The 72,089-nt window shown below is 39.0% G+C and overlaps 1 protein-coding gene across 4 annotated transcripts; it reads left to right on the top strand.

Annotated features, from left to right (window-relative positions):
- The first annotated feature begins 12,200 nt into the window (after positions 1-12,200).
- Positions 12,201-70,125, top strand: LOC149802342 (uncharacterized). 4 transcript variants are annotated; one of them, XR_016420024.1, is made up of 3 exons: positions 12,214-12,321; positions 14,757-14,919; positions 69,628-70,125. XR_016420024.1 is itself a non-coding variant. In XM_089951558.1 (2 exons), exon 2 carries the CDS (start codon positions 21,626-21,628, stop codon positions 22,790-22,792), a length of 1,167 nt encoding a protein of 388 aa, XP_089807684.1. In that variant the 5' UTR covers positions 12,214-12,321; positions 14,757-21,625; the 3' UTR covers positions 22,793-25,865. The 4 variants fall into 4 exon arrangements, 2 of the variants coding, with proteins under 2 accessions (XP_089807684.1, XP_089807685.1); XR_016420025.1 differs by lacking the exon at positions 14,757-14,919 and having other exon boundaries at positions 12,201-12,321; XM_089951558.1 differs by lacking the exon at positions 69,628-70,125 and having other exon boundaries at positions 14,757-25,865.
- Positions 70,126-72,089: the final 1,964 nt, after the last annotated feature.

Raw genomic sequence — 72,089 nt, 5'->3', positions numbered from 1 at the left:
CTAACAGCTGCCTCGCTAAAATAATGTTTGTGCCTATTCCATAGCAGGACGATCACTGTTATGGGAACAGAAAACATAATTTTAACTTCAAAACTGTATTAATTTCTATAATTTACTAGATGAGATAAAAAACATTAATGATAAAAACAATGTTTGAAGTTATACAACAATTTAAAACACTTTTCTTGGGTTAATTGTGTGCCAACAGTAATTAATAAATACATATCCTTATTCCTGACAGTATTTAATGTTGAAATAAGATGCTGTCAGTGCCTTAAAAACTAGTCGAGTCACAGATTCGACATTGTATGTGTGTGTAGCCCTAAATGAAGGCATATAACCTCTTATTTAAAAGAAAATGATCACTTTATTTAAAAATTGTACATTCCTGAATGTTGTATGTTTAACTACTTTTGCAAATTATTAAGTTACGATGAATAAGTGAAAATAGTAGGATTTAAATCAATGTATGTTGGACAATGCAAAAAAAGGTTTTTTCACGTATTTTACACATGATTAAGTTTTCTTACAGTACCCATTGACAATTTCTTCATTACTAAATCCGGAAGCAAACTATTGTATCCTTCCTGGTGTGTGTGTGTGTGTGAGAGAGAGAGAGAGAGAGAGAGAGAGAGATTTGGATTTTTAATGTAGATTTAACATTTTTTCAGTCATATCGCTACGATGTCTGCGATGTGGAAGTATATATTGATGTCTAGCACTGGGGCATCATGCAGCTGACATGTAGCATCATGCCTCACCCAGTCAAATTATCCTAACACCAGGCCGACCACTCCTAACACTACCCTCTTAATACTGACCGCCTAGCGAGGCAGCTGTATGTACCATTTTTTTTTAAAATATAAAACTTTGGTATGACTTGGTAGCGGTTCTAACCCGCAACCCCCTGCATCCGAGGCGAACGTGTACCAACTTAAGCCACCAGCGCGGTCCTGTTTGTGCTGGTGTTGATAATTTTCTAAGCGAGACCTCTTGAGAGAAGAAATGCACATGGAGGGTCAGACGAACTCCGATTAACTATTCTACATATTTATTGTAGAGTCCTAAACGGATACTATTGCAGTAATGTAACTATCTTTGCGTAAATAGGCAGATGCGTACACGTTTATCTACCAAATAAAAATAACAAAAATAAATGGGCATGCACAATTTAAGATCTTTTATTATCTCTCCTGCGAACCTATTTTAAGTACTCTAACTATGCCACTTTCCTGGCATTTGTATAACTGTTATTATGCCAACATGCACTCTGCGCTTAACACGGTGTTGAATCCTGATGGGTTGTTAGCATGTTAAGGTGTTAAATTTTGATTGGTTTATAGGCATTTTACGGTGTTGAATTCTGATTAGGTTGTTTGTACGGTATGGCGTTGAATCCTGATTGGGTTGTTAGCATGGTACGATGTTGAATTCGGATTGAGTTGTAAGCATGGTGCGGTCTTGAATTTTGATTGGGTTGTAGGTATGGAACGGTGTTGAATTCGGATTGGGTTGTTAGCATAGAACGGTGTTGAATCGTGGGGTCTCACTGGATAGTTTCGAATTTTGACATCTAATTTTTAAGGTTGAAGGCATGAGCCTAATTATCATAAGCGCAGCATTTATATATTCACACTGAAGCTATATCCGTAATATTGATTACATTTACTTTCAGTTAGGTTTGAAAATGGGTTGGCTTCTCTGGTGACTGCCTGTCACAGGTAGACTGGTATTGGGGATAAAATGCGTAACTTGGTCTGCAAATCAACAGCCGACTTGGCTTACATATTTACTTATGTCTGCTACAGAGGTAAATATATTTTTAAAAAACGAGATGGTTGAGGGGCATATGTCATCTTTTTTTAGACTTGAAAGAGGGTGTCGTCGAGGAGATCCCTTTGCACCTTATTTGTCTATCATTGGTGTCGAGATTTTAGCTATAACTTTAAAGCAAAATGTGGATGTACGTGGACTAATCTTTGACGCCAGTGAATATAAACTGGGTCAGTATGCCGATGACGCTTTTATTCTTCTTGATGGATCGCAACTCTCTCTTGAAGCAACTATGAACATCTTGCAAGATTTGTTTTTTATTATCTGGACTTAAATGTAACATAACAAATACAAAAGTAATTTGGATCGGAAACATGAAATTTTCTAATGAAAGAATATGTCCCGAAATGGGCCTAATTTGGTTCTCTTCTAACTTTACACTCCTTGGCATAGATTATTCTCCAAATTGACAACAGATGGTGGAAATTAATTATATGAAGAAACTAACAAAGGCTAAACGAATACTGGCAAGCTGGAGTCAAAGACATCTGTCAATAGTTGGTAGAGTAATTGTTGTAAAAACTCTTGTTCTGCCCATAGTCATACATATTTTTCCAGCACTTCCAAACACATCAGCAAAAGTTGAAGCAGAACTAAATCGCACATTACTTATGTTTGTATGGGGTGGAAAAGTAGAGAGAATAAAACGTGACATACTTGTTTCCCTAGAAAACGAGGGAGGACTAAATATGATACACATATTTTCATTCATTAGATATATTAAGATAAGATTTGTACAAAGATTGCTGGAAAAGGAAAATGGAACGTGCAGAACTTAGTCAATACAACTGTACTCAGAAATAAAAGGATATTTTGAATTTAGGGAGAAGGAAATTATAAGAATTTAGTAAATTCATTAAAAACAGTTTTTGGAGAGATGTAAGTTTGGCAGTATCTAACTGGAAAGAGGAACCGCAATGTCATAACGAGTATCTATCTATGAGTATTTTAAATTGTGTCCCCCCCCCCAAAAAAAAAAAAAAATGTTCTATCAATACAAATCCTGGACAGAAGCCGGTTTTGAAATTCTAAATGATGATAACGGTAATTTAATACCTTTTGAAATAATAAAACAAAAAAACTAGAAGCGATTATTTCTTGAAATACTTCTCCTTAGTATCCAAAATTCCAAAAGCATGTAAAGATGCCATAAAAAAAACAATTATTACATAATAATTTTAATAAGCAGGAGGATAAAATAATGAACTCGCAAAAGCAAAATTTACTCAAGTTTGTTTAAAAATTTCTTTTAAAAAAGTTAAAAGGCAACACACTGCTAAGCAAGAAACTTGGATGCAAGTATTTAATAAAAAAAATATAAGTAGTGAGGAGTGGTCTGGGATTTACAGCCGGGCGAAATCATGATCTCTTTTAACTTTACATTAATCCATAGAATAATCGCTACTAATGATTTTCTGAAAAGAATTAACATATTAGATGACAACAAATGTACTTTCTGTAAGAGTGAAAATTAAAGTATTGAGCATCTCTTTTATGATTGCAATATTACTTCACAGATTTGGTGCCGTTTTATTGAAGTTTTTGCACCTTTTTGCCCAAATATTGTACATTTGTCCAAAAAAGAAACATTGTTAGGAAATGAACAACTGGACGGTGTGTAATTTCCTGCTTATTTTGGCAAAATATTATATTTATACTTGCAGATTCAATATGAAAAATCCTTCTATTTTTGCTTTCAAGCAAATAGTTGCAATGCATAAGAACATTGCAAAATACACTGTTATGGTAAATTAAAAAGAGGACCAATTTCTTCAAAAATGGACCTCAATAATGAACATGTAACTTGTATTTGACTTGTTTGTAAACAGAAACAAAATACTGCAATATCACAAAGTCCATATCACCTAGAATGTGTGCCATATACATGTGTACATTCGTGTGTGCGTGTGTGTGTGTGTGTGTGTGTGTGTGTCTTTTCTTCTCTTTTTATGTAGATTATATTTATTATCCCTAGATTATCTGATAACGAGAAATGTTTGATTGTAAGGTGGCCTTGGGATGGTTCCCCGACCCAGTGGTCAACTTATTACGGGGTTAATAAAATAAAACAATTTTTTTAAAAAATCCGAGATGGTAGAGGGGTGATGAAAACTATGCTAATTTGTTATTGTTACTAGGGAACTTTAGCATAAGGCGTATACTGATTCCTTTAGCCGCCTTTTCACATGAAAATATTTAAAATAGCTCTTTGCTGTCAAACATGAATGTGAAAAGAGGATTATTGGCAGAATCGGGTTCAGTACAAAAGCTACCAGTTGTATAAGTAATTAACATGAAGACCTCAATCAAAATCTCACAAGTATGCTTTGTACAAAAATCATGTGTTAGTTTTTATTTGTATCTTAAATTTAAAATTATTCTCATTTTTCTGCAACAGGTCATTATCTGGAGCAAATTCACAAAAACAACTGTCCAGCGAGACCTGGTTGGGTTGTTAGCATGGTACGGTGTTGAATCCTGACAGGGTTGTAAACATAATACGGTGTTGAATTATGATTGAATTATAGGAGACCTTCTGTAAAAATGGAGGAGATTCGATCTCAATTATTGGTAGATAAAATACTGGGCATACAAAGATTGCTTTCAGATAAAATGCTAGTGATTTGTTATAGACGTGAGAGAGAGAGAGAGAGAGAGAGAGAGAGAGACCGTTTCATATATGCTGTTATGAACATGTGCTATAAAGACTAGATGGGAAAAGCACACAGTACGTTAGGAATCTGCATGTACTTAGAACATCAAAGGTATTGAATATGGTCAGTAGTCAAGATGTCTTTTCAGAACCATCAATACAGCACCATGGCCACGAAGTATAAGAACAAAACCAGTATATGCAATTATGAATTGTATAGATTTGAAGCAAAATGTGAAAATTTAGCAAGTGATATCATTGTTGATGGACTATTAGAACTAATATCAATGCATAATCATGCCAGTTAACGACTGGTCATAGGACTATTTAATGTACTATTGTATTATGATTCATACGTGTTTATATTGTACAGAGACAATACCGATTAAACAAATACTCAGTAGGTATTGACCTTCATTATATATTACATAATGGAATATTTAAATGCATATGTGAAAGAAAAAATACATCGCCACAATGGTGATAAAAGCGGCATCGAAAGCGTGTCGATATCACCGCAGAAACTATTTTCTTTTCCCATTTCAAAAATACATTGGATTTGTGTAAGAATTATTTTTCCATATATCAGTCATTTCACTCTCCCTAAATGTAATAATAATAGAAGCGGGTTTCAGTCGTAAAATGATTCTAAAACAATTCTATTGTGCCAGCAGGTTTAAAGAAGACATGCTTTTTTAAAATATTGTCCACCTGGATCGTGCAAGTTAACTTTTGAATGAACTTACCTGTATCATGTATTCGATAGTAAGTGTCAAAATACCTCGTTCACAGTGCAACAAATGATACAAGGGTTGCAGCAAAATCTTGATTCAATGTGATAACTGTAACTTGGTTATTTGGAAAAGGGTCAAAGTATTGAAACTGAAAAATATTCATCAGAATCAAGACAGACCTATTCCAAATGCTCTTATTTCTAAGAGGTCAAGGTCACGGTCATGCATTGAAAGCAATACATTTGTTGGGTCTAACAAACCCCAGCCTGATTTGATTATGGAGAATTATGAACCATTCATATCGAAGGGTTCTATATCACTCTTGGGTGATTCGGCCAATCCTATCCCTATTAAAATTTTAAGGGACACAGGAGCTTTTCAGAGTCTCTTATTGTCGGGTACTTTGTCTTTTTCTGAGAAGCCTTCTTCTAACGAGAGTGTTATTATTCAGGGAGTGGAGTGCGGCTTTGTTAATATTCCTCTCCATTGTGTACATTTGTCATCAGACTTAGTTTCAAGACCCGTGACAGTCGGAATGATCTCTGTTTTATCCGTTGAGGGCATTCATTTATTACTAGGCAACGACCTAGCTGGAGACAAGGTTCTGGTTAATCCACATGTAACAGACAAGCCTTGCTTGGATCATAAAGTCGATCCACTTGAAAAAGAATTCCCCGATGGATTTACAGCTTGTGCAGTTACCAGAGCTATGGCAAAGAAAGCTCTTGAGAATGATGTTGATAAGGAAAGTATTCCTTTAGCTAACACATGTATTGGTCAGGCTTTTGATGAGGTCACTTTCACTCCTTGTTTGGATCAATCAGAAGGTATTGATCACAGCGTTCCTCTTTTAACGACTCATTCTCATTATTCTAATCAGGGTGATAACGACACTCACTTGTCGAACAGGATCTGCTGTTTGTTTCAGAAGGCCATTAGTGAAACTGAAGCCACTGAAGTTCCTGTCTGTTATTTCATTAAAAATGGAATTCTTATGAGAAAATGGAGACTTCCCGAGGTACCTGCTGATGACGAATGGTCAGCGACCTATCAAATTGTAGTTCCAAAACCTACAGACAGGAAATAATTAGACTGGCCCACGAAACTCCATTGGCTGTTTATTTAGGGATCAATAAAACTTATTATAAGATCTTAACTCACTTCTATTGGTCAAAACTCAAAAGTGATGTTGGTAAATACTGCAGATCTTGTAATACCTGTCAAATGGTAGGAAAACCAAATCAGAAAATTCCCAACGCTCATCTACAACCTATTCCTGCCTTTGACGAACCATTCAGTAGAATTATGGTAGACTGTGTTGGTCCCTTACCTAAGACCAAGTCAGGTAACCAATGCTTGTTGACCATTGCGTGTGCGTCAACAAGGTTCCCAGAGGAAATTCCCTTGAGGAATTTAAAATCTAAAATAATAGTAAAAGCTTTGATAAAGTACTTTACTCAATTTGGCCTTTCTAACTCTAACCAATCGAGTCAAGGGTCAAATTTTAGGTCTGGAACTTTCCAGTCTATTGTGCTTGAATTTGGCATTCAGCAATTCAAGTCGGAAGTGAACTTATGGTTTGACAGAACTATAGTGGAGAGAACTTTTGAGTTTTGTAATAATGGAATTCTGTCTCTCTTGCTCATTCTTCAAATTTTTCTTCAGATTAGATATTACGGCCCTTACAAGGTTAAGAAGAAAACTAATGAGTTAAATTATAATATTAGTTCTCCTGGGATCTAAATAAATTATAGGAGTACCAGTATATTGAAAGAGATAGCCAAGTTAGTTAAACATGCAATTAATTCAGTTGTACGTGTCCCACTCAGTGAAGATTTAAGTGAAGGAATATCATCAGATTCTTCTGACATTGGAGTGGCACATCTTTGGAGTTCAGAAATTATGAAAGATCTGGAACAGAACCTTTCACATTTGCAAGAGCAAGAAAGAAATGAACTTAAACACTTATTATTTGAATATGAGCACTTATTTCCAGATGTTCCTACAAGGACAAACAAAATGTTCCATGACGTTGAAATTGTAAATTCCAAATCTGTCAAACAACACCTGTAAAGGATGAACCCTCTCAAACAGGAATACTTGAAAAAGGAAATTCAATATTTGCTGGAGAATGACTTTATAGAGTCCAGTAAAAGTGAATGGAGTTCACCATGCTTACTTGTTCCAGAACCAGATGAAACTTTCCGTATGTACACTGATTATAGGAAGGTAAATAGTGTGACAAAAACAGATTCATTCCAATTACCAAGAATCGATGACTGTATTGATAAGATTTGGAATGCCATGTATGTCACTGAATTTGACCTTCTGAAGGCATTTTGTCAGATCCCACTAACGGAAAGAGCAAAGGAAATTTCGGCATTCCTTACTCCAGATGGACTTTACCAATATAAAGTAACGCCGTTTGGGATGAAAGGTCGCCAAGCACATTTCAGCGCCTCATGAATATGATTACCTCTGGTATAAACAAATGTGATGCTTAAATTGATGATGTCATCATCTACAACGACACTTGGAAAGAACATTTAGCTAAATTCGGAAATTCTTTGACAGACTCACAGATGCATATTTGACAATTAATTTATCTAAAAGTGAGTTCTGCTGTGCTAGTGTATCTATTCTAGAACATATTCTGGGACATGACAAGTTAAACCTATATACGCTGAGGTCAATGCTAACTCTGAATTTCCCGTGCCTCCTAACAAAAAGCAACTGATGCAATTTTTGGGTATGGCCGGATACTATCGAAAAAAAAATTCCAATTTTTGTAACATTGCTGAACCCCTGACAAATTTATTGAGTAAGAAAAACATGTTCCTTTGGACTGAAAAATGTAAGCAGGCTTTTGACAAGTTGAAAGCCATACTTAAAAGCGCGCCAGTTCTTACAGCTCCAAATTTCAGCCAATCTTTTAAACTGTCTCTTGATGCAAGTGATGTTGGAGTTGAAGCAGTTTTGATTCAGAAAGATGAAAGGGGTATTGATCATCCAGTGAGCAATTTTCCAAGAAAATAAATAAGCACCAAAGGAATTATTCAACAATCGAGAAGGAATGTTTGGCTTTGATATTAGCAATACAACATTTTGAAGTTTACCTTAGTTCAGCTCCTTCCTCGATTGTTGTATTTAGTGACCACAACCCCTTATTTTTATCGGCAAGATGAAAAATAAAAATCAAAGACTACTAAGCCAGAATTTGTTGTTACATGAATATAATCCTGACATCAGGCACATCAAGGGAAAAGATAATTTAATAGCAGATGAACTTTCCCGTGTATAGAAATGTATTATTTCATATACACTTTTTGTAATTCATAAGAGTACTCCTTATGTTTTTCTATGGTAAAAAGAAAGCTATCTCATAAAAATCTTTTTTATGGGGTACGGTGTTACGTAAATCTGATTTAATTCATATTTATTTTAATTGAATTGTTTGTCAGCTTTAAATTTTTTATTCTATTATATGCTATTATAATGTAAATTTATTCACTGGATATGATATTTTTTCAGAAAATTGGTTGACCTGAATCATTCTTTTCATAAACACCAGGTGTTGGCCTGGATGCTGCCTTGATTCAAAATTAGTAAACAAAGTTCTATTTTTATCTTAAAATGATTGGTTATTGTCAAGGTCATGATGGGGCTTTGGGTTTAAGGTATAATCAACTTTCTTTCTCAGAGAAAATTATTGCTCTAATCAAGGCCATATTCTGTGTACGCGATATAAACATGATCACGTGACCCCCCTTCTGATTTCGCAACTTGGAGAAATTTTTAAACTGCGTCTTATAATACAATATAACCTTTGTTTTAGAGAGAGAGATCTCAGTTTGGGGCTTTTTACACTGAAATCAAGTTAGTTTGTTGTAGCCAGATTTTGAGCTATAATTTTCTTCAGATCAGTTGGATTTTAAAAGGATTATTTCTGTTTTCTCTGGAAAAATTTTGAGGAGTGCTCACACAGAGATTTTGGAAAGACATTGCTTACAAATTTAATTTGGATTTCTAACACCGGAGTGCCATTATTTGTATTTCTACAAGGAACTGTAGATAAGCAGAGTACTGACTACAGCATACGTCATCGTTATCCATCTTGGATTTTTCATCAGGATTCGAACTTAAAATTATAGAACATTTGTTAGTAGGACTTTTGCAAAATAATTCGTGGATTATTCTTATATTATTTTTGGATTTGATTCTTAAACTGTAAGTTCTTCTCCTTATTTCATGCTACAGAATTTTTCCAGGAAAATAAATAATTTGTTAAATTTTAAAAACTTGTTGTTTTCACTCTTTCTGTGTTACTGTTTATTAGAGTCTAAACACGTAACAAATCAAAGTAAAAGAAGAACAAAAACATAAAACTTAACTGTTCATGGTAAACACTAAATTCACCAATAGTACAGTAAATTGATTTTTGTGCTGGTATAGCGTCTGGTCTCGATTACGGAAAGACAATTTAATCAAGCTCCCTTCTTTCGGTCTTGCGAGATTCGATGTTCTTCCGCCATCAAAGTGGCTGCGAAACAAATACCCAGATCAAATGACTGTACGGATAACCACTATGTATCAATCCCAACTCAAATCAGAATTCTGTATTAATCCGCGTTATACAAAAATCATTTTTCCATGTAGGTCGGATTAAGTCAGGTGATTCACCAATATTGTTCCATATCAGCAAACATTCTGATACGTGTGGAAAGCATACAAATTACACCACAGTGAATGTTATGAATTCATAAGGGCACTGCCGTTTTTGCTATTTTTTGTAGATGTCAGTCAGGGTTTTACGAGGATATATTCAGATAAATCTTCAAAGATAACGAAAATTTAAAAAAAATTAAAAACCGTTGCGTCTGTCAATGAAGAAAGTCAGAAAGATGATCTTAAACCAAATTCTTTTAAAATAATATCAGATACTGAAAAAGAATGTACCAAAACTGTTGATGCTAAGTAACAATGATTATGCCGATTCAATTTCAAAAGCAGGAGTTTCAGTGGGATGAATTCGTATTGTAGTTATTATTCCTGTGGGGTCAGGAGAATCTCAAATCGGATCAGGAACAAACAAAATTACTAATAGTTTAACTAATCTCATTGTATTGTCAAACAAACTGCACTTAAGGAGTACGATACAATAATAGTTTTTCCATTCAAAGTAGATTAACAGTTCTCCGCTGAACTGGCTTTTGAAATGCATTTAAGAAGTGCTTTTTATTATCTTTGATTTCCGGTAATTGTCAGGCAAACTTCGTTAGTCAATAGAAATATGTTGTCTTTATGCAAGTTTATCAATCATTTAATCAGTATAGCTCTCTTTTCAATAAAGACAATGTTTGTAATTATTGATAAGGTGTAATCCAAAAATAACCGTGCAGTTAAAGTGGCACACCTGTACTATGCAAAGATTTGTAAATATGGTGCAAAGCTAACGATCTGTGTTTAACAAATATGCCCTGTTTTCATATTGTTCATTCAGCATGATGCCGTCTAGATTTCAGGTAGTAAAGGATAATGTAGAAATAATTAAAGGATATTCTAGCCATTTGGTCTTAATGAGTGCGATGAATATAAAACACAGCCATTACATGGCATGTACATTATATATTAATTAGTAATTAAGTAGTTTAATTATAGAAGTGTAGGTGTGAAGCAATGCTAGAAGCCAATTTGACATTTTCAGGTTGAAGTGACCTTGAACCTTCAACTCTTGTACTTACAGACTACCTACTCATAAATTTCTTGAATGGTATAGACTTACATTTCGACTCAAGAAATCACTGGGTGACTGTTTTCACCATCTTGACTCATGATGACCTTTAGACTTTGAAGTCGAAAAACTTCTCTGTGCATTCATGGGCATCATATCAAAAGGTATATGAAACAAGATTATATTTTTGCTTCCAAACGTTTCTTCAGAAGCGAGTAAATCGGGATAGAAATATTTGCCTTTCCTTGAATTTAGAAATTAGTTTAATTTTGTTGAAACATTAAATGCTTTGATGAGTTAAATTTGTTTACACTTTCACAAATGCTACAAAAATCAAATTTATATCATTTTAACTTTGGCTTGACTTTTGCCGTTTATTTATGACCTTAAATTATTGTGGAATAATTGCATGGATGGTTTTTAATTTCACATGATCTTAGATTAAATTTATAGATATGACCAACTTATTTCATAACACTCCAGCGGTAAAAGTAAAAAGAGTTCCGTAGAGGTACACACTGAGTACAAAAATGATGGTTTATATCTTTCCGCTCTGGTTCAATTTACAATTCTACAAGCGGAACGGTTTTAACTCAGTTGATAGAGTGTCGGACTCGTGATCCAAGGGTCGCGGATTCATTAATCACTCAGGTCAGCACGAGTCGGCCGCTTCTGTGTGTCCTTGGAAAAGGCACTTAGCTTCCGTTTCTTTGACATGATATAGCCAATAAATAAGTTTTAATTGCCGTTAAAACCACCAACACCATGCTAAAACAAATCTTCTTCAATGACATGTTCTGGTGTTAAAAAGTGGACAGTAGCATAAACAACACGTACATTTCTACTTGTTTCTCATCTATGCATAGAGTTTTCCTCAGTCTAATGATATTTTATTTGCCTTATTTATGTACGCTGGTATATTCAGAAAAAATAAAAACAGCAACTGCCTCAGCAACAAAATCATACAAACAACTGTATAAACGAATAACTCATATACTGTAAATCAAAACAAATATAGTAGATCAATAGTATCTTGCAGCCGCAAATATCGTGTGAAGATATTTTGTTTTGGTTTAACTAAGTCATTTATATGTAAGTGTATATAAAAACTAATCATACTTTGGCATGTGCAGTATCGTTTTACGAAGTACAATACAGTGCTTTTATTGCTTTGCAGTTCTTGTTTCAATACTACCTACATTTCTTGGTAAACCGGGGGTAAATAAGAGCATTAGATAAGGTGCTATTTATGACACCGCCTAAAAAATTGTAAATATATGGTGTTGTGTGCATTTCTGTACATGTCAGATATCATAATCCATTTGTTGAGGAAAAACAAGCTAGGTGTTACATGAATATAATTTACACTGGTAAGTTTATATTATTTTTTATGTGAAATTCCTAAATATAAATTTTGTTTGTCTACACTTTTTTCATTTTCTCACGAAATTTGATTGGGAACTGGTTTACTGGTATGTTATGGGATTATTCATTATTTCTTCTCCTATACGAATTTTTACCTCTAGTATCTTTCCAGATACAAACAAACTAATGTCAAATGTGATGAAATGATGCATAGGTCAAAAAGCCAGCTAACTGTAGTTCATACCAGCAACTGGCATTTTGTACTTAGTGTGTTTCCTGTTTGTCCATTTATATTGAGGGAAAATCAGTTTATAATCGTTATTCTCATTACTAATCGTTATTTAGAAAATAAAAATGTCAATATTTGTAACAGTTCTATTTTTGGGGAAATAGTTTCTGTAGAATAATTTTGCTGTACATTCTGTCCGGGCCAGATTGACAAGTATACATTAAATTGACGTATGGTTTAGACTCGCCATATACTGTTGACTGCTAGGGATGGAATTCGCGTTGCTTGGAGCATGAATTTGATTTTAAGTAGGACACTCGCGCGGTTTACAGTTAAGAGCTACATAGAGTTCAAGGATAATGCAAGGTTAAAAGTGATAAATGTCAAGGATGAACCATTGAACATTTTTAAGAAGTTGGGGGCCATTTGAAAAAAGGGTCATAAAATCTTTTCAGAATAGTTATTAATAAAGGCGGAATAGAGAGGGTTATTCTAACTTCGCTGGGAGTGATAACAAGTTTTGGTGGTTAGAATAGTAATCCTGACTGGCGGAGCTAAACGAGAGAGTGCGTATTCCCAGACTGAATTGAGGCTTTTAAAGTGATCCCCTCACGATGTGAGTCAGTCCGAGTTTTCCTGCCGAGGGGTAAAGTCTGAGGGACTCCGAAAAAAAGTAATAAGTAATTTCTCTCGTTAAACAAATCGTCCAAGCGACATGGGGACTGGTTTGGAAGACCCGTAGCCAGAGAAGAGACAGTTTTGATTCTCTGAGGATAAGCGAGCGACGGCTCGATTAAAGCAGAAGGTTAGTCTCAATTACATACGATGTGTTCATTGATGTAAGTTTGTGATTGTTTTTTAATTTATTCATTTTAAATTCATATTTAAATATTTCCTTGAGTTTAATATAATTGTGCATGTTATGTTTCATAAATTATAAGAATGTCATAGAATATTTCTGACATTAACGAGGTCAGATTTAGTTGCTTCGTATGTAACAGAAATCATGTAGTGTAAGATTTCATGCATTTCTTCTGACACAAATTGTGAAAAGTAAATTAGCTGTCTTAAATTCTTGGCATCCGTCCGTCTACGGGAGACGATGGCGTAGCTTAAAAAGTAAGCTTTTGTTTATCCTTCTTTCTAGCTCTCTTTTCAGCTTGTTTTAGCTTTCTCTCTTCCTCTGCGTTTTGAACTCCCTGCCTGACAGCTAGACGCCAGCTGGAACGGTTGTTTGCACAGCTCTCCCAGTCGTTGGCATTGATGTTTGCCATCTTCATATCCTTTTTGCAAACATCTTTGTAGCGCAGATGTGGTCGTTCAGTTGGCCGTGCACCTTCTGCTAACTCCCCATATAACAGGTCCTTGGGAATGCGGCCTGGGTCCATTCTCTTGACATGGCCAAGCCAGCGAAGGCTCCTCTTGCTGAGAATGGAGAACATGCTGTTCATGTTGGCGCGTTCTAGAACCTCTGTGGTGGGTACTTTGTCCTGCCACTGGATGTGCAGAATGCGCCGCAGACATCTCAGGTGGAAGCTGTTGAGTTTTCTCTCGTGTCTTGCATAGGTGGTCCACTTTTCACTGCTGTAGAGAAGTGAGCTGAGCACGCAGGCTTGGTAGACACGCAGTTTGGTCTTCTCGGTGAGGCTGGGGTTGTTCCAGACTCTCTGGTTAAGTCTGGCCATCACTGCTGCTTCCTTGGCAATCCTGCCGTTCACCTCAGAATCAATGGAGTGTGAGCTGGAGATGTTAATTTGTATCATTAATGCTGACAATTGCTTTTTCTTATGTCTGGAAATGTATGTCAATGAATCGCTAATTAGCAAAGTAACTTAAGTTAGGATAAGGAGTAAGCTCATTAATTCGTGTGTAATTAAGTTTTAAATTCTCCTGAACCCAGAAGCAGGGAGTGTACCGACTAGAACAACTCAGCTGGTAATGCATTTCCACCGCGGGTAATTTATAGCCACAGCGGGGTGTGATGGTTTATCTAAAGAGGTTTAATTACGTCATGGTCTCAGGTGGAATGCGTGACAGAAATTGACAAATAATAGGGTTATAAGTTCATATATGGGGCGAAATGACCATAGCTACTTCTGTTGAATTTCGAGAGATAAAATCTAAATCAGAAGAGTGGAAATATTGATTGATCCCAGAAGAAGAAAAAAAACTGACACTTATTTAGGCTGGGTACTATATTTTCTTTTGAAGGAAAGAAAATAGCTCCATACCGGTATTGCACAGTGGGAAAACAGCAGAGGCTGCAACCAAGAGGTTGAGGACCCGAAGAAGAGAGAGTGAGAGAGAGAGAGAAATACGGAAAAGCCGACTTACCTATCCCCAGCGGTGATTTGGAAAAGATCGGAATCACCAGGTAATTCTGTCATGCCGGCAATCCGAGTTCGATCAGTCAGTCGACGATATGATGAACTTTGTTCTATCAGGAGAGGAGAACTTCTAATTGAATTTCGCATAATTTTGTAACTCTATTTCTGAGAGGAAGTGAATCATTCAAATGTCATGCTCAATTTCATTTTGTTTATATAACTGATTGGAGGCTCGTGTTATTCTGTTCTATACCTCTGTTCAGATCTTTGTAAATCCATCCATTAATTTCATATTTATTTTGGGGCCCCGAGTGGCCGAGTGGTCTAAAGCGCTCTCCGTTACGGATCACTGCCATCTCACCGCTGTCTGCGTGGTTTCGAGTCTCGGATTCAGCTAATGTGGGTATGTGAGAAAGCTTGCCAGTAGCTTCTCGTGGGTCGGTGGTTCTTTCTGGGGTTTTCCCGGGTTCTTCCTCCACCATTAATACTGGCCGCCATGTATAGCCTATCGCGTGCTGAAAAATGGCGTTAAACCCTACAACAACAACAACAACAACGTATTTATTTTTGTTTTGTTTACTCGATCATAGGAATAACACCATGGTTGATCATTTCCTAGATAATGACAACCAAAAACTATGATAAGTGGGAAGACCACATCACCACCATCTCCTGACAATATTCAACCAACCAACAATATCGCTAACAATACATGATTTAAGGACCATAATATTCTACAATCCTAAAGTAGAACTAGTGATATCCTAAAGCGTCCGACTATTTAGCACCGGGATAGAGGATAAAAGTTCAACCCTTATTTATTTATTGTAATGAATTATTCTACTCCTCGAAAGGGATGACATATTTCTTATTACAATCCTCCCTTAAGTAGGCATAAGATGTCTTTGGAATGAAACCCTAGATCAAGCCTAAGGGGTCAAGTTGTGCCTCCAGGATCATATATTGGAAACAAACTATTGAGATGCCCTCCTTGTGACCATCAGATATACCTACTGGGCATTAAAATGCGAATATACACATGCAATTCAGTCTCCATATCTACTGCCAGGGACCCGGGGTCCATATCTTGATAAGTATTTTGAAATCCCTCTAGTTTCATAACGTGTTCGTCTTCCCGAAGAAACAGCCTGTCTTCTTTCAAACTTATTGTCAACGCTTGAAGATTATAGATAATTATTGTCGTTTAACAACAATGTATAAAGCATTGGGATAAGTAGATATCTTCCATATTCCATGAATTACATAGTATAATGTCAAGTTTTTATACACTTTACAATAATTTATCATCTGGGAGTATGCAATGTAAACGTGGGGCCCCGGGTAACCGAGTGATTTAAGACAGTCACCTTTACAGATCATTGACATTTAACCTCCCTCTGCGTGGGTCGAGTCTCAGGCTCAGTCAGCTTGGGTACGCAACAAAGCTTGCAAGTAGCTTCCCGTGGGTTGATGGGTTTATCCTCCACCAAACAGTCTAGCGCCATGTATAGCATATCATGTGATCAAAAATGGCGTTCAACTCAAAACAACAATATCAAAGTTTTATATTGATTTTTTTTAAAATATAAATTAAGCGTGATCATCTGTATTGTTGTAATATTTATGAAAACTTTTACCCGTTTCCATCTCTTGCTTCTCAAGAATGATGCCCCAGTTTTGTAATCATTTTATATTATGAACAACATAGAGTCTATTTTTAGAATCAACATTAATCTTTGGGAGGGGGGTGATTGTTGTTTTTTGTTTGGCTTTTTGGTTTGTTTAATTTTTTAAATTTGTATGTAAATAAAATAATGAAGTCAATATTCAACCAACCAACATTAGCAATAACAATACATTTGTTGTTGTTGTTGTTTTATATTACAGTTTTTATTTTAATGTGTGCTATTATCTGGCAACCCTATGTTAGCTGCAGAAAACAATACACACATATTTCTAGCTGGCCAAAATTATATTAGGATGACTCAGAGATTTAATTAATATACTGAACTTACAACCATTTGAACTGAACTTAATTAGTTGTTATGCTTTTTATGTGAGTGTGTGCATATTTTCTGTAAAACCATTGAGACCTGCATCGAGATCTTTCTTCCTTGTTGGGGAGACAGTGCTGATAAACTTATGCTTTCTTGTGAATCCCCAAATTCATATGTTTGTAATTGCACTTGACAGTGTTTTTTTCAAATAAATACGGTTTAAACTAAAATGAATTGACACTCTCTTTGTTTAGCTTTGCTTTCACTCAGATAGGACGGGTGTGATAAACATCAACTCAGAATACCTGGTGCGCTAGAGAGGTAAACCTAAGTAGTGAAGTGGGGCACCCTAGCCTCAATGGAAATTAGCATTACAGGACCCCTTGGGCAAACCTAGCCTCAATGAAATTTAACATGGGAAAAAATCATGGGCAAACCTCGCCTCAAGGGGAATTGAACATGGGAAAAATCATGGGCAACTCTAGCCTCAAGGGAAATTGAACATGGGGAAAAAATCATGGGCAACTCTAGCCTCAAGGGAAATTGAACATGGAAAAAAATATCTTGGGTCTGTTGAGCGACAAGGGAAAATGGAACACGGTCGGAACCCTATTTTAATAAGGTCCCGACCTGATGGGTCTATGGAAATGGAACATACGAAAATTGAAACAGGTAGGGGTCTCTATTTATTTTAAACAAAAAAAAAAAAAATAGGGTAGGCAATTGAAAGTCTATCTCTTTTCGAGAAATGTGGGTGGCCCTGAAAAGGGCCTTTGGGCTTATGTTAATATGCCCTTAACATAAACGGCATCTGCAACATCTTCTTCTTCTTAGGTTTCGTCGAATGGTAGGTCCATAAACTAAAACTCTTTTCAGGCATCCTTGCCTCTCCACGTAAATCCTACGTATCCATAGGCTCGTGTCGGTCCTATGGACAACTGCCCACTTGGATCGGACATACATGGGTATGTCCGTCCTGAACATCATCGTTGACACAAGCGTTGAAGAGTGCACATCGGTCCACATGTTGAGGCGCCGAGAACAGGTGAATCAATGCAGTGAACTGCGTTTATTTATAGGTAGAGGAAGGATTGAAACGGATTGAGTTTGTTGACCAATCCATACACGCGTTACAAAATTCAGTCAGCCCACGTCCAATCCGAAGAGAGCAGTCTGTGACGTCACGTGGTCTATATAGATTCGCTAGTGCCTGTGTGCAGTCAATTCATGCGGCAGTTATTCAACATGACGGAAACTCAGAAAACGATCAATTGGGGTGCACCGAAGGTGGAGACTACCAAAGGGAACCCGGACTTACTTTCAGAAGAGGTGAATTGGGATTTTGTGGATTTTCTTACCTCGCAAGAATTTGTTCCGGAACCTTCGTCTCTTTCTTCATTACCACACGTGGAGAATTTTAGACAGAGACAGAAAGAAGAATTGGAGAAATTTATACAACGACAAAAGGAAGCGGAACAAGCTTTTCTCCTACAGCAACAGCAGCAAGAAGAAGAGGTAAGAAAAAAACAAGAAGAAGAGGAAGTAGCAGCAAAGAAACAAGGGTGTGAAAATCAAACGGTCACGGTACTGTTAGACATTTTAGCGGAGTTAAGAAGTCTGAAACAAATGTATCAGACTTCTTTATCACGACCGAAGAGAATACGACCTTCCCGAGCTAAACACTCCAACCCTGTGACTAAGCCTATCGTGCCACCCTTAGTGATTTCAACCAAATCATCATCATCAACATTACGCAGTCCAGAAGTAGGCCTCGGCCGTGGCAAAGGCTTAAGACAGTTAAAGTTGATTGCTTAAACTCACCCCTACACCAAATAAAGGCCCTTTTCAGGGCCACCCACGTCTCTCGAATAGAGATAGACTTTCAATTGCCAATAACTCAAAAAAAAATTTTTTACCCCTATAGTACGTGTCTGTGTATGAGTGTGTGAGTGTACGTTCTTATTTTAAAATCAAAACTCAAAGACATTTACCTTTTTATACCTAATTTATTCTTTATAAATATTTACAATCCAATTCACAACTCACAACAAATCACTTTTAAAAGTTCATAGACTTCTTCTGTCTCATTGATCACTCTCTCTGTTTTTTGAATTTCTTCACCGTCACAATCTTTTCCTCCTCTTCCTCCTCACTTTCTTCCCTTCTTCTTTTCTTCTCCTGTTTCTTTTTCTTTGCCTCTTGTAAATAGAATTGTCTTCTTTCTTCCTCTTCTTCCGGTTTGAAATCCTCTGTTTGGATTGAGTTTAGCAGCCCTGCAGAATTGACCGATTCCAAAGTCATGGACAAGATTCAACACGTACAACAATCCAATGACCAGTTTGACATCACCGATGGAAAAGCCACACTGGATATGACCCACGTCTCTCCTCCTCAACGGAGTGGACGCAAAAAGATGTTATTGGTGGACGAGCTTCGCAGCACCAAAACAAGTCTCGTCCGAATTCACAATTCTCAAGACCAGATATGTTTAGCCAGGGTCATCGTGGTGGGACGAACCTATGTCAGCAAGAACGACACGGCAGAATGGAAAAGAGCCTGGAAAACTATTCGACAATCGGACCGAGCCAAACAACGAAACGAAGCAGAACTCCTGTTACAACAAGCCGGCTTGCCCAAAGACAAACCCTGTGGCATTCCTGAGATGCAAAAATTGCAAGATGCCCTAGCTCCACGCTACACCTTGAATGTGCACCCTCAAGAAATGCGTGGGCCTCTGTTGTTTCGAGGGAAAGACTTTAAGGATGGAAAATACATTCACGTCTATCATCACGATGACCATTTCGATAACATTACCACTATTACTGGATTCCTGGGATACAGATATTACTGTGAGAAATGTGACTATGGCTATAACAATCGAGAGCAACACAAACATTGTGGATCGAAATGCTCAGGAGTTTGGCCTCTCCACCCTGTCAGTGCGAAGGACGAGAACCAGTGCAATGTTTCACTTGTCCGCGCACGTTTGTCAGCCCTGCCTGTTACCAACAGAATTTGAAGACGCAAGGTTCACAGAAGAAATGCGCTTGTCAACTGCTGAGATTGTGCCCTACGTGTGGACAAGGCATATGTACCAATAATACCAAGGCAAACGTATGTCGAGGAAAGAAAAAATGTCACATTTGTCATCACATCGTGGATTTGGAACACCAATGCTACGTGCAAAAATACCAACCCCAATCAGAGAAAGAGGATGGACACAAGAAGAAAGGCAATTTCATCTTTTTCGATTTCGAATGCATGCAAGAGACTGGCATTCACATTCCTAATTTCTGCGTGTCTCATCGAGCGTGCGAGAAGTGCATTCAAGAACCTATCGTGAGTCATTGCCCTTACTGCAGTAAGATTCCTGGAGGGCGTGAAAAATCTTTCGGGGACCGAACACGCTAGCCGATTTCGCACAATGGGTCTTAGACCCCATCGACAAGACGTGGAGCCAAGAGGACATCGAACGTTACGGAGATTGTCATCGTCATGCCACGGTGATGGCTCACAATTTCTCCGGATACGATGGACAGTTTCTTCTCAGATACTATACGGAACAAGGCAACTAGCGTCCCAAAGTCACTTTGAACGGAGCCAAAATCATTTTCATGCAAGTGGGACAAGTACAGTTTAAAGATTCGATTAGTTACTTGGCAATGCCTTTGAGTCGAATGCCTAAAACGTTTGGAATGACAGAAATGGCTAAAGGGTACTTTCGTCACTTTTTCAATACGGAAGCCAATCAACATGCCGTTCTACCCCATTTGCCTGAGGCTCACTATTACGACCCTGACAACATGCGTACCGAACAACGAGAAGCTTTCTACGCTTGGTACCAGGCTCACGCCTCTGACCCTTTCGACTTTCAGAAAGAAATACTAAAGTATTGTCGTTCCGACGTGGACATTTTACGGCGTTGCTGTGGAAAATTTCGAGAACTGTTCATGGAACACGGCGGGGTCGATCCTTTGAAAGAAGTTTGCACCATTGCCAAAGCGTGTTCCTTAGTGTACCGGCAACGATTCATGCCTGAAAACACCGTGGCTGTCATCAGTCCTCAAACGGCCAACTATGTCAAACGTCAATACTCAGTCAAAGCCCTACGTTGGTTACATTACTTGTGCGACAAAGAAGACAAATGGATTCAGCATGCCCGCAACGGAGGGGGTGAAAAGACCATCGGAACGCATTCGGTCGATGGCTGAGACTTAGAAAACCCCAAGATCGTGTACGAGTTTAACGGTTGCTTGTTTCACGGATGTCCCGTCTGTTACCCTGATCGTAGCACTAAAAATCAGTTTTTACAACGAACCATGGAAGACGTCTACCAGGCCACTTGTCAGCGACGCCTAAAGTTAGAATAGGAAGGATACCAAGTGGTGGAACTGTGGGAACACGAGTACGATCACCGTTTAAAAACCGATCCCGAGTTTAAACGCCTCGTGGAAAGATACCAGTTCATGGACCCCCTGAACCCGAGGGATAGTTTGTACGGAGGAAGGACCAATGCCACCTGTTTCTGTACGAAGCTGACGAAGAGAAAGGAGAAGAAATCAAATATTTGAACGTGTGTTCGCTGTATCCTTACGTGTGCAAATATTGTCGCTTTCCTGCAGGGCACCCACAATTGTTCACCGAACACATTGACCTCATAAACATTCGACAATACGAAGGCTTGATCAAGTGCAAAGTTTTGCCTCCCACGGACTTGTACCATCCCGTCTTACCTCACCATTTCCAAGGCAAACTGATGTTTCCTTTGTGCCGTACTTGTGCTGAAACGTCCAACCAAGATCAACCTTGTCATCACACCCAGCAACAACGGGTCTTGACGGGGACGTGGGTCAGCGTGGAATTGTTCAAAGCTCTGGACATGGGATACCAACTGTTAGAAGTGTACGAAATTTGCCACTTTCCCAAGACAGAACAATACCACAAGGGTGACCCCACGCAGAAAGGTATTTTCGCAGACTACGTGGATGCCTTTTTGAAATTGAAGCAAGAAGCCAGTGGCTATCCGTCCTGGTGTCACACTCCCGAAGACCAAAAGACATTCAAAGAGAAATACTGGGCACAAGAAGGCATCTCTTTACATTACATCAAGAAAAACGAAGGCAGGCGATCGTTTGCCAAAGTGATGTTAAATTGCTTGTGGGGAAAAATGGCACAACGACCGTGTTTACCCAAGACGGAATATTTGACCGAACCTTCCCGCTATTTCCAGATGATTCACGACAGAACCAAATTCATGAAACACGTGGACGTCGTTCGCGAGAATTTGATCTTGGTCAATTACGAAGAAGATCTGGACTTTGTACAAGACGACCCCTTTGGAAATGTCATCATTGCGGCTTACGTGACAGCTCATGCTCGCTTAAAATTGTACGAAGCTTTAGAACTGTTAGGGGAACGTGTCCTGTACTTTGACACGGACAGATGCATTTACATCCATCACCCGAGTCAACAGCACCCTGACATCGAAGGAGACCGTTTAGGAGCCTGGACAGACGAGCATCCCGACGACAAGATTCTAAGTTTCGTCAGTGGTGGTCCAACAAATTACGGCTACGAATACCGGGACAAACAAGGAGAAGTGCACACGACGTGTAAAGTGAAAGGATTGACTCTGAATTATTGTACCAGTCGTGTGGTCAACTTTGGGGTATTGAAAGAAGCCTTGCAGTCTAGAGAAGATGAACACTTTAAAGTGACCACCTATCAACCGAACAAGATTGTACGTTTACCCACTCACCACATCGTCAGTCGGCCCTTGGAAAAAGTCTATCAAATCGTGTACCAGAAGCGAGTGCGACTTCCCAATCATTTTACCTTACCGTATGGACATGTCGGTATAAAACATTGGCTGTTAGAGGATAGCCACCAGAAGGATGACTTCACCACAGCAAGAATCGAGTGAGAACTCCAAGTTCAAACCCTACCATTTTCCGGTCTTCTTACCTGACTATTGTGATTGTGCCCGTCGATTAGACACGTTTCAAGCATGGCCTACGGATAGGGAAGGATTACCTTCTTCGCATGTTTTAGCTAGAACAGAATTTGTCTACTTGGGACCTGAGTCAGGATTGGGATACGAAGTACAGTGTTTCAGTTGTGGCCTAAAGTTACGAATGGATCTATGTATCTATAAAGATTCAGCTATTCTGGAACATACTCGATGGTCTCCGCAATGCCCTGACCTTTCTATGGCCTTTCCACCCATCACACTACGGTACAGTTATGATGGTACCTTAGAGACGGTACCTTCCAAAACTAGACACAAAAAAGGAACGATTTACAAGCTTGAGACTGCATTGCGACTAGTATAAAAAGGGGTTATGGTCAAGATCGATAGTTCATTATGACTACCAAGACCAAGCGAACAAGATGAATACTTTCAGAGAAACACAAAACAAGTTCAGAAAGGCACAATTCAAGTTTGGGGCCTCTGAAGTGGAATGCGATTGTGAGCCTTGCGATGGGAACGATGCTGTACGCTGTGACCTTAGCGATGCCGTAAAGCATCATGGGAACTTTGTTCTCACTACCCCATCATGGAAAGTGATGCTGTGCGTGTCAAACCTGAGGGATGCGAAAGCGATGTCATTCGTCCTCTTGGACACTTTACTGGGTTTCGTTTTAAAGGTGAATGTCCACCTTCACGTCTACCTCCCAACGGATGTCATCCATCCCTGAGCAAACTCCTGTCCATGTCACCCAACCCTCATCGAAACGAACCTGTGAAAGACGAATATTCGTTCCCTGTGCGTTTGTCGGAATGCTGCGACTTTGAAAAAGCGTCTTCAATCGTTCAAAGGAAAATGGCCTAAGTATCTGGGAGGACCGACCCCCGAAGAATTAGCCAGAGCCGGATTTTTCTACTTGGGCGAAGGGGATAAAGTTAGGTGCTTCAGTTGCGGTGTGTCACTTCACCACTGGGAACCGCAAGATTCCGCCTACCTAGAACATGCTCGTTGGTCACCGAATTGTCATTACTTACCCTTAGTGGGACCGAGACATCGACGGAACTTACCATGTCGTTGAAGAAGAAACCAGATTGGTTAGGAATCAAATGTTGGACATCACCGAGACCAGTATTTAAACTTCATTTTAAAAACGATATTGAATCATTACCTAAAGAACTGCAAGAGCAGATTTACAAGGGAGTTTGGCAGGGACTTGCCAGAGTGAAATCTCAATGGGTAACTGTAGAGCTTTTGTGTCGAGAAATTCATAAGAGGAAAGTGAAAAAAGTAAACCAGTGTGTTAGATTTCTTTGGGTCATGTGTGCATTCGTCCTATTATATTACTCTAGACCGTTTACATCAAAAGAGTTCAGTGAGATTCTTGGACGTTACCCTGAATGGCAGTGGTCAGAAATTACTCACTATGTGGATTCCTTTTCCTCTAGGAGAAGATTGTGAATTGTACGGACTGACCTATTCATGGATACTTTACAAGAGAACATTCGTGCTTTGCCTGTGGAGTTGAGAGAACGCATTTACCGAGAACTGATCGAAATACAAGTGAAACCCAAACGCAAAGTTATTCATCCGTTTTTAAATTATGCTCTGTTCCAAAGTATAAGAAGACTGATTATGAGTGGATATTACATCAGGCACAAAGGTAAACGAGGCTATTGGCCACCACCCAAGGATTCCAAAACCAGTGTATATACTTATGGATACTTTACAAGAGAAGATTTTGGGCTTGCCTGTGGAGTTGAGAGAACGCATTTACCGAGAGCTGGTCAAAATACAAGTCAAACGTAAAGAACAGTTGCATCCGTTACGTCACCGGTGTTTGAACCACTGGTACCTCAATGGTATAAAAGAACTTATTCGTCAGAAATTGTTTCAGTGGTCAGACCTTGTTCAACACTTTCAGTTAGTGAATGAACTAAATGTTCTTAATTTTGGTTACTTCGAGATTCACCTAGAGCAACGTATTGAGGAAGACGAGTTAAAGGATTACCAACATATTTTACGTGGAATTTGCTTAGCGGAAGACGAAACATCTAAACAATCTCTGAAGTGTAGCTTACAGTATGCAAGATTTAGATTCCCTACTGGAGAACGAAGATTTCTAGTTAGAAAGTACCTTTATTGCTTCCGAAATAAAGAGACTATAAAATCAGGAATCCATGCCACGGCTTATGTCACAAGTGATTGAACAGATTCCGTGGAAGAAACTCAATGACCATATTCAAACCGTTGATCATTACCATCAATTATTACAAGAACTGCATCCATTCAATTTGGGACGACGCATAGTGTGTGTCTTAGTGACCCGTTTTCTGGGATTTCGTTTATCAGCCGATTCCTTGTGGACTCTTTACGAACAGTACTTACCACCCAAATGTCCTTAAATGGTCACGAGAGACTCCTTTTGCTCAAAGCCTTATGTTTTCATCTGGATACTTCTCGACCTCTCCCTGAAAAAAGATTCGTCAACTTTTAGCTACCCAAGACGTGTATGACGATGTGTGTGTAGCTTGTGACTTGCACCCCCATTGGACAGATGTCCGTGACTGGAAAATGGGGGTTTTGAGGCTTGGACCCAAGAAGTGGCCCAGTATGCACGAGAGTTGTTCAAGGAAAAAAAGTTACTTTTCAACCTGTGTTAGTGACAGTGCCAGAAGAACCCGTCACCCAGGACAGGACTGTCGTGGACAGGCCTTAAAGACCCTTTCGGGAGAACACTTGTGTGACCTTACCCCGTATAGAACTGGTCAGAACTTTACCCAAAACATGTTGTACAGACACTTGTGTTTATTCCACGTTAATGGTTTTCATGTGCCTTTTATCCTTGTACTTAAGCCTTTGGCTTTTATGTATTTTTGTCTTTCGTGTTCATGTTTAAAACATTCAATAAACGTGTTCTGAAAAAGTATATAAACTCTTGTCTTGTCTGTTTTCGTGTCACAAGTGACTTTCCTAATACTATGGCTACCTCTGCTGTCTCTGCTCCCTCTTCCTCCACTGTCAAAGTCATCGACGAACACTTAGATCGTACCAGTTGGGAGGCTTTGTATCTTCGCCATCCCTTTAACATGCTCATTGCCGGACCTAGCGGTTCAGGCAAAACCGAATTCGTCAAACGTTTGATCGAACATAAACATCATTTGATCGATCGGCCACCTCAGCGGATCGTGTGGTGTTACAAAGAGTGGCAATCGGCGTACAGCCTCTTGCGAGAAAGTCAAGGCGATTCCATCGTGTTTGTGGAAGGCATTCCTAAAGAAGACGACCGAATCGTCTCTGACTCCCGTCAAACCCATTTGGTCATTTTCGATGACATGTTAGGAGAAGACGAAGAAGAAATTAAACTGTGGTTCACGCGCAAAGGGCATCACCGTAATGCCAGTGTCGTTTACATCACCCAAAATTTGTTTCAACAAAGTAAAGCCCATCGCACCATCAGTCTCAATGCGCATTACGTGGTCTTGTTTAAAAGCCCTCGAGATAAATCGCAAGTGCAAGTCTTAGCCAAACAGTTAGGAACGCCTTGGCTGACTCAGGCGTACGACGATGCCACTCAAACTCCACACGCCTATTTACTCGTCGATTTGAAACCTACGACCCCCGATGATTTGCGATTTCGTACATACTTGTTTCATCACTGGGGCCAAGACGGAGGGCCTGTCCTGTACACGTCTCCGTCCTCGACTTAACTTCACTCAACAAAAAAATCTATAAAAACCTCAAACACTTTTCGTCTGTCTCACACAGTTTGAACATGACGTCCCTTCAGTCGCATCTTCCCGTCAAATTGATTCGTGCCTTGTATAGCATCAGTCGAGAAAAAAATCCACAAATACGAGTTCGTGTCTTAGAAGCTAGTGTCAAAGAAGTCTTACGATGGTTCACGGTGACTGCACATTAATTACTGCAAGGGATAGTTCAGATTCCTCATCAAATCAAACGCTTTTTTGATCGAAACAAAGTCGTTTTGTCCCAACTGGCCGATCCTCGCATCGACACTCAAAGCAAAAAACAAATCATTTTGAAACCTGGAGGGAGAGGTATTGTAGGAGGGGTCATCATTCGCTCTCTCTTAAGATGGGATCCTAGTACTCCCAAACTTCTCCCCAAGAAAAAAGTCAAACGAAGCTCCAAGAAGAAGAAAAAGACCAGGTCCCCAAGGAGACTCGTGTCTGCAAGAACTTCTCCAGTGGCGGGACCCTCCTCTTGCCAGACACTACCCCGGAAAAAGAAAAGAAACCCCCAGAAAAAGAAACAGAGAACAAGTCCCTAGAAAAAGAAAAGCCCACAGAAGAAAACTAGTCGCAAGAGAGGAACTTCGACCAGGACGCAACCTTGCACTCGCAAACCACGACCAGCAACTTCGGTAACCGCGTCTCCGGCAGCCTCAGGTTCATCCACTTCCCCGTTGATGACACCAAGAACTGAAGAGTACTTGGAGACGTTGATCACACCAAGAACTTCTCCGTTGATGACCCCAAGAACTTCCCCAGTGGCAGGACCCTCCAATTTAGTGGCAGTGGCTGCTGCTCACAAAGTACCTGCTCCCAAAATCAAAGTCCAAGAAATATCGGGCATGTTACAAAGTTTACTGGATTTGTCCAAGCAAGAACTGGCTCGATTTAGTCCGTTGCGTACCCCTGCACGACGTGTCATGCCTGTCCTGAAGTTGATACAACAAACGGACAAAGGCACCGAATTTCTGAACCAAGCTTTCCAAAAAGAATTAAAGAAACGTGACATTCATTTTTTACCACCGAGAATCCCGAAACCAAAGCCAGCATCGTGGAACGTTTTCAACGCACTTTGAAAGAACGTATGTGGAAATATTTTACGCATCACCACACTCTGAAGTACATCGACATCTTATCGCACCTGGTGCAAGCGTACAACCAATCTTACCATCGAAGCATCGGACGTGCCCCGCAAGAAGTGACTCCCGAGAAAGAAGTGCTGGTGTTTGAGCGCCTGTTTGGTACGTGCCCGACGAGGGCTGCCCCCCCCCCCCAAAAAAAAAAAAAAGTGGAATGTTGACCGTAAGAGATTGGGTACGCATTGGCAAAACGAAACGCACTTTGGACAAAGGTTACTTACCTAACTGGACGACCGAATTGTTTCGTGTCACTGGACGAGTGCATGGCCGTGATCCTGCCCTCTATAAATTGGAAGACATGAACGGAGAAGTGCTCAAAGGAACGTTTTACTTACCCGAGTTACAACGTGTCACCAAAAAAGAAGACGACGTGTACGACATCGAAAGCATTCTCGAACGCAGAACCCGTAAAGTGGGTAAACGACTGTCAAAGAAGTCAAAGTACGTTGGAAAGGATATCCACCCAGTTTTGATTCTTGGATCGACGCTTCGCAAGTCATCGACTATAAAAAGAAGTGACCATCATGCCCTTTCATACAGACGCAGCTACGTCGACCACTCCTTCACCTAGATCTTCTCTGCAAGATTTACAAAAACAACCTTTCTGGGTGTGGTGTGGAGAACGTGTGCCTGAAACGCAAATCGTCTTTTTCTGCCAAATCTTCGTGGTGTATTGTGTCATCGGGGCAGCCATCGCCAATTTAAGTTTGCAACAAGGAGACAAACAATTGTGGACCATTTTATTGAGCAGCTGCATCGGTTACCTGCTTCCCAATCCCTCCCTGAAATTCTCCTCGAATGGGAACAACGAGAACATTGTCTCCAGTACCAGTGTCAGTCACCACTCCAATAACAACAACAACAATCCCATTTTGGGCGGAGACACTCCTCTGACGTCCAGTAACCCCTCGGACAGCCACAGAACTCTGGAATTATGAGTCACCAAAACCAATTTTACTTAACCTTACCCAATGACAGTTCCATTGAGGTGTTTCCCAAGAACACGCTGTGCTGTTACACGGCCAAATTACCTCAGACCATCCCATTAGATCACGAAGCCCATTGGGTAGTGGCTTTAGTAGAAATCATTCACCCGACCCAAGTCCTCAATGTCCTTCCCAACAAAACTTTTTTGATGTGCAAGTTCATGACGAGCAAATGCAACAGTACTTGGATACCCATGGCAAATATAACATAAAAACCCCTGGCACACAAAATCAAAAGTACACCACCTATCACTTGTTCATTCACCCAGGCTACTATTTTAGTGGTCAACATTTGGTGAGCACCATAGCCTCCAGGTTTAATGTCGTGTTTCTGAAAGCTTTGGAAAGTGTCAAAAAAAGTGTCACCCTGGAATACCACAAATCAGCTCGTCGCTTCTTGATGAAATTTGACGGGAGTAAAATCGTGTCCATTTTATTTTGTCCTGAATTGTTTGACATGTTGGGCGGAGACATGGACATGAGAATGGCCATGCTCAAGAAAAAGGAATTACCAATCATTTACGACAACGAGTCTTTTACCAAGTTATTTCGTTCCCCGGTAGAACTGAACCAAGGACTGAATTTGATGTTTGTGTACCCCGATGTGGTGGAGTACAACGTGGTGGGACACACCTCTGTGCCGTTACTGCGTGTCATTCCTTTCAAAGTGGATTCTGCCACGACCGCTGACGAGGCAGGTGGAATTACTTACCACGTTCACCGCGAATTTGTACATCCTCACTATTTGCCTGTCAGCAAGTTGTATTTGGACACGGTCAACATTGCTATAAAAGGAGATCTGGGACAAAATATTCCATTCACCAAAGGAAAAGTCACTGTGAAACTCCATTTTCGAAAACGGTTCTCTCACGAGTTTTAAGTCATGTATCCAGTGTACCGAGTGGTTGCTCGACAGCGAGGACACGGTTTAGGAGATATGTTAAAATCGGCCTTTCGTTCGGTGGTTCCGGTGTTGAAACCGATGGTGACACGCGGATTGCACGCTTTGAAAAATGCGGCATTGACGCAAGGCAAAGAATTTCTCCAAAATGTCATCATCGACAAACAAAACCCAAAAGGAGCCTTATTGAGGGCAGGCAAAAATGTCTTGCTGCAAACGGGTAAAGACCTTTTGGGCCGACGAGACACACCTATAAATGCCCTGCACGCTACCGAGTCAGGCATTCAGCAAGGACAAGGCAGAAAGAGACGAAGAAGAAAACACCCTTTCACCAGACTTCACACGTCTAAAGCTAGAAAGGCAAAGAAAAGAAGAACCGTTCGAGACTTAGACGTTTTCGATTATTGAGAAAGAGAAAAAAATGATGCACCGAGAGTCTTGCGCTTGTTCCAAGTCGGAACTGGATCTGTTTGCCATACCACCCACCATGATGACGATGCAAGAATCCCAATGGGTGGAATTTCACCCCGTCTCCTCTTTGACGGATTCCGCTCCCATCGAGTTTGAAATCAAAGGTCAGCCCGAAGATTACATCGATCTGAATAGCAGTTACCTGTACTTGAAAGTGAAAGTGATCAAAACGGACAACACCAATCCAGGAGGCGATGCTAGAGTAGCTCCTGTCAACAATTTCATGCATTCCTTGTTCAGCGAAGTGGACTTGTACTTGAATAACAAACTGGTCAGCAGCAGCATGGATACTTACCCATATTGTGCTTACCTGGAAAACCTCTTGACGTACGGAAAAGAAGCCAAGAATACTCATCTGGATGCTTGCGTGGTATGGAAACCTGGCACGGCAGGTGTAGCCACGTTTAGTGATACAGTCCTGACAGAAGATGACAATCCTCACAATGTGGGGTTTAACGACCGTCGTAAGAAAATTCTGCAAGGGCGAAGTTTAGAACTGATGGATCGTTTGCATTTGGACATATGGTTACAAGAAAAGTATTTGCTCAACGGGGTGGATATCCGTCTGAGACTGACTCGTAGCAGTGCCGCTTTCCATTTGATGGCCCATGCCAATGAATACAAAACTATCATTCAAGAAGCCTGACTTTACGTTCGTCGTGTGGAAGTGTTACCTAAAGTGGGAAACGACGTCAGTCAGACGTTGAGCAGAACGACCGCCAAGTATCCGATACGACGCGTAGAAGTGAAAACGTTCACCATTCCCGCTGGACAGCGATCCATGATCGAAGATCATCTGTTCCAAGGACAGTTACCCAAGCGTTTGATTGTTGGTATCGTCAGGAATTCAGCCTTCAACGGAATGTACAACGAAAACCCTTTTGAGTTTCAACATTTTGGCGTGTCCAAGATCGAAGTCAGTCGTGATGGCAAGACCTTGTGTACCCGACCCTTTGAACCTAACTTTGGTGCCGCGAAGAATTACTTGAGATCGTACTTGTCCCTGTACGAAGCCACGGGACAGTTAGGAACCAACACCAGTCACGGTATTTCGTACGACGATTATGCAGGAGGCTATGCTTTGTGGGGTTTTGATTTCACTCCAGACCAAGGCAGCGACGAGGGACATTTCCACCCTATAAATTCGGGTCAGACTCGTGTGGAAATTCAGTTTGTAAACCGAGACCCTGATGTAACAGTGAACGTCCTCCTGTATGCAGAATTGGACAATACCGTAGAAATCAACAGTTTGAGAGAAGTCATTCTAGATTATTAGAAGCTATGGAAGACTGTTATCCCTCTTTACCTAGTGGAGAAACTTTGAAGATGGAATGTAAGGAGACTGTGGAAGAAGAAGAAGAATCCCAAGACGAAGAAGTTATCATAATGAAGTCTAGATGGCCAGAACAAGAAGCCCATTTAGTTTCCTGTTTTGCTACAGTCCTGGCAGATATAATGAAAGAATTGATCAAGGAAGAGTGTTATGGATGTCACAACGATCATCCCAGTCAAATTCAACACGACAAATGTCTGATGTAAAGTCAAGAAGAAAAATTGGACGAATATCTGGATAAAGCTTGGGATCGCATCGAAATAGAATTCGTGTTGAACGAGTGGTATAAAGGCCTGGATGAACATTCTTCTCCTCCATTAACGTCTCTGGAGTGCCGTCGCATCGAATCTCTCTTTGACCAGAGTAAGAACTCGGAGCTAAACGCCTTTTACTTGTCAGACATTTTCAAGCAAAAAGTCAGGATCGAATTGATCACTTATCATTACCTGTGAAGAAAAAAACACACAAATCAATGGATACCTGGGAACTTTATTACCTTTTGAACCACAGGTCGTACACGGCTTCTTGGAATCCTGTCGTCTGTACTAAAGATGAACTCCCTCATCGTAAACCTCAAGACCATCTAGCTTATGTGATCAACACGGACGACAGTCATCTCCAAGGAACCCACTGGGTAGCCGTCTACTTTCCTCAAGAAGGATGTGTGGAATATTTCGATTCGTATGGATTGCCTCCTTTGGAAGACGACATCATTGACTTTATGAGAAGAAATGCTCAGACCACCCGATTCAATAATGTGAAATTGCAAGGCACAGATTCCTTGGTGTGTGGACAATATTGTGTGTATTTTCTGCATCATCGCAGCCTGGGCTATTCCTTAGAACATTTAGTGACTCATTTTGATCCTCGTTCTTCTTCTAGAAATGATGTGAAAGTAGATCGATGGTTTTGTGACCATTATGTTTATCTTTTGTCTCAAGCTAGGAAACGTAGTGTCCATCAATGGCCTAATGACTTCCAACATAGGAAATCACAATTTCATTCACAACGTTGTCAGCCCTGTTTAAAGTAGAGTGTGAATTGAAAAAAAATGTTTGTCATTTGAAAAAATGTTTGATGTTATATGGTTGGATTATTGTTAAAAAATGTTAGAGTTGTTGTTGGTTAGTGTTAAGTGATTTTGAATAAAAAATGTTGTGTTTTGAAAAAATTGCCTTTGTCTTTTGTTTGGCTATAAGAATGTTGATTCATGCTCTTTGACTTCTTACTATCCCTCTCATGACACTCATTGAACGTTCCGGCTCGAAAACCGTAGAGGGATGTTTTCCTTCACGTCCGCGCTTTGACTTTAAGAACCGGGGCAGTTTCCAGTCTAACCATCCATTGTTGACTCATCCTCCTACGAAGATGTGCTCCAAACTAGCTAAGCTAAACGAAGCCTACGTGAATTTGCATAGGGTCAGACACAGTCTGATACCTAAGCCAGAAGAGATAGAGAATGTGAGAATGTTAAAAGTCACTGAAGACCTGATAGAAGAGCTCTTCAGAGAAGAAGTGAACAGGGAGAAAGAAGAATGGACAGAGAAGTACAGACTTCAGAGACAGCAGCAACAGCAACAACAACAACAACAACAGCAGCAGCAGGAACCGAAACCTGACAGAGGCTTTGTCGATTGTCGTATCGACACCAAAGAGTTCTTCTTCTCTTTCCGAAGAAGCAGACCTATCGTTACAAAGTCTATCCTCAGAGGATGACGCATTCTTAGAAACTAAAAGATTGCCATAGCAAACAAAAAAACAGCCCTTTTCAGGGCTACCCAATACTCTAGAAAAGAAATAACAATCGATTTGCCAATGTGTGTATGTAGAGTAGTGTGAATATAAACACTGACTCTTTTGTGGTGTGAGTATATGTGTTTGTGTGGATAGTAGATTATGATAATGTTTTTTTTTTTTGCTGTTTGACGTGCGTGGAGAGTAGATTTGGGGTTTAATTTGACTGCTTTGCGTATGTGGATAGTATATTATTGGTTTAATGAAATATTACAAATCACTGTTTGGGAATTATGACGGCCGGTTCGGTCTCGTGGGTTCACAGACTGACACAGCCGTTCATAGCCCGAATAATAAAAACCAGTTGAGGACGAATATTACAAAATCACTGTTTGGGAATGATGACGGCCTGCTAGGTCTCGTAGGTTCATAAACTGACACAGCCGTTCATAGCCCGAATAATAAAAACCAATTAAGGCCACAAAAAATTAAAATAGGAAAATAGGAATTAATTAAAACAGGACTCCATAATAACATACAATCAACCATAAAACAACTTTTCATTCCAAACCAATAAGATAAGGAATCAAAATAAATAAAGAATTCATGAAGAAAAAAAAAAGAAAAAGAAAAAAAAATATACTCCTAACCGTCTCCTTGTCTCTAAAACAACATCTGGCTGAACTTTTAAATCAAGCTTCCACAGCTATTTCTACTAAAATACTCAGCCAAATCCAGGCAATGTTGGCAGACGACCCTGAAGAATTTGAAACTTCCACGCTGGCAGCGGCCCTGGAAGTATCATCATCCAGCGGTGATGAAGCTGATGAACCTAAACAGAGTGGAAAAAAGGAAGGCTCTGTCTACCGGAATATGGGACTGGGAAAGGCAATTGATGATATCAAAAAAGCGGGCCACTTCGTCAATGCCACAAGCCCAGGTGTTCTAATGTGACGTCATCGCTGCCGACCAATCGTAGCGGGGGTCACATACTGCTTGGTTTGACACCTGGGGCATTTCAATACAACTAAGAAACACGAGTGTGTGGTGTGACTATTCCCACTCATGTTTATTAGCCTTTCAGACAGGTTGTTAAGGACTAGTTAGTCCTACACCTGAGTGGCTAAATTAAAAAGTACTCTTTGAGTACATAAAAGCCTGGAGGATGAGGCTTCTTTTCCTTCCCTCAGGAGTAATTAAAAATCACGCAGTGCGTGAATAAACAAGTGGTACATGTTCAAAAGAACGAAAACCACTATAATCCAAATAACTAACTAACAATTTTGTTTCGGGGATGTTTTCCTTCACGTCCGCGCTTTTTAGTATAAATTGAAAATCGCTCGGCAGTCTAGCTACCCTTGTTGATTGATCAAGAGAATGAACACCATACTAGCAAAACTGCTTGAACTTCATGTACACCTGGAATATGCCAGGCGTATAGTGCATGAGCTGGCTGCAGAGGCCATAGTAGAAGAGGCAAGGATAAAGAAAGAAGAGGAGGAGAGAAGACAGAGGGAAGAGGAGGAAAAGAAAATAGGAGAGAGGATGACTTACAAGATACCAGAGACAGAGGATTGGGGTGCTGAAGCCAATCATCCCGCCTCTGCACTCCCAACAAAAAAAGTAAAAGGAGACTGGGGAAGAAGATGTGTGTGTGGTGCCAGGCCTGGAAGGTGCCATCATTAACCAGGTGTCACTGGAATTCAAAAAACAAACAGCCCTTTTCAGGGCTACCCAAACCTTTAGAAAAGAAATAGTAATCGATTTGACAATGTGTGTATGTAGAGTAGTGTGAATATAAACACTGACTCTTTTTTCTTGTGTTTGTGTGTTGTGTGTTTGTAAGCGCTCACGTACGTTTGTGTGGATAGCAGATTATTGGGTTTTGTAAGAGCTTACGTTGGTTAGTGTGGATAGTAGATCTGGGTTTAATTTTAATGCTTTGCGTGTGAATAGTAGATTTGGGGGTTTGTTTATTGCTGCTTCACGTATGTGGATAGTATATAATATGAGATGAGAAAAGTAGGGGATGTTTTCCTTCACATCCGCGCGTTTTAAGTGATAATCAAGGTAATATAACTTTTGTCTTAGGGGATGTTTTCCATCACGTCCGCGCTTTTCGTATAAGAACCCACAAAGTTCGTCGTTCGCACCATTCTAAGTAATAAAAAAGAAGATGGAAGTGTCCCAACTGTTTAACGATTTAAGGCATGTTTATTTTTGGATGGTGGATGGTGAATATTGAGTTGAAAGGATTGAAAGAGATTGGAGGTTAAGAACAAGTCCGCACTACGTGAACAAACTAAAATTAGCCAGGGAGATGATAGAGGGATTAATTGAAGAAGAAGTGAAGAGATTGAGAGGGCTGATAAATCCCCCTTATGTCAGAGTGGGGACAATAAAAGAGGCCATGGAGAAGGTAAAAGAAGTAAGAAGGTTCTTGGAAGAGATAGAAAAAAGGTCAGAGTGGCCCTTTGTCAAAAGGAGTGTTGAACAATTGAAAAAGGGGAAGAAAAGATGAGAAAGGTGATAGATGAAGAAGTGGAGAAAATTAAGGACAGGTGGGCAAAAGATAGAAAAGAAGAAGAAAATAGAAAGAGAAAGGAAGAACTAGAGAAACTAAACGCTAACTGGATGAAAATCCAACATAAGTTCCGAGCCATGGGTCACCCGGACTGGATACCGGAAACAGAAAAGAAGAAGAAAGGAATGATGGAAAAAATAAGGGGATGGATACAGAAGTTAAGGAGTTAGAAGAAGAAGAAACCCAAAGGCCCTTTTCAGGGCCACCCACATTTCTCGAAAAGAGATAGGCTTTGAATTGCCTACCCTATTTTTCTTTTTTTTTTTTTTGTTAAAAAAAAAATAGAGACCACTCAATGTTTCAATTTTTGTATGTTCCATTTCCTTTGACCCATCAGGTCGGGACCTTATTAAAATAGGGTCCCGACCCTGTTCCATTTTCCCTTGTCGCTCAACAGACCCAAGATTCTTTTTTCCATGTTCAATTTCCCTTGAGGCTAGAGTTGCCCATGATTTTTTCCCCATGTTCAATTTCCCTTGAGGCTAGAGTTGCCCACGACTTTTCCCATGTTCAATTTCCCTTGAGGCTAGAGTTGCCCATGATTTTTCCCATGTTCAATTCCCCTTGAGGCTAGGTTTGCCCATGATTTTTTCCCATGTTAAATTTCATTGAGGCTAGGTTTGCCCAAGGGGTCCTGTAATGCTAATTTCCATTGAGGCTAGGGTGCCCCACTTCACTACTAACCTATACGTATCTCACAGTTAACCCATAATTACTCATCAAACAGGCATACATTACCATAAAAATAGGAACACACATATCTTATTTCCTGACATGCTAAAATTATCCCATTTGAATATTGATCTTATGATAACAAATGAATATAAAATGGTGGTACAGCAGAAATAATGAATAAGTTCAATTTTCTTAATATATATATATATATATATATATATATATATATATATATATATATATATATATATATATATATATATAGATATATAGATATATATACACACACAGGGGCGTATTAACCATTAAGCAGACTAAGCACATGCTTAGGGCACCAGGGCCAAAAGGGTTACCACAAGATTGAGAAAAGGGTGGAAGAAAAAACGAATGAAGAATTGTAAAAAAAATTGATAAAACTAGTGCAAACTGATCATAATGTTCTGTTTCTTGATCATGGTGCACCCTAGGGTTATCTTCCCAGGTGTACGTGGAAAAAGGAGGGGGGCACCAAGATTTGTCAGTGCTTAGGGCACCAGTGAGCCTTAATCCGCCCCTGTATATATTATATATATATATATATATATATATATATATATATATATATATATATATATATATATATATATATATATATATATGAATTCGTTGATTTATTTCAATAACACATTTTCAAAGGCGACAAATTAATTGCGGTAATTTTAAAAGCCTTAGCTATGAAAAATAGCAATTTAATGGGTATATCGAACAAAAATCAAAACTGACAAATGGAATCATAAAGCTGACAGTCACTCAAAGATAAAAATTGCCATGTAAGATATGGGTTTGAAAAGCATTAAGACTTGCACAAATCATCAGATGTTATGGGACAATTTCGAAATGACGCCACCTAATCATTCGTTATACAAATGATGAAAGGAGAAGAAATATATCAAATGTATTTTCGCATTCTTCTTTGCATACTGCTGTGGCATGTAAGAATGAAAATAAGGAATCGTTATCACATCTCATCGACCAGAATGTATTTTGCCACGATGACATAAAGACGTACAGATTCTTTCCCACTTAGCTAAAAGTGATAACAGTTTCATCGGTTTGTTTCAAAGGACATTTCAATGACAGATATAAAACAAACGGACGGATATAAGAACAAAGGAGGGCACACACATATTTGGATGCACAAACTTAAAGGTGATTACCATATTCCCAGTTTATTGTATTTATTTGTTTAATGTTAGTTAAATTCAGTAGTTTCCCGTGGGTCGGTGATTCTTCTCGGGCTTTTTCTGGCACAATCTGCACCTGTTGTACTGGACACCATGTATGTCCTATTATATTCTGATAAATGGCGTTAAACCCACAACAACAATAAACTTTATCCTGCAAAATAACTTAGCCTATTATTACATTTATTTAGTTTATCGTGTATGTGATACTACAAAAAAAATCTCCATAAAGTCGTCCTCCCTGTCAACTTAGAGATATATCGTTTATGTCTGAAATTAAACTATCGCTTGGTGTCATAAGCATGTAGGTTTACTGTTTTTAAACGATGCAGTTACTCCACCCTTCTGTCATTAAAAAAATGGATTGCGCTGACAAGATTCGGCAAGTATTACGGGATCCCAGAAGCTAATGTAGATGTACAGGCCATGTGATTTCCAAAGTTATCTTTAACTTCGTAGACGTACTTTACAGAGGGTTGACAATCCAACCCATTTTTATTCTGTGATTGCAGCCAATCATAATTAAATGACAGTCTTCCATAAGGCTGAAATATATAAATAAAACTTTACAGACAAACGTTGAAATGAATATGAACTATACATGCATTAAAGCGTGCATGCGTGCGTGTGTGCGTAAATACACACACACACACACACACACACATACATGCATATTCTCAGTAGGGAAGAATTGTACTATCTGACCATTTAAATAATATTCTTTCTCTATATAATATCTTTTCTTACTGACTATGTAGTTACACTTCAAGTTAAATACTACGTCGCCAACCGAGTCGCCGCTACTCATCATTGCTTTCATTCACGACTAAGTTACATCATCTCACTCATGATTATCAGACCAGTACAATATTCTCTCTCTCTCTCTCTCTCTCTCTCTCTCTCACACACACACACACACACACACACACTATCTTTCGTCAGAAAAGATAGTAGTGCTTTATATCAGGCATGTTCAGGACTCACGGTACTAATGGTATAGGAAAATGGGAACCAGTCTGGAAATAGGTCAGGATAAAATAGAATATATATGGGTTTGCCTCGCCATGTCTGGTTGATAAGCAAAGATAGATTTTAATTAAAAAAAAGACTATTTTGAGTGCTTCCTAGTTTAACTTAAACAAATAGAGACACTGTTATGTTGATGGTATTTCAGTCCTTTAACTGTCTTGAATTTGGAATACTCATTCCTGAAATTATCTCCTGACTCCTTGCTAAGAAATCGAAAGCACATATTTCAAACATAAATAGCTTCCGAAAATGTCACGGCTATATTCTTTTTTCTGCACAGAAGCTGTCATCCAGGATGATGATGTATCTATACTGATAAATATAAGTTTGATCATGATCAATCAGAAATTTTAAGTTATATAGGCTCAATATAGGAACTGAATTAGTACTGTGAGCATGCAAGGCTTTAGCCGAATAAACGATTTTGTTATAGCCACACATGATGTAAAAAGGCGTCTAAAAGTAGATCGCTAGCCGTATCCGGAGTCCGAGCCATTGTTTGCACGTGCCTGATTTTGAATAATACAATATTTGCCATGACATATTTTTGAGGCGTGACATATATGCTTCAAGTTGCCAACAAACCAAGCCTTTTAGTAGTGTCCATGGAAACCGACACAGGACATGCCTAGGAGTCAATTAAAATTTTAAAAATGAGAAGTCTTTTATCATTTCCCATCCTGTCTCCTTTTTTTTTCTTGTTTCTTTTACTGACCAATAAAGGCTGAATGGAGCTTGAATATTATTACTACATGTATAAATAAGTCTTTTGATTGTACTCACTTTTCAAAGATGTAAATACCGTTATTATATGGATTATGTCTGTGACCTCCATATTACTAACACTACAAATCTCATCTTATTCAAACTAGTGTACACATTGGCAAAAAGACGGTAAAAATCAGTTCTGACTCGCCTTATGTGCTATTGTCGCATCACTGTTTCGACTGATATCCACTGTCAGAATTATTACCGACTATGTTTACGTATGAGTCCAGTACAACTGCAAAGAACGTAGACCCTGATCTGCGCATAATTCCCCAACAGATCAGGGTGTATATAACTTGTTTTACTGATTAGCCCACTTCCGACATACTGCATATTCCTAAATTGTGTTTTCTGGAAATATTGCTGACGTTATCAATGATATACCAACACATATTTAGGAAACGTAACTCCATTTCTTTTGATCGTAAACCTTGTTTGAAATTAATGCACAAACTTATAACAGCATAGATTTATCAGCAAAATATGTAAACATATTTATTCTGGGTTTTCATTTCGAAAGGGGTGATGTGAAAAAAGATTAGAATATTATGACAGCGTTGTATGTGATGTGATGGGAATAAAGAGTAGAATGTTATGACAGCATTATATGTGAGGTGATGGGAATAAAGAGTAGAATATTATGACAGCGTTGTATGTGAGGTGATGGGAATAAAGAGTAGAATGTTATGACAGCATTATATGTGAGGTGATGGGAATAAAGAGTAGAATATTATGACAGCGTTGTATGTGAGGTGATGGGAATAAAGAGTAGAATATTATGACAGCGTGGTATGTGAGGTGATGGGAATAAAGAGTAGAATGTTATGACAGCGTGGTATGTGAGGTGATGGGAATAAAGAGTAGAATATTATGACAGCGTTATATGTGAGGTGATGGGAATAAAGAGTAGAATATTATGACAGCGTTGTATGTGATGTGATGGGAATAAAGAGTAGAATGTTATGACAGCATTATATGTGAGGTGATGGGAATAAAGAGTAGAATATTATGACAGCGTTGTATGTGAGGTGATGGGAATAAAGAGTAGAATGTTATGACAGCATTATATGTGAGGTGATGGGAATAAAGAGTAGAATATTATGACAGCGTTGTATGTGAGGTGATGGGAATAAAGAGTAGAATGTTATGACAGCGTGCTATGTGAGGTGATGGGAATAAAGAGTAGAATATTATGACAGCGTTATATGTGAGGTGATGGAAATAAAAATTAGAATATTATGACAGCGTTGTAGGTGACTTCTCTCAATAGGGTGATAATTCTTACAGTTTTAATTTAATGACAGATTAAAGGATATTGCAGTCAACAGATCGGCCTTCGTGACTAACATATAGATTTCTACTTGTAGTGACTAAAAGAGATTTCTACTTCTAGTGACTAATACATAGATTTGTACTTCCAGTGACTAATACTTAGATTGCCACTTCCAGTGACTAATACACAGATTGACACTTCCAGTGACTAATACATAGATTGTCACTTCCAGTGACTAATACATAGATTGCCACTTCCAGTGACTAATACACAGATTGCCACTTCCAGTGACTAATACACAGATGGACACTTCCAGTGACTAATAAACAGATTGACACTTCCAGTGGCTAATACAGATTTCTACTTCTACTGCCCAAGACATCCTCTTTTACTTCTAGTGACTACTAGATAGATTTCTTCTTCTAGTAACTAATACATATGATTCTACTTTTTGTGACTAATACATAGATTTCTATTTCTTGTGTCTAATACCTGGATTTCTATTTATACCTAGTTTCGTTTGCAAATGAATAGTTACTACGAAGGCTATTACTCAAGAAAATGGTTGCATCAAAGGTGTGGTTCATGACAACATTTCCTGGTCGTGTATTAAGAATATTGTTGCCAGATGCATTCTTTACGTACCAGAAAGCTAGTGGCAGTGGACTACACAATGACAAGGAAAACAAGAAACCACCCCATTTTGTTCATGTGATGACCCATGTACAGTCAGCTGCGAAATGAGTTGATGAAAAAATGACTCTGTGTCATATCATTCTACTCTTTGATTTAGATTTAATGTTTTGAGAGAAGGATGATGCTAATGAAAAATATATAATTTTATAAGATGTTTGCAAATATATAAATGATTTTGGACGATTTCAATAATTCTTTTCAAATCATGACTGTTGTCATTGTTGTCCCTACCCCACCTATTCATTCCTCGTTCACCTCTCTCTCTCTCTCTCTCTCTCTCTCTCTCTCTCTCATTACCTTTCAACTTTAGTTTCTGCTACACTGAAATATGTTCAGATTTGTTATGTAGTGAGAGCACTAATTAAATTGTTAGATCTAGTGTACAACCTCATTGTATCATATTGCGACAATAAAATATGTTTATACTAATTAAAACCACCAGTACAATCACACATCTCTTTATTTTCATATCAGTTCTAAGATAATATTTAAATAATCACCTCAGTATAGGAACCATATTGTTTACAACTCAACTCATTTATTGGCATCCTAGTTCTAATTCATTATTACACCCTAATACCATTTATGTTTCTATAATAATATTAAACAGTTGATTATATCGCATTGTGTATAGCAGGGTAATGAGGCTATTTATAGCAAGATAGCGTTGAATATTTTGTATCGATTTTAAAGGGACAAAACACAACTGTTCTGGGTAGAATTTAAACCACTGGTAAAGTAACTTATAATATATGAATGGCACTTCCAAATTTATATCAATATTTCAAGCCTTGCACCGAAACAATTGAAGGTTTGTGCCCTTTGTCCAATTTTTTTAAAGCTCTTTTTGCCCTGAGACAAAATTGTTTTGATAATAATAATAATAATACTGAGGACTTTGTATAGCGCCTAATCTTTAGAAGCTCTAAGCTCTACAACATTAGACAACACCTATAACATAAAAACATATATAATGATATGATTACAAAAACCAAACACCATGAAATTTGAAAACATAAGAAAACATGCTGAAAATATTTAAGGTAGAAAACATTAGTAGGTCTTTAAGTTTGTTCTTGCAGTCGAAAAAAAAAGAGTTTTAAGAGCTCTCTTGAATGGGCCCTCTGTGTCTTTGTGTCTAAGTTCTGTGGGCAATTCATTCCACGTTGCTGGGCCCTGGTATGCAAAAGAACGTTGTCCATATGACTTTGTTTTCATAGTGGGAATAATGAGTATACGATTGTCAGAAGAGGAGCGTAAGTATCTTGCTGGTGTGTACACATGAGTGAGGTCAGATAGGTACGTTGGACTGGAGTCCGACAGTGAAACGTTGCACAGAGAACAAATTTTGTGTTTGATTCTGGATCGAATGGATAGGCAGTTATGGTACAGATCAGCAGGGAGGTGTGCTCTGATCGTGGTACTCTAAGTATGATCCGAGCAGCTGTGTTTTGAACTTTTTGAAGTTTCTGAAGTAGATATTGAGATGAACCAGACAGAATTGAGTTACAATAGTCCAGTCTTGAAAATACTAATGAACACACAAGAGTTTTAGTGGCATCAACTGAAAGATATTTGCGAATGGAGCTGATGCGTCTCAGCTCAAGATATGCAGCCTTGCATATGTTCATGTCATGTTGGTGCAATGTGAGAGTACTGTCCACCAGTTGGGTGGCTAGATTTGTATATTTGGGTGTCATCAGCGTACAATTGGTGAGACACTCAATGATGATCTATGACACTTGAGAGCAGGTGAGTGTATAGAATGAAGAGAACAGGTCCAAGAACAGACACCTGTGGAACACCTCAACATAGATTAACTGGGCTGGAGTGTATTCCATTTACAGACACAATTTCTGTCCTGTTGACCAAATAGGACTTGAACCACAGTAAGGCTGTATCATGAATGATAAATACATGCTGGAGCCGTTGAAGTAATATATCATGGTCTATTGTGTCAAATGTTGCAGACAAATCAAGGAGGGTGAGGACTGTAATCTTTCCCCTATCCAAAGCAGAGAGAATGTCATTAACTACTTTTAGAAGAGTAGTTTTAGTAATGTGTCAAGTGCGATATGCAGATTGTACATTGCTAAAAAGACTTTTTGAATTCAGATGAGATACAAGCTGGGATAGAACAACCTTTTCTAAGATTTTTTCCTATGAATGATAGATTAGAAACTGGGCGGTATTTCTTTAAATAGTTATGGTCTAGTGTTGGTTTCTTCAGCAGAGGCTTTACAATGGCAGTTGTGAAAAATGATGGGAATTCTCCGGATGAGAGAGAGAGAGAGAGGCATTAATAACATCAGTTAGTGAAGGCAATACTAGATCTAAGCACTCAAGCAGCAGCGATGTTGGAATTGGATCAAGTTCACATGACTTTGGTACACTCTTAATCAGGATTGTAAGTACGAACTCCATAGAGACAGGTTCAAATGCTGCTAGTGGTTGCCGCTCAAATTATGTATCCCAACTGTATGGTAACGACGAGTCCATTGAAATTGTGATGTCAAACCTATCTCTGATGGTTTGTACTTTGTCACGGAAGAAATTTGCAAACATGTCCGGAAGGTCGCCTGGAGAGAGGGTAGTGGTGTATATTTGTTCCTTGACATTAGCTTGTTAGTAATCTCAAAGAGCTTTTTGCAGCTTGAACTTTCCATGATCTTAGTGTTGTAGTGGGATGATTTCGCTGCATGGACTATATTTGTGACATTCCTCCTAGCGGCTCCATATATTTGCTTATGTATAGTGAGTCTGATGGAAAGTCAAAGCCTCTCAGCTTTATGGCGGTCAGTATTATGTAGGGACACCCTAGCGTCAATGGACTTACCATGCAAAAAACGGTCCATGCACTCTGGCGTCAAGGGGAATTTAACATGGGAAATTTTAACATCGATGGAACTGTAGAGCGTCAAGGGAATTGAACATGGAAATTGAACAGGACCGGTGCTTCAGCGTCAATGGGACTTTAACGTTAAAATATGGGGTTTGCACTTTGGCGTCAATGGGAATTGAACATGGGAATGTCACCTGCGGATCAATGGGAATTAAACATTGGTGACGTCATAGGTTTATAGGGTCAAAACCTTTAATAGGGTGAAATGTATTTGTAGGGACAAAGGGTTGATAGGGACAAACATAGACATACAGAAACAAATAAATACACATCCAAACACACAGAAAAGAGGGCAGAAATATTCTAAAGAAAGACTCACAGATAGAATAGAGACTCTAAAATGAAAAGTCTGTTGTATGGGTTCAAAACATTTATTCAAGTATATACATGGGCACCCTGGCCTGTGCTTTGGTCTAAGCACTATCCATTTAATACATAAACATTTGGACATAAAAAAAGCTATGTACGAGTTGTTTAGTTATTGACTCTAGTAAACTAATGTCTAAAATTAACGTTCACTCCTTTCTAAAATCACTTCATATGCAACAAATTTACATTAAATGTTCGTTTATAAGAAAAAGCTAAAATAAAACAAGTAACAAACAATCAAATAAGAGAAAGTTCATGTTTGTCTCTCTATCCGTCACACACGTTGTTTAAAATCTGGTCAGCTACCACTTGTGTCCCAGCATAGATGTTTCCCATCACGTACTCCCTTTCAGTCGTAAATCTGCTGTTACGTCCATCGTGCTAGGTACACTTATCGGTAAGCAGATCAAGAGCAGTCATCGTCTTCTTCCCATGGAGGTACAACATATGCCATATGAATAGTCACTTTTCCATCGGTGATGTCAAATTTTTCTCTCATCGACTGCACGTCTTCAATAGCCCTCAAAAGTTTGGAAGAAGTTATTTCTGCAGGTGTGCTAAATTCGAGACATACAAGCGTCGTGATACATAGATAGGCTCAAACGACCTCGATCTTTGACTTGGCAATGACATCTGAGTTCCTCTAACAGTGAGTCAAGTAGATCCGTAATGAAACCTGATACTTCCTCGGCTGGAACGTCAGACGCGAAGTCTTTAAATTTCACTGTGTAGGTGTAAGTTGTCGTTCTAAATTTTCTCGAGGTCGCTGTCTGAGTCATTTGGATGCTAAAATACTCCTTTAGGTCTATTGTATCCTTTCCCTTCTTGAACGCACTTTGCTGTGACGGTATGGTGGTGAAAGAGGTCAATGATATTTGTTCCTTCTCTTTATTTCTGCGTAGAGTTATTCATCTTTCTCGTCGCTTGTCCTCGCAATGAAGTGTCGTTCTTGGAAGTTGTCCCTTTTTATATGCTGACCAATATCGATGTGACCGTACGGCAACGTAAAGTGATTGGGAAGTCTCACTCGCTTATGGTACACGATTTGATAGACTTTTTGCAGGGATCGACTGACGACTTGGTGAGTGGGTAAACGTACAATCTTGTTCGGTTGGTGAGTGGTCACTTTAAAGTTTTCATCCTCTCCAGATTGCAAGGCTTCTTTCAATACCCCAAAGTTGACCACTCGACTGGTACGATAATTCAGAGTCAGTCCTTTCACTTTGCACTCCGTGTGCACTCCTCCTTGTTTGTTTATTGGTAGCCGTAATTTTTAGGACCGCCACTCGCGAAACTTAGAATCTTGTCGTCGGTGTGTTCGTCTGTCCAGGCTCCTAAACGGTCTCCTTCGATGTTAGGGTGTTGCTGACCAGGTCGATCGATGTAGATGCAACTGTCCGTGTCCAAGTACAGGACACGATCCCCTAACAGTTCTAAAGCTTCGTACAATTTTAAGCGAGCATGGGCTGTCACGTAAGCCGCAATGATGACATTTCCAAATTCGTCGGCTTGTACAAAGTTCAGATCTTCTTCGTAATTGACTAAGATCAAATCCTCGCGAACGACGTCCACGTGTTTCATGAATTTGGTTTTGTCGTGAATCATCTGGAAGTAGCGGGAAGGTTCTGTCAAATACTCCGTCTTGGGTAAACACGACCGTTGTGCCATTTTACCCAACAAGCAATTTAACATCACTTTGGCAAACGATCGCCTGCCTTCGTTTTTCTCGATGTGGTCTAAAGAGATGCCTTCTTGTGCCCAGTATTTCTCTTTGAATGTCTTTTGGTCTTCGGGAGTGTGACACCAGGAAGGATAGCCACTGGCTTTTTGCTTTAGTTTCAAAAAGGCATCCACGTAGTCGGCGAAAATGCCTTTCTGAGTGGGGTCACCCTTGTGGTATTGTTCTGTCTTGGGAAAGTGGTAAATTTCGTACACTTCTAACAGTTGGTATCCCATGTCCAGAGCTTTAAACAATTCTACGCTTGACCCAGGTTCCCGTCAAGGCGCGTTCTTCCTGGGTGTGCTGACAAGGTTGATCTTGGTTGCACGTTTCGGCACAAGTACGGCACAAAGGAAACATCAGTTTGCCTTGACAATGGTGAGGTAAGACGGGATGGTACAAGTCCGTGGGAGGCAAAACTTTGCGCTTGAACAAGCCTTCGTATTGTCGAATGTTTTTCAGGTCGATGTGTTCCGTTAGCAATTGCGGGTGTCCCGCAGGAAAGTGACAATATCTGCACACGTAGGAATACAGCGAACACACGTCCAAGTATTTGATTTCTTCTCCTTTCTCTTCGTCGGCTTGGTACAGCAAACAGGTGGCATTGGTCCTTCCTCCGTACAAACTATCCCTCGAGTTCAGGGGGTCCACATACTGGTAACTTTCCACGACACGTTTAAATTCGGGATCTGTTTTCAAACGGTGATCGTTTTCGTGTTCCCACATTTCCACCACTTGGTATCCTTGCTGTTCTAACTTTAGGCGTCGCTGACAAGTGTCCTGGTACAAGTCTTCCATGGTTCGTTGTAAAAACTGATTTTTAGTGCCACGGTCAGGGTAACAGACGGGACATCCGTGAAATAAGCAACCGTTAAACTCGTACACGATCTTGGGGTTTTCTAAGTCCCAGCCATCGACCGAATGCGTTCCGATGGTCTTTTCGCCTCCTCCCTTGCGGGCATGCTGAATCCATTTGTCTTCCTTGTCACACAAGTAATGTAACCAGCGTAGGGCTTTGACCGAGTATTGACGTTTGACATAGTTGGTCGTTTGAGGACTGATGACAGCCACGGTGTTTTCAGGCATGAACCGTTGCCGGTACACTAAGGAACACGCTTTGGCAATGGTGCAAGCTTCCTTCAAAGGATCGACCCCTCCGTGTTCCATGAACAGTTCTCGAAATTTTCCACAGCAACGCCGTAAAATGTCCACGTCGGAACGACAATACTTTAATATTTCTTCCTGAAAGTCGAAAGGGTCAGAGGCGTGAGCCTGGTACCAAGCGTAGAAAGCTTCTCGTTGTTCGGTACGCATGTTGTCAGGGTCGTAATAATGAGCCTCAGGCAAATGGGGTAGAACGGCGTGTTGATTGGCTTCCATATTGAAAAAGTGTGGAAAGTACCCTTTAGCCATTTCTGTCATTCCAAACGTTTTAGGCATTCGACTCAAAGGCATGGCCAAGTAACTCATCGAATCTTTAAACTGTACTTGTCCCACTTGCATGAAAATGATTTTGGCTCCGTTCAAAGTGACTTTAGGACGCTCGGTGCCATGTTCCGTATAGTATTTGAGAAGAAACTGTCCATCGTATCCGGAGAAATTGTGAGCCATCACCGTGGCATGACGATGACAATCTCCGTAACGTTCGATGTCCTCTTGGCTCCACGTCTTGTCGATGGGGTCTAAGACCCATCGGGCGAAATCGGCTAGCGTGTTCGGTCCCTGAAAGATTTTTTCACGTCCTCCAGGAATCTTGCTGCAGTGAGGGCAATGACTGAAGATAGGTTCTTGAATGCACTTCTCGCACGCTCGATGAGCCACGCAGAAATTAGGAATGTGAATACCGGTCTCTTGCATGCATTCGAAATCGAAAAAGATGAAATTGCCTTTCTTCTTCTTCTTGTGACCATCCTCTTTCTCTTGTTGGGGTTGGTATTTTTGCATGTAGCATTGGTGTTCCAAGTCCACGATTCGGTGACAAATGTGACATTTTTTCTTTCCTGAACATACGTGTGCCTTGGCACTATTGGTACATATGCCTTATCCACACGTAGGGCACAATCTCAGGAGTTGACAAGCACATTTCTGCCGTGAACCTTGCGTCTTCAGATGTTGTTGGTAACAGGCAGGGCTGACAAGCGTGCGCAGACAAGCAGGACAGTGCACTGGTTCTTGCCCTTCGCTCAGACAGGGTTGAGAGGCCAAACATCCTGAGCATTTCAATCCGCAATGTTTGTGTTGCTCTCGATTATTATAACCATGGTCACATTTCTCACAGTAATATTTGTATCCCAGGAATCCAGTGATGGCGGTAATGGTATCGAAATGGTCATCGTGATATTAGACATGAATGTATTTTCCGTCCTTAAAGACGTTCCCTCCAAACAACAGAGGTCCGCGCACTTCTTGAGGGTGCACTTTCAAGGTGTATCGTGGAGCTAGGGCATCTTGCAATTTTTGCATCTCAGGAATGCCACAGGGTGTGTCTTTGGACAGTCCGGCTTGTTGTAACAGGAGTTCTGCTTCATTTCGTTGTTTGGCTCGGTCGGATTGTTGAATAGTTTTCCAGGTTCTTTTCCATTCTACCGTGTCGTTCTTGTTCGCATAGGTTCGTCCCACCACGATGGCACGGGCTAAACACATCTGGTCTTGAGGGTTGTTAAATCGGACGCGATTTGTTTTGGTGTTGCGAAGGTCGTCCACCAATAAGACCTTTTTGCGTCCAGTCCCTTGAGGAGGAGAGACGTGGGTCATGGACAGTGTGGCTTTTCCATCGGTGATGTCAAACTGGTCATTGGATTGTTGCACGTGTTGAATCTTGTCCATGACTTTGGAAGGGGTCAATTCTGCAGGGCTGCTAAACTCGATCCAAACAGGGGATTTCAAACCGTCGTGTTCTATGGAAAGTCTCAAGCGATCGTATTCTTTGGGTTGACATTGTCTCTTTAGTGTGGTGAGCAAAGAATCCCACACCTCGGTGATGAACCCTTCTGCTTTCTCCAACGGTACGTCGGACTTGAAATCTTTAAACTTCACCGTGTATTTGTTAGCCGTGGTTCTAAATTTTCTAGAGAGGCGCTTTTCCGTCTCTCGAATGTGGTAATACTTTGCGGGTGATACTGGTGGACTTTGGTTTGGAGTAGGCTCTCTATGTCTGGTCGCAGACATAGAAGACATAGGAGGTATTGGTTCAGGTCGTTGGGTTCCTATATGCTTGGCTTTCATTTGCCCTTGTGAAATATACCAAGTCATTGTGACAACAAGAGGTAGAGAGGGTATATATGGAGAGAATGAACTTGGTTAAATCATTTCTGAATCAGCAATCGAGATGAAACGATCGCACGATTTCAGTGAGAGAGAAGAAGAACGTAAGAGGCAGCGAAGTGACGTATCGCCTCACACACGAAATGAAGTGTTCGCTCAAATAGAAGACATGAGCGAACCTGAACCAATACCTTCTATGTTCAGGACAAAGAACATATTTCACATAGAATGTATGGTTGTCTCAATTATCTTTGTCCTATAATACCGCAAGAATAACGGAACTAAAAATGGTGTCCTACGTTTTCTTTTCTTCTTTACCATTCTTTCTTTCTCTCTCCACTGTAATGTTAAGTCTATCTGTCCATCTCTCAAAACACTCCAGACTAATGTACTGCCCGTTCTACTGTCACCCAAGGCAGTAACACTTGTATGCGTGTGCGTGCGTGTGTTAGCTTTCTCTTACACACATTTTGTTTGTACGAATATTTAATAACAAAGAAATAGCAACCATTGACGTAAACCATTTAATGTAACCGTGTAGGTGTATGTCATCGTTCTAAATTTTCCTACAATTCACTTTTGGGTCTACTAGATTGTATAAAATAATCTTCATGAGGTATCAAACAAATTTATATCTGCACTGGTCGTGTTGGTTCTGTCATCCTACTGGATTTACCACCGTAGTTCTCTCAATTTTTTGATGCACTAAGGGCAGAGAAAAAAAATACAGCACCATAACGCTCCTTGTTCTATCCACAGTCTAAACTGAGAGAACATTGTTACATTTTATTTTTTTCTGAACCCATGTTTTGGCTTTAGAATTCAGAGTTAACCATGGTCAGGGTTATACAGTGCAGTGCCACTCGCGTCATTCTTGAACATTGTCACATTTTTTTCCGAACATGTGTTTTGGTTTTAGATTTCAGAGTTAACCATAGGCAGGGTTATACAGTGCAATGTCACTCGCGTCATTCTTGAAAAAGTATTGTGCTTGTTTCTTTTCTTGAGAAACGGTAGATCTAATGTTAGAATTTTTTCCGTGACATATTGCAGTGCCAAAATAAAGAGAAAGCTACGATGCCCGATTTGTACAAGTTCGTCAACTCAAAATTTTATTTCATCCAACGATTTACTGATTTACAATTTGTAATGATGTAAGTGTTTAAAAAAAAATGACATGACAAACGGAACAGTTCACAGAAATAGGGTGACTATTGATCACAATTTTGGAGAGGTATCTTCAAACAGGCACAGATACCCTTAAGATTTCAATCAAAACTACAGTGACGGAGAGAGAGAGAGAGAATGTATTTCCTACTTTAAAAATATCACGACACGTACGTTTGTTTTTATGCCATATTTTCCTTATGAAAGTTTCAAAGAAACACTCATTCCACTTACGTAAAATAAGATAAGAATTCTTTATTTCAGACTACATAGTCCATGCATCTAAATTAAGATATAGATATAAAGTGAAATCATTGAAAAGATAAAAGAACATATAAAACATAACATAATCACATCCATAAAAAATACACCATTAAAAAATATCACAAGAGTGAACTGAAGACGCATGTGATTAAAAAGTGACCACAGAATGGTAGATCCAAACAAGTCGTGATGTATTTCGTAACATGACTAACATAATTTCCATGAGTCGCCCATGGCGTGATCGTTTGTGTGTTAGTTTTATTGTTTGTGAAGTGACTAGTGGTCAGGTACTGGAAAATGCGTCTGATCATCTCGCGGTGCGAATAACAACTGAAACCAATTTGAAGCTAAGGCGGTGGAAAATACCGGTTAGCCAATGAAGTCACTTATAATGTGTAACACATTGTTTGGTTGTAAATTCAGGACAAGTAGTGTAGCGGCCAGCCGCAGAATTAAAACAAAGTCCAATCTTGTCCCTGTGCGAAAAGGTACTGAAGTCACTTCGAAGCGAACGCGGTCAGAAAATAAGTCTAGCCAATGAAATCGTTTATGATGAATGATGCATTGTTTTTTTTGTAAGGAAGTGTGGCAAAATAATGCCAACGCAAAAGCGTTGTTACCATTTCAGTGCAGACAGATTGGAGTGTAAACTTACAATCCCTTTGTTGCGTATTGTACCATTTCTTCTTGCCACATGAAATATTAAACGACCAGAGTACTGGTTCGCGTTTTGAAACTGACAAACATTTTTAATCCTCCTCAAACATTTTGACAATCACACTCACATCAATAGAGACAGAAATGTTACAGTACCTGGTGTCAGTTTTTGTTGGGTTTTTTTCCCCCCTTCAAACTAGTGAATTTGGGGTTTGTATGAAGTAAATAAACTAAAGTACAGTGAACCTCAAGGATGATAACCCAAGCTGTATGTCCATTGATGCATGTATTTGCATCGGAAGAAATATGATCTAAAAAACACAAAGATATAAGACAAGAATGATTAGGGCTGTTCCAGTAAAACATATATTCCCCCCCCCCCCGGGGACGGCACTTCAAAATAACTTCTGTAGGAGGTTGTGTTTCGAACTATTTTAATTCTGACAGTGGAGGGTTGGTTAGAAAAATCACTTCTGTTGTGGGTTGTGCTAACAAAATGAGAAATCGCTGGTGGGGTTGTCAGAAAGAAGATAATAAAAAAACGAATATATATTTAAAATCGCATCTTCCTCTCCTAGCGGTCTAACGTGAATAAAACATTGGGTCAGAAAATGATGCCAGTACACGCGAGTGCACCTAATTTGTACGAATTTGCGTACTTTTAAAGCACACTACTAATCTGTTCATAATGATTCTTTTTTATTTACCATCTCCTTTAGTCTTACTGGTACCAGTGCTTTTAAAACAATTGTAACTTCTGTTTTCTTGCAATCTAAATATTTGTAATGATGTGTTATTGTCAAAAGGTAAAATGTGCTTAGTGTTGTAAAATCTAAAACTTAATTAGCAAGGGACTAAAGTAAAAAGTGGGCAGAAATTACTGCCATATTACAATGCTGTTAGAAACAACAGAATAGTTGTACAAGATGTATTTTGCACAAAGTTGTAGAACTAGCGCTCGTATTGTCACCACATATTCTACTTAAATAATTATATCATTATTTCTGTATATTCCTATCAGTATTTTCCCAGTGGTAGTAATTTTCTGATCTGATGTTCATTTCTTGTGCAATTTTTACACATCAAGAATTCTCACCGTATCATTAAAAAACAATGTAATCTGCACCAAATTGAGTTGTTTGAGAAGAAATTAATTTTTTTAACCCAAAACTCACTGAAGCTATGAGTTCTTGCATTAATGTCTCACATTAAATAACATTTGAAGTAGCCACGATAGTAGTTTAGGATGCAACTGTACCAATTTCACCTTTGGTATATCCAAAACTTGAATGTGATGGAGGAACATTATGAGCTCCAAAATAAATTTTCATCAAAAGGAAGACAACAAAGGTGTACAGTTAACTAAACCAATATGAATTTAGCTACTTAAAAGCTGTATCAAATTGATTTTAACCTTCTGGTCTGTTTCTGTCCATTCTGGTGATATGTCCACTGAATCAGTATGGTTGGAAAAATTTGGCAAATTAAAAAAATTAAAAAACTTTTGGCAGATTATGATTATACCCTACTTCTGCCTGAGAGAGTGTGAATAATTTTATTTCTTGGTTTGTTGATTGTGGTTGTTGCTCAATTCAAATTCATCGTTGAAAAACATTGATGCATTCTCACACTTTGTTACAAATATTTATTACAGATGCATATCATCAGATATTGGTGAACATAGCTTGAATAAGTTATAACAGTTCTAGTTGGAACAATGAACATTGTTAAGAGAAAATCTAAGTGAGCTAAATGTAAACCTTTCAGCAGTGTGTGATGCAGGATTGCACAAGACTTTTCCATCTCGTATGCTCACCATGAAAAATCCATTTGCACCTACTGATGATGACTTTTAGGTAACTGTCAGAAAGGCATAATTGACAATATTCGACGATATTCTTCTAAGGTCTGCAAAAATTACTTTAGTCAAAAGTTATAAACTAATACTATAAATAATGACTGACTAGTACCTTTGCTGCTGTGGCCACAGTTGATTAGTTGGTTGATTCAGTGTGGTTTGATTTTGGGTTTTTTGGTGATTATTTTTACAATATATTAGGTGGAGGAAGAACCCCGAAAGACCAACAAACCTAAATTGGTTGATCTGTGACACAAACTCACTCTATCAGATGTTTAAGTGATGTAAAAGCAAGCACCTTAGTACACTTGGGCACATGGAGCCTCTGTTGATTTGATGTTTATCTCCAACAGCTGAAGTCATTTAGACATGAGATCTGGGGGATTTCAGTAGATCATTATGGCCTTTACACCATTTTTAGATGAAGAGAATCTATATATGGCAGCCAGTTTTACTGCTGAAGAAAATCCAAGTCCTTTTGAGACACCAAACACCACTTATGTAGAACCACTGACCTTCCACAAGTAACTGGCAACATTCTCATTTACATATTGGAGGCAAGTAATCACATGACAAGCATCTTGTACCACTGCCATGGAAGCCCCTCAGATCTGTATCACAAGATAAGTATCTTATACCTCTCTGCCATGAAAGCCCCTCAGGCTATAGGTATAAGTCTCATATGAAAGACTAGAAGTGGGAGATAGAACATATAACAACTGGATTGAAAGTGCAGAATCAGTGGCCATCAGTGATGCTCATGATGCTGTTGGCAATACAGTTAATTGCAATGACATTGATTTTATGAGTGTTCTGGGAAAAATGATTCTTTGACTTTCATCCAATTTTTTAAATCTATGATATACAAATGTTTGACTTGCTATATTTTTTAATAACTTTATATTAGTCTTGCAACAAGGCGTAAAAATAAGACATCGGTAACTGAAAAAGATGTTCTACAAGAAATGATATAGTGTAAAAGTAGACAAATGATGCAATATCATTTCCACAGGCATCATTGGGTTTTTTTCTGACAAATCATATAAGTTTACCAAAACATTTATTGGAAAAAATAATAACAATGAATCATAGAATCTGACCACATATTTAAAGCAATACAAGATTTAACTATTATTCTAATCAAAGGCAGCATGCCTGAGAACAAAGAAAAATAGCAAGACATATTGATCACTTTAGGAAACACAGAGTTTAGTAAGGATACAAATTCATGATTTCTGTATTAGAATAGAAATATCTATTATAAAATCTGTATTAATGGATGTTAAATTAGTAGGTATTAAGGGACTCATCAGTGACATCTACAAATAATAAGCCGCCATGAAAATCTGTGATTTCACAGTATCAGAGACATACTTGGCTGACAGACAAACAAACAAAAGGACAAAAGACTGATTATAATGAATGAATACAAATAAAAATATGCGGTAGATTATATGAGATTACCTCCAGCCAGCTGTCATTTAAATCGCTTCTGTCCCCAACCCAATATTAAAATCGCTTCTACCGCCCACTAACCCATAGCCAGAAATTATGTTAAAAAATATACTTCTGTAGGGGGCAGTGTTTCTCGATTAAAACACATCTGACGGTGCATCATAGTATTTTTAAATTGCTTCTGTTGTGGGTTGGTTGAATTTGAAAGTGCCTTTCCCCCGGGGGGTATATGTTTTACTGGAACAGCCCTTAGAACGAACACAAAGACAGCAAACTGTAGTAACAAAGATGTTTTCCTTCACGTCCGCGTAAATTAAAATTTCAATCCCTTTGCAAGACAAACTCGGTACCTTTTGTAGAGCTTGAAATAAAAAAACTGAACAAACTTAAGCACTTTGCCCTAGATATTTTCTTTCGCAGCAACAGACTAAACAACATAAATACCGTTACAACAATAAATAATCTTGCATCTTCTATAAAAAAAAAGAAATACGTCAAAATATAGAATTAAAGATTAACGATGATTAACTAACAAAACCGAATTTAACAAAGGCAATGACATGTGTAGAAATGCCTCTCACTCTGAGAAGGTATTTGGATGTAATCTGCCATGCACCAACAACTTGAAAAAAATGTATAAACAGAGAGAAACCTTAATTCAAAATTTAATTTTATTCCAAATTGTTTGTGTCTTTAGGGAACATACCTAAGCACTAATTAAGGGTGGAACAGGAAAGATACACATAAAAGCTTTGATATTTCTGAAAAAAAATGAGGTGATATTCCTACAGTTCTTAACCAGATTTATATGCTGGGACGGGTCTGTGGGATATCCACAAAAAAAGAAGTACAGATTTCTGGTCACGTTGCAAGTGTGTGTGTGTGTTTTGGAAAATGGTAAAAATTGGATACACAATTTTCTCGTGACACTTATAAAGTGAAGAGTCTGTGCAACTGTCAGAAGCCGAAGTCATATAACTTTTGTACGGTTTGTAAAGATTTCCACTTTAGAAAATGTGAAGTATAAGAAGTTATTATCACAAACAGAAATGGAGCATAGGGGCTTGACAGTTGTTGTATGGACACCTCGGCTCTACTTCACAACTTACTTGCTCTGTCTCATATTTTGATCTTAAGGAAAGATCACCTTTGTGCAGCAACAGTGGTAACAGCAGGAGGAGACACCGTCACTGCTGTCGAAAAAGGGTAGTTCTTTTAAAAATGAGTTTAGTATATTTTTTTAAAATATCAGATGAATAAAGACGTGTGTTAAAACAGGGTTGGTAGAATCGTAGTCAGCGACAAAGTAGAAGTGACTGAGAGAAGGAGACATCGTTGTCGAGTGGCGTAGTTTTCTGGAGTACTGAATCGAAGGGTCGTCAAGATGCATGAGGTGTTTAAGACGCACCGCTGTCGTTGGGTTCCTATATGCTTGGCTTTCACTTGCCCTTGTGAAATATACCAAGTCATTGTGACAACAAGAGGTAGAGAGGGTATATATGGAGAGAATGAACTTGGTTAAATCATTTCTGAATCAGCAATCGAGATGAAACGATCGCACGATTTCAGTGAGAGAGAAGAAGAACGTAAGAGGCAGCGAAGTGACGTATCGCCTCACACACGAAATGAAGTGTTCGCTCAAATATAAGACATGAGCGAACCTGAACCAATACCTTCTATGTCGGCGACCAGACATAGAGAGCCTACTCCAAACCAAAGTCCACCAGTATCACCCGCAAAATATTACCACATTCGAGAGACGGAAAAGCGCCTCTCTAGAAAATTTAGAACCACGGCTAACAAATACACGGTGAAGTTTAAAGATTTCAAGTCCGACGTACCGTTGGAGAAAGCAGAAGGGTTCATCACCGAGGTATGGGATTCTTTGCTCACCACACTAAAGAGACAATGTCAACCCAAAGAATACGATCGCTTGAGACTTTCCATAGAACACGACGGTTTGAAATCCCCTGTTTGGATCGAGTTTAGCAGCCCTGCAGAATTGACCCCTTCCAAAGTCATGGACAAGATTCAACACGTGCAACAATCCAATGACCAGTTTGACATCACCGATGGAAAAGCCACACTGTCCATGACCCACGTCTCTCCTCCTCAAGGGACTGGACGCAAAAAGGTCTTATTGGTGGACGACCTTCGCAACACCAAAACAAGTCTCGTCCGATTTAACAACCCTCAAGACCAGATGTGTCTAGCCCGTGCCATCGTGGTGGGACGAACCTATGCGAACAAGAACGACACGGTAGAATGGAAAAGAACCTGGAAAACTATTCAACAATCCGACCGAGCCAAACAACGAAATGAAGCAGAACTCCTGTTACAACAAGCCGGACTGTCCAAAGACACACCCTGTGGCATTCCTGAGATGCAAAAATTGCAAGATGCCCTAGCTCCACGATACACCTTGAAAGTGCACCCTCAAGAAGTGCGCGGACCTCTGTTGTTTGGAGGGAAAGTCTTTAAGGACGGAAAATACATTCATGTCTATTATCACGATGACCATTTCGATACCATTACCGCCATCACTGGATTCCTGGGATACAAATATTACTGTGAGAAATGTGACCATGGTTATAATAATCGAGAGCAACACAAACATTGCGGATTGAAATGCTCAGGATGTTTAGCCTCTCAACCCTGTCTGAGCGAAGGGCAAGAACCAGTGCACTGTCCTGCTTGTCTGCGCACGCTTGTCAGCCCTGCCTGTTACCAACAACATCTGAAGACGCAAGGTTCACAGCAGAAATGTGCTTGTCAACTCCTGAGATTGTGCCCTACGTGTGGACAAGGCATATGTACCAACAGTGCCAAGGCACACGTATGTTCAGGAAAGAAAAAATGTCACATTTGACACCGAATCGTGGACTTGGAACACCAATGCTACATGCAAAAATACCAACCCCAACAAGAGAAAGAGGATGGTCACAAGAAGAAGAAGAAAGGTAATTTCATCTTTTTCGATTTCGAATGCATGCAAGAGACCGGTATTCACATTCCTAATTTCTGCGTAGCTCATCGAGCGTGCGAGAAGTGCATTCAAGAACCTATCTTCAGTCATTGCCCTCACTGCAGCAAGATTCCTGGAGGACGTGAAAAAATCTTTCAGGGACCGAACACGCTAGCCGATTTCGCCCGATGGGTCTTAGACCCCATCGACAAGACGTGGAGCCAAGAGGACATCGAACGTTACGGAGATTGTCATCGTCATGCCACGGTGATGGCTCACAATTTCTCCGGATACGATGGACAGTTTCTTCTCAGATACTATACGGAACATGGCACCGAGCGTCCTAAAGTCACTTTGAACGGAGCCAAAATCATTTTCATGCAAGTGGGACAAGTACAGTTTAAAGATTCGATGAGTTACTTGGCCATGCCTTTGAGTCGAATGCCTAAAACGTTTGGAATGACAGAAATGGCTAAAGGGTACTTTCCACACTTTTTCAATATGGAAGCCAATCAACACGCCGTTCTACCCCATTTGCCTGAGGCTCATTATTACGACCCTGACAACATGCGTACCGAACAACGAGAAGCTTTCTACGCTTGGTACCAGGCTCACGCCTCTGACCCTTTCGACTTTCAGGAAGAAATGCTCAAGTATTGTCGTTCCAACGTGAACCTTTTACGGCGTTGGTGTGGAAAATTTCGAGAACTGTTCATGGAACACGGAGGGGTCGATCCTTTGAAGGAAGCTTGCACCATTGCCAAAGCGTGTTCCTTAGTGTACCGGCAACGGTTCATGCCTGAAAACACCGTGGCTGTCATCAGTCCTCAAACGACCAACTATGTCAAACGTCAATACTCGGTCAAAGCCCTACGCTGGTTACATTACTTGTGTGACAAGGAAGACAAATGGATTCAGCATGCCCGCAAGGGAGGAGGCGAAAAGACCATCGGAACGCATTCGGTCGATGGCTGGGACTTAGAAAACCCCAAGATCGTGTACGAGTTTCACAGTTGCTTATTTCACGGATGTCCCGTCTGTTACCCTGACCGTAGCACTAAAAATCAGTTTTTACAACGAACCATGGAAGACTTGTACCAGGACACTTGTCAGCGACGCCTAAAGTTAGAACAGCAAGGATACCAAGTGGTGGGAATGTGGGAACACGAATACGATCACCGTTTGAAAACAGATCCCGAATTTAAACGTGTCGTGGAAAGTTACCAGTGGGTGGACCCCCTGAACCCGAGGGATAGTTTGTACGGAGGAAGGACCAATGCCACCTGTTTGCTGTACCAAGCCGACGAAGAGAAAGGAGAAGAAATCAAATACTTGGACGTGTGTTCGCTGTATCCCTACGTGTGCAAATATTGTCACTTTCCTGCAGGACACCCGCAATTGCTAACGGAACACATCGACCTGAAAAACATTCGACAATACGAAGGCTTGTTCAAGTGCAAAGTTTTACCTCCCACGGACTTGTACCATCCCGTCTTACCTCACCATTGTCAAGACAAACTGATGTTTCCTTTGAACCGTACTTGTGCCGAAACGTGCAACCAAGATCAACCTTGTCAGCACACCCAGGAAGAACGCGCCTTGACGGGAACCTGGGTCAAGCGTAGAATTGTTTAAAGCTCTGGACATGGGATACCAACTGTTAGAAGTGTACGAAATTTACCACTTTCCCAAGACAGAACAATACCACAAGGGTGACCCCACTCAGAAAGGCATTTTCGCCGACTACGTGGATGCCTTTTTGAAACTAAAGCAAAAAGCCAGTGGCTATCCTTCCTGGTGTCACACTCCCGAAGACCAAAAGACATTCAAAGAGAAATACTGGGCACAAGAAGGCATCTCTTTAGACCACATCGAGAAAAACGAAGGCAGGCGATCGTTTGCCAAAGTGATGTTAAATTGCTTGTTGGGTAAAATGGCACAACGGTCGTGTTTACCCAAGACGGAGTATTTGACAGAACCTTCCCGCTACTTCCAGATGATTCACGACAAAACCAAATTCATGAAACACGTGGACGTCGTTCGCGAGGATTTGATCTTAGTCAGTTACGAAGAAGATCTGAACTTTGTACAAGCCGACGAATTTGGAAATGTCATCATTGCGGCTTATGTGACAGCCCATGCTCGCTTAAAATTGTACGAAGCTTTAGAACTGTTAGGGGATCGTGTCCTGTACTTTGACACGGACAGTTGCATCTACATCGATCGACCTGGTCAGCAACACCCTAACATCGAAGGAGACCGTTTAGGAGCCTGGACAGACGAACACCCCGACGACAAGATTCTAAGTTTCGCGAGTGGCGGTCCTAAAAAGTACGGCTACCAATACCGGGACAAACAAGGAGAAGTGCACACGGAGTGCAAAGTGAAAGGACTGACTCTGAATTATCGTACTAGTCGAGTGGTCAACTTTGGGGTATTGAAAAAAGCCTTGCAATCTGGAGAGGATGAAAACTTTAAAGTGACCACTCACCAACCGAACAAGATTGTACGTTTACCCACTCACCAAGTCGTCAGTCGATCCCTGCAAAAAGTCTATCAAATCGTGTACCAGAAGTGAGTGAGACTTCCCAGTCTCTTTACGTTGCCGTACGGTCACATCGATATTGGTCAGCATATAAAAAGGGACAACTTCCAAGAACGACACTTCATTGCGAGGACAAGCGACGAGAAAGATGAATAACTCTACGCAGAAAAAAAAGAGAAGGAACAAACATCATTGACCTCTTTCACCACCATACCGTCACAGCAAAGTGCGTTCAAGAAGGGAAAGGATACAATAGACCTAAAGGAGTATTTTAGCATCCAAATGACTCAGACAGCGACCTCGAGAAAATTTAGAACGACAACTTACACCTACACAGTGAAATTTAAAGACTTCGCGTCTGACGTTCCAGCCGAGGAAGTATCAGGTTTCATTACGGATCTACTTGACTCACTGTTAGAGGAACTCAGATGTCATTGCCAAGTCAAAGATCGAGGTCGTTTGAGCCTATCTATGTATCACGACGCTTGTATGTCTCGAATTTAGCACACCTGCAGAAATAACTTCTTCCAAACTTTTGAGGGCTATTGAAGACGTGCAGTCGATGAGAGAAAAATTTGACATCACCGATGGAAAAGTGACTATTCATATGGCATATGTTGTACCTCCATGGGAAGAAGACGATGACTGCTCTTGATCTGCTTACCGATAGCTTCCAAAAATGTCACGGCTTATATTCTTTTTTCTGCACAGAAGCTGTCATCCAGGATGATGATGTATCTTTACTGATAAATATAAGTTTGATCATGATCAATCAGAAATTTTAAGTTATATAGGCTAGATATAAGAACTGAATTAGTACTGTGAGCATGCAAGACTTTAGCCGAATAAACGATTTTGTTATAGCCACACATGGTGTAAAAAGGCGGCTAAAAGTAGATCGCGAGCCGGATCCGGAGTCCGAGCCATTGTTTGCACGTGCCTGATTTTGAGTAATACAATATCTGCCATGACATATTTTTGAGGCGTGATATATATGCTTCAAGTTGCCAACAAAGCAAGCATTTGAGCAGTGTCCACGGAAACCGACACAAGACATGCCTAGAAGTCAATTAAAATTTTAAAAATGAGAAGTCTTTTATCATTTCCCATCCTGTCTGCTTTTTTTCTTGTTTCTTTTACTGACAAGTAAAGGCTGAAGGGAGCTTGAATGTTATTACTACATGTATAAATAAGTCTTTTGATTGTACTCACTTTTCAAAGATGTAAATACCGTTATTATATGGATTATGTCTGTGACCGCCATATTACTAACACTACAAATCTCATCTTATTCAAACTAGTGTACACATTGGCAAAAAGACGGTAAAAATCAGTTCTGATTCGCCTTATGTGCTATTGTCGCATCACTGTTTCGACTGATATCCACTGTCAGAATTATTACCGACTATGTTTACGTATAAGTCCAGTACAACTGCAAAGAACGTAGACTCTGATCTGCGCATAATTCCCCAACAGATCAGGGTGTATATAACTTGTTTTACTGATTAGCCCACTTCCAACATACTGCATATTCCTAAATTATTTTTTCTGGAAATCTTGCTGACGTTATCAATGATGTATCGACACATATTTAGGAAACGTAACTCCAATTCTTTTGATCGTAAACCTTGTTTGAAATTAATGTACAAACTTATAACAGCATTGATTCATCAGCAAAATATGTAAACATATTTATTCTGGGTTTTCATTTCGAAAGAGGTGATGTGAATAAAAATTAGAATATTATGACAGCGTTGTGTGTGTGGTGATGGGAATAAAGAGTAGAATATTATGACAGCGTTGTATGTGAGGTGATGGGAATAAAGAGTAGAATATTATGACAGCGTTATATGTGAGGTGATGGGAATAAAAATTAGAATATTATGACAGCGTTGTAGGTGACTTCTCTCAATAGTGTGATAATTCTTACAGTTTTAATTTAATGACAGATTAAAGGATGTTGCAGTCAGCAGATCGGCCTTCGTGACAAATAGATAGATTTCTACTTCTAGTGACTAATACATAGATTGCCACTTCCAGTGACTAATATACAGATTGACACTGCCAGTGACTAATAAACAGATTGTCACTTCCAGTGGCTAATACAGATTTCTACTTCTACTGCCCAAGACATCCTCTTTTACTTCTAGTGACTACTAGATAAATTTCTTCTTCTAGTAACTAATACATATGATTCTACTTTTTGTGACTAATACATATATTTCTATTTCTTGTGACTAATACCTGGATTTCTATTTATACCTAGTTTCGTTTGCAAATGAATAGTTACTACGAAGGCTATTACTCAAGAAAATGGTTGCATCAAAGGTTGTGGTTCATGACAACATTTCCTGGTCGTGTATTAAGAATCTTGTTGCCAGATGCTATCTTTACGTACCAGAAAGCTAGTAGCAGTGGACTACACAATAACAAGGAAAACAAGAAACAACCCAACTTTGTTCATATGATGACCCATGTACAGTCAGCTGCTAAATGAGTTGATGAAAAAATGACTGTGTCATATCATTCTACTCTTTGATTTAGATTTACTGTTTTGAGAGAAGGACGATGCTAATGAAAAATATATAATTTTATAAGATGTTTGCAAATATATAAATGATTTTGGACGATTTCAATAATTTTTTTCAAATCATGGCTGTTGTCATTGTTGTCCCTACCCCACCTATTCATTCCTCGTTCACCTCTCTCTCTCTCTCTCTCTCTCTCTCTCTCTCTCTCATTACCTTTCAACTTTAGTTTCTGCTACACTGAAATATGTTCAGATTTGTTATGTAGTGAGAGCACTAATTAAATTGTTAGATCTAGTGTACAACCTCATTGTATCATATTGCGACAATAAAATATGTTTATACTAATTAAAACCACCAGTACAATCATACATCTCTTTATTTTTCCTTTTCATATCAGTTCTAAGATAATATTTAAATAATCACCTCAGTATAGGAACCATATTCTTTAAAACTCAATTCATTTATTGGCATCCTAATTCTAATTCATTATTACACCCTAATACCATTTATGTTTCTATAATAATATTAAACAGTTGATTATATCGCATTGTGTATAGCAGGGTAATGAGGCTATTTATAGCAAGATAGCGTTGAATATTTTGTATCGATTTTAAAGGGGAAAAACACAACTGTTCTGGATAGAATTTAAACCAATGGTAAAGTACCTTATAATATATGAATGGCACTTCCAAATTTATACCAATATTTCAAGCCTTGCACCGAAACAATTGAAGGTTTGTGCCCTTTTTCCAATTTTTTTAAAACTCTTTTAGCCATGAGACAAAATTGTTTTAATAATAATAATAATAATAATAATGAGGACTTTGTATAGCGCCTAATCTTTAGAAGCTCTAAGCTCTACAACATTAGACAACACCTATAACATAAAAACATATATAATGATATGATTACAAAAAACAAACACGATGACATTAGAAAACATAAGAAAACATGCTGAAAATATTTAAGGTAGAAAACATTAGTAGGTCTTTAAGTTTGTTCTTGCAGTCGAAATAAATGAGTTTTAAGAGCACTCTTGAATGGGATCACTGTGTCTTTGTGTCTAAGTTCAGTGGGCAATTCATTCCACGTTGCTGGGCCCTAGTATGCAAAAGAACGTTGTCCGTATGACTTTGTTTTCATAGTGGGAATAATGAGTATACGATTGTCAGAAGAGGAGCGTAAGTATCTTGCTGGTGTGTACACATGAGTGAGGTCAGATAGGTATGTTGGACTGGAGTCCGTCAGTGAAACGTAGCACAGAGAACAAATTTTGTGTTTGATTCTGGATCGAATGGATAGCCAGTGTAGGGTACAGAGCAGCGGGGAGGTGTGCTCTGATCGTGGTACTCTAAGTATGATCCGAGCAGCTGTGTTTTGAATTTTTTGAAGTTTCTGAAGTAGATATTGAGATGAACCAGACAGAATTGAGTTACAATAGTCCAGTCTTGAAAATACTAATGAACACACAAGTGTTTTAGTGGCATCAGCTGAAAGATATTTGCGAATGGAGCTGATGCGCCTCAGCTCAAGATATGCAGCCTTGCATATGTTCATGTCATGTTAGTGCAATGTGAGAGTACTGTCCACCAGTTGGGTGGCTACATTTGTATATTTGGGTGTCATCAGCGTACAATTGGTGAGACACTGAATGATGATCTATGACACTTGAGAGCGAGTGAGTGTATAGAATGAAGAGAACAGGTCCAAGAACAGACACCTGTGGAACACCACAACAAAGATTAACTGGGCTGGAGTGTATTCCATTTACAGACAATTAGTGTCCTCTTGACCAAATAGGACTTGAACCACAGTAAGGCTGTATCATGAATGATAAATACATGCTGGAGCCGTTGAAGTAATATATCATGGTCTATGTGTCAAATGTTGCAGACAAATCAAGAAGGGTGACGACTGTAATCTTTCCCCTATCCAAAGCAGAGAGAATGTCATTAACTACTTTTAGAAGAGTAGTTTTAGTAATGTGGCAAGTGCGATATGCAGATTGTACATTGCTAAAAAGACTTTTTGAATTCAGATGAGATACAAGCTGGGATAGAACAACCTTTTCTAAGATTTTTTTATATAAATGGGAGATTAAAAACTGGGCGGTAGTTCTTTAAATCGTTATGGTCTAGTGTTGGTTTCTTCAGCAGAGGCTTTACAATGGCAGTTGTGAAAAATGATGGGAATTCTCCGGATGAGAGAGAGAGAGAGAGGTATTAATAACATCAGTTAGTGAAGGCAATACTGGATCAAAGCACTCAAGCAGCAGCGATGTTGGAATTAGATCAAGTTCACATGACTTTGGTACACTCTTAATCAGGATTGTACGTACGAACTCCATAGAGACAGGTTCAAATGCTGCTAGTGGTTGCCGCTCAAATTCTGTATCCCAACTGTATGGTAACGACGAGTCCATTGAAATTGTGATGTCAGACTTATCTCTGATGGTTTGTACTTTGTCACGGAAGAAATTTGCAAACATGTCCGGAAGGTCGTCTAGAGAGAAGATAGTGGTGTACATTTGTTCCTTGACATTAGCTTGTTAGTAATCTCGAAGAGCTTTTTGCAGCTGGAACTTTCCATGATCTTAGTGTTGTAGTGGGCTGATTTCGTTGCATGGACTATATTTGTGACATTCTTCTTAGCGGCTTCATTGATTTGCTTATGAATAGAAAGTCTGGTGGAAAGTCAAAGCCTCTCAGCTTTACGGCGGTCTCTTCTAGCAGTGCGAAACTGGTCCCTAACACTGCTGTCCAATGGAGAACACTTTTAAATTGATACTCTGCATTTGGTAGCTGAGGCATGTTTGTTGAGTAATGAACGCATGCACGTTGATTTATCGGTAAACATTGAAACGTTAACAACGTGTAGCACTACGCGTTAAACCTTATTTCAAAATAATGAAAATAAATCTTACATCATTTCAATTTATGACAATTACTGGAGTTTAAAACTAAATTATCGTGTTCAACATTTGTATGCAGTGCTCTCACCAATAAAGCCATGAAACACTTATACACATACAAATAAATCATATCTAACGTTAACCAAACAGGTTCACAAACACGCAATATTCACCCACCATACATACATACATACATACATACATACATACATATATATATATATATATATATATATATATATATATATATATATATATATATATATATATATATATATATATATATATATATATGGTCAACTCAATATAAACTAGAAACATAGGGGAAAATTGAAATTGAAATGTGTGCTAAACCTTTGCGACAGAGACCTTTTACTTTTCAGCTTGAAATGCAGAAAGTTTCTTGCAGCTTCCAATGAAAATGCCGTTGAGAATATAATGATGGAAAGATTTGTGAATGTGAAGCAATGCTATATTTCACATTTTCAAGTCAAAGTGGCCTCGGTCTTTCAAATCTTTTGTTCCTATAGGAAAATTACTCGTACATTCTAGTGAAGGTATAGGCATGCATTGGGACTCAAGAAATGATTCGAAGGCTGTCAACATTTTTGACTTGTGACGAATTTTAGACTTCTCAAACAAATTCTCTACACACTGATGAGAGTTACCTATGTAGAGACATAGAAAAGAAATGACTAAGATAAACTAAATGCTACAGCATGGCCTGGCGGATGCAGCCATGGCCCCATAGTCTTGCCATAGACGAGTAAAATAAAGATTTAAATTTTGTCTGACAGTTGACCTTCAATTGTGACTTTAACATTAATGTGCATTAAGTGCAACTTTCCTCGTTGTCTTACATGAATATGACAAACCTCACCAACTTTCCTCCCAAAATTGCCATCAAATGTTTGCTACATAGTAAACTTATATGGGTCTCCCGAGAGACAAATATTCGCCAAGAAAGGTAGGTTTTATCCGTCTGACATAAAGTACATATATATGGCAGTTTACTCCTCTTAATGCGGAAGCCGCGGAAACTCATTTGGATGAGTGGTAGATCTCGTAATCCAGTCGCGGGTTCAATTCCCACCCATGCTAGCTTGAGTTGACTGCCTAGATGTGTCTTTGGGAAAGGCACCAAGCTCCATTTCCTATGCATGATATAGCTAAAACCGAGATAAAATCAACAAACTGGACAAACCAACCTTCTTCATGATTTGTTCTCGTGTTAAACGTAGACAGTACCATAGTCCACATGTACATTTCAAGGCGATTCTCGTCGATGCATAAATGTTTCCCAGATCTCACACTAACTTCTTTACCTTATTGAAGTACCCAAATTATACTCTGAACATTTCAGCTGACTCAGCGACACAAAATAACAATAAACTCAAAGGCTATAAACCACAAACAAGAAATTTAGTAGATCTATTTTTTTTTGCAGCAGAAAATAACAAGTGACCTTGTTTTGTTGTATAGTAATTGCTCACCCTCCCGTTTGTTTGTACACTCCTACCAATTTTAAACACGAATGATTCAAGGATATAAAAGTGCACCAAAGTTAGCCATTTTATTCATTGATGTATCATTGCTAACCTGATTGTCGCCAAGGGGTCCCTAGTACTGTCGAATTATTGGTGTCTTAATACAAGCGGAAGCACCCGATGTAAACAATCAATTTGACTGGTCGCCGTCCATTTCTGATTTCTTGAATAACCGATGGAAAAAATTGTTGTCGTCTGCGTCCAATGTTTGCAATGTCTAGTTTGAATATTTATAAATGTACTTGAACAAATAAATAGGAGGAACTCGTTTTTAAATGTAATAAATCCAAAATTTACGTAATTATTGAGATTGTCAACGACTGTAAACTAGATCACATTTGTTGCTTGAAAACACAGACACACTCAAGCAAGTATGGTGACCGTATTGCAAAAGAAATTCCCTTTTGATCCGAAACGTCAACAAGTTTGACGATAACAAGGTTAGAAATTATAAAACAATGAATGAAATGACTTAGTTCTGTACTTTTTATATATCCTCGATAGCTTCTGTTTTTAAAATTGGTTGGGGTTACAAACAAATGGAATGGTGTGAAAATATATAGTTGTTTTTGGTTTTTACGAATTCATTTCTCTGTAAGTATATAGTATGTAAAACAAATGCCACGTCTCACTACGGAAAAAAGAAAATGTAAGTATCGGTTTACTTCAATTATATCATAGCTTCCCAGTATACCTGGAAATACACGAGCTGAAATAACCCGAACAGTCTGTACTATTTTTATCATTTACCTTATCTGGTCTTTATTTTATAAATGTCAACATGAAGTATTGTGTGCTTACGTACATAATCCATTTCTCCCGGACAACTGCAGCAGGTGTTATAGAAATTTACTTTTCTCTGGTAAGGTAATATTACTTTTTCTGTGATACTTTTATCTTCAAATTTAGTTTGCTTATAATTTTTCTTTGAATTCTGATTTGAGGCTAACTTAATTTTACGTTATTTGTTAGTTACTACTTCACATTCAGATTGTTTTACCGATATGGTCTTTCTTCAGCTTCCTAGTATTAAACATTGCAGGTCGTAAAGTAACAATGTGATCAGCATATATCCGATCATCATGTGGAAAATAATGCATCATGGGAAAATCTGTCGTTTTAAAATTGTATAAGATTTTATTCATTAATAGACTCAGGTATACACGCGTACAAGTTGTAACAATTTAAGCGTTTGCAAAGTGACTGCAAAAAAGTAAAATTAAAAAAAAACAACAATAAAAATGAATCACTATAATGCTCGCATATTGCTTATACGTTCTACAGATGCTTCCGGTATGTATTTTTATATTAGCTCTTCTGGCCATCTAAAACTGTCTTTCATTAGCCAGGCAGCACGTGCTTGTTACCAGTCTGGAGGCCATATTTCTTATCCAACTTTGATCAGACTTAGAATGTAAGTTCATGTCTCCAGAATCGACCATTAGCAAGATCTGCGTGTATTAACTAGTGATCTCGCAATTTGATTTGCTGAGATTGTTTCATTAATTTATTTATTTACATTTAATTTGCATTTTTTTCTAAAATGTAAGAGGGAGACAGGATTATATTAGCTTTTAATGACACAGGTAATTCATACTACCAAAAGAGTTTTAATGGTGTGCCTAGTCATACAATTTTTGATAGAAATATAGGAGGTAATTTAGATGGTCAAAAAATGGACGCACTTTTCATTATCCATTACAGCTTGAAATAAATAACGACCAATACATTAGTATTTTTGGGCGAATTACGTGCTGATGAAATTATAACGCAGGCTGACATTCTTCATTTTATATACTGATCTATTTCTACAGAATCATACAACCTAAAATGCCAAATAGACACTGAAGTACTGTACCATTATAAATCTGTAAAATCCGTCTAAAATAAAAATAAACTGCACATAACCAGCAGAGTAATTAATGGCACAATTTATTTTTGTAATTTCTAGCATCACTAATATGTTCAGCAATTTATAAAATATTTCGTCTTTAGAACCAATTGTGTAACTAGGAACTCTAATGAGGCCAAACTTTCATAATATAAAAACAGAAATCTATTCTTTTTCAGCAAGATGGGGAATTTCTTGTCGGTAAACAATACGACTTATCTGTCTGGAAAGCCGTGGCCGCACGATGGAGCACAACGCTGGAGTACTTTTGAACTCTATCCCTCGTGGAACGGAAAAAGACACGATGTATACGAGGGGCTTTCGTATGCGAGCGACGACAAATATACGGAAACTAGACGAAAAATAGTGGTGAAAACCAAAGCACACTTACCCATTGACTGGATAGCTTATATGGATTGCCATAAAGAGGTAACTACTCTTGCAACTCGTTTCAACAAATCTGCCGCTCATTTATCCGGCGTCAAAATAAAATTTGCTGACGCAGTAATCTCACAAATGTGTGACGTGTCAGACATTATGAAAATTACAAAACTTTTAAGACTGTCCACGAGGAATCTCCACGAAGACGAGAACGTTCTAGTGGAGGAGTATCTAAACGGAGTCTTTGTTCACTTCACCTCCGAATGGGGTGAAGTCAGGTGTTCGAATTGCGAGCTGTTGGAAGCATTTACTCATTTCACACATCACGAAACCCACGGACAACTTGTTGTTTGCAATTTAAAAGGTATTTTCGTTAATGGATGTTACAGATTGACAAATCCAACGATACATTCTTCTACAGGACAGTTTGGATCCAAAGATTATGGGACCGCTGGTATTTCTGAGGTTTATCGTAACCACTGCTGTAATTTTATTTGCAGTGGATTAGGATTAGGATTACCGTGTAAGAACAACAAAGAAAAAGAATAGCATATCAATAACAACTGTGATGGATTAGGATTATCTAGTAAGAACAAAGAAGAAAAAGATTAGCATATCAATATTGATTGTAATGGGGTATATGTATATAGAATGATATCCTTCACGATGTGCAACTAGTCACCATTTCCTATAGATTCATTGAAGTACTGCTATATGATGCAAGGATAGCGTGTGTGTAGAGACACTCATATTCTTTCAGTTGAATAGTAGGGGTGTGCGTTTGGATTGTAATCAAAAGCGCTTACTGGACAGTACAGGTGGTGTTTTGAATAGTAATCAAAAGGCAGGTGCGGGCTTTTAAGGTGTGTGTTTGCATAGTACTCAAAAAAGGGGGCGCTGGATAGTACAGGCGTGATGTGATGTGATTTGGATTTTTAACGTACCTTTAACAATTTTTCAGTCATATCGCTACGATGTCTGCAATGTGGCAGTTTATAGTGATGTCTAGCACTGGGGCATCATGCCGCAGACATGTAGCATGATGTCCCACCCAGTCACATTATTCTGACACAAGGCCGACCAGTCCTAACACTAACCTCTTAATGCTGAGCGCCAAGCGAGGCAGCCGTTAGTACCATTTTTGTAAGTCTTTGGTATGACTCGACCGGGGATCGAACCCACGACCTCCCGCATCGGAGGCGGCGCTCTAACCACTAGGCCACCGGAACGGTTAGTACAGGCGTTGTGCTAAATAGTAATCAAAAAGCATTTGCTTGATTGAATAACTCTTGAGTCGCACTCATCAATTTAAAAGAAGAAGAACACAACTAAATTTTCAGGCATGATTTATTGAATGTTGCACTTATATGTTCATAATCAGGTGTTAATACTGTCGCGTTCTTACTACAAATGAAAAACGCACATAGAGACAATTATTCTAAAAGAAGAAAGCTATGATTTATAGTTAAATAACATAAATTATTAAAGTATTGCTATAAGGGATTATATGAAAACCGTTAGCTTAGATCAATATAAACAATATCGTTATCGTGTTGAGAAAAATCGAAAACAATATAAAGATTTATAAACAGGAGTCCAGCTGAAAGAATATTTAGTGAATATCTTGAAATTCAAGCCGTAAAACCATAAATTACCGGTTGAAACTTGTAGATGGGATAAAATTTCCTACTGAAAAAAAAAATGTACCAAATGTCAGGGACTCCGGAAGGTTCAGTTACCTTTGCAGATCATTCACACATCTGTCCGTCAGTGATTCTTTCCAGTGCCGTCCCAGGTTTTTCCTTCGCCAAATATACTGGCCGCCAGGTATAGCCTATGATGTGCTCCAAAACGGCGTTAAACCCCACAAAACCAAACCAAACGTCAGCATACTGGTTTCCATGACGAACAACATTACATCTGTGGGTTTGAATTGTTTAGGGACGCTAGATTCGGGAATATTACATGTGTCCCAATATTTTGAATATAAACTTTTAATTACAAATACAAGATATGAAATAACAATGAAGAACTTAAGCATTATTGTTGGTAAAATTATGAGAAAATTAGAAGTTCTCGATAGCTACAACTGCTGATTTCATATTTGATTTGTATATAGTAGCTCAAATATGTCTAAATGATTTTTATTTTAATTATTTATATTAGTTTTGTACAGACATTTGAAAGTGAAGTTTACTTTGTATATATTTCTTGGACTTGTTATGTTCTAATAATCCATGTCTTCTCTCTCATTTTCTTT

Source organism: Sinohyriopsis cumingii, chromosome 3, assembly GCF_028554795.1.
Source record: "Sinohyriopsis cumingii isolate HCF-2022 chromosome 3, ASM2855479v2, whole genome shotgun sequence".
NCBI lineage: Eukaryota > Metazoa > Mollusca > Bivalvia > Unionida > Unionidae > Sinohyriopsis > Sinohyriopsis cumingii.
The sequence above is the reverse complement of the archived record's forward strand: the minus strand, read 5'-3'. Positions and strand labels throughout refer to the sequence as shown.

Bases quoted from the DNA above. Each gene is read 5' to 3' on its own strand.
- LOC149802342 (XM_089951558.1), top strand. From the start codon at position 21,626: ATGTTTCCTTTGTGCCGTACTTGTGCTGAAACGTCCAACCAAGATCAA.